At 44.2% G+C, this 72089-nt stretch overlaps 1 protein-coding gene across 3 annotated transcripts; it reads right to left on the reverse strand.

The window, feature by feature from the left end:
• Window positions 1-4906: 4906 nt before the first annotated feature.
• On the reverse strand, window positions 4907-48784 carry LRRC8E (leucine rich repeat containing 8 VRAC subunit E). 3 transcript variants are annotated; one of them, XM_044283004.1, is made up of 3 exons: window positions 48657-48784; window positions 13259-13413; window positions 4907-8178 (listed from the first exon to the last, which is right to left on the reverse strand). In XM_044283004.1, the coding sequence occupies exons 2-3, from the start codon at window positions 13394-13396 to the stop codon at window positions 5914-5916; spliced, it is 2403 nt and encodes an 800-aa protein (XP_044138939.1). In that variant the 5' UTR covers window positions 13397-13413; window positions 48657-48784; the 3' UTR covers window positions 4907-5913. The 3 variants fall into 3 exon arrangements, with proteins under 3 accessions (XP_044138939.1, XP_044138940.1, XP_044138941.1); XM_044283005.1 differs by lacking the exon at window positions 48657-48784 and adding an exon at window positions 28470-28595; XM_044283006.1 differs by lacking the exon at window positions 48657-48784 and having other exon boundaries at window positions 13259-13487.
• Window positions 48785-72089: the final 23305 nt, after the last annotated feature.

The following is a 72089-nucleotide window of genomic DNA, read 5'->3' on the forward strand; positions in this document are numbered from 1 at the left end:
ATCTGCCATTAACTCTTGTGGAACACCTAAAGGGTTAACAAAGTTTGTAAACCCAGTTTTGAATACCTTGAGGGGTGTACTTTCTTAGATGGAGTCACTTTTTTGAAATTTCTATTCTAGGGGTGCAACAGGGGGCTTCAAATGGGACATGGTATAAACAAAACCAGTCCTGCAAAATCTGCCTTCCAAAACCCATATGGTGTTCCCCTCCTTCTATGTGCTACCGTTCGGCCAAACAGTAGTTTACGACCACATATGGGGTGTTTCTGCAAACTACAGAATCAGGGCAACCCATTTTGAGTGTTGTTTGGCAGTTAACCCTTGTTTTACTCCTGGAAAAAATTGATTATATTGGAAAATTTTCCAAAAAATAGAAATTTCAAAATTGTTTCTCCATCTGCCATCAACTCTTGTGGAAGACCTAAAGGGTTAATAAAGTTTGAAAAAACAGTTTTGAATACCTTGAGGGGTGTAGTTTCTAGAATGGGGTCATTTTTGGGAGGTTTCTATTATCTAAGCCTCACAATATGACTGCAAACCTGAACTGGTCCATAAAAAGTGGGATTTTGAAGATTTCTCAAAAATTTCAAAATTTGCTTCTAAACTTCTAAGCCTTGTAACATCCCCAAAAAATAAAATATCATTCCCAAAATGCTACAAACATGAAGTAGACATATGGGGAATGTAAAGTCATCACAATTTTTGGGGGTATTACTATGTATTACAGAAGTAGAGAAACTGAAACTTTGAAATTTGCTAATTTTTCAAAATTTTTGGTAAAAAATGTATTTTTTTATGCAAAAAAAATAACTTTTTTGACCCAATTTTAGCAGTGTCATGAAGTACAATATGTGACGAAAAAACAATCTCAGAACGGCCTGGGTAAGTCGAAGCGTTTTAAAGTTATGAGCACTTAAGGTGACACTGGTCAGGTTTGCAAAAAATGGCCTGGTCCTGAAGGTGAAAATGAGCCTGGTCCTTAAGGGGTTAAAGCAGCTGGATCACTTCTGGACCTCATTACGGTGAATGGGAATCTGACATTGCCGGATCTGGCGAAATCCAGCAGGCTGCCCTCTGCCTGAACAGCCTGCTGGATCTGCTGCCGTAGATGTGAACGCGACCTTAGACTTCTTCATCTAGAATTTCCGTCCTGTGTCTGTGTTCGCTCATCCATTTTCTTGTTGCCAACATGGAGTAGTCTTTTTAGCTCTTATGTAGGTGGGAAATCTAGGGCGCCTGAGTAAAGCACAAATGTTTGTCCATTTCATTATTAACCCCCTCAGTACCGAGCCACTTTTCACCTTAAATCCCAGGCCGATTTTTGCAAATCTGACGTGTCATTTTGTGGTAATAACTTAGGAACGCTTTTATTTATCTAAGTCATTCTGAGATTGTTTTCTCCTGACACATTGTACTTCATGACAGTGGTAAACTTGAGTCTATATATTTCACCTTTATTTATAAAATAATCCAAAATTAACAAAAAATTTGGAAAAATTCTAAATTTTCTAAATTTTAATTTTTCTACTTTAAAAACAGATTCCTCAAAAAATAGTTATCAATCAACATTCCCATATGTCTGCTTAATGTTGGCATCATTTTGCAAATGTAATTTTTTTTTTTTTAGGACATTAGAAGGCTTAGAAGCTGGTTTTAAAATTTTCAACAAAATTTCCAAAACCATTTTTTAAAGCACCAATTCAGTTATAAAGTGATTTTGAGAGATAAGGGAAGGAGCGCCATATGGCTTTTGAAGCGCAGATTTTTTAAGCGATTGTCTTATGTGAGGGCTCATTCTTTGCTGGATGAGGTGATGTTTCCATTGGTACCATTTTGGGGTACATAAAACTTTTTGATCGCTTGGTATTACACTTTTTGTGAAGAAAAAGGCTGTTTTGGCATAGTGTTTTTTTATAGCATTTACCTAAAGGGGGAATACAATGAGATATTTTTATAGAGAAGGTTGTTATAGATGCGGCAATTCCCAATATGTTATTTATATCATTTATTTTTTTTTGAACAGAAAAAAAAACAAACTTGTTTTTGTGTTGCCATTTTCTGAGAGCCATAGCTTTTATTTATTTTTTGGCCGATTGTCTTAGGTAGGATCTCATTTTTTTGCGGGGTCAGATGACTGTTTGATTGGTACAATTTTGGGGTACATAAGACTTTGATCAGTTGGTATTACACTTTTTGAGAGAAGGTGAAAAAATGGCTGCTTTGGCTTTTACAGCATTCATCTTAGGGGCATATAATGTGATATTTTTATTCGGGTTAGCAGGTTGTTATGGACGCGGCAATACCCAATATGTTTACTTTTCTATTTTTTCATTATTATTTTTTTTATGTTAAGTTTTACAAAAAATAAAGTTTATTATTACTACTTCAATTTTAAATTTTTTTGTCACACTCTGGGACTTCAACTTTTGGGGATCTGATCCCCTTTACAATGAATTACAATACTTCTGTATTGTAATGCATTGGCTGTAAGTGTATTACACTGTGTAATACACTTCAGCCTGCTTCCTGTGAGATCCAGGGTGCTGGATCTCACACGGCCTTCCCGGCCATCGAGTCCCCGTCACAGCAGCACGGGGACCCGATGGACACCCTGCAGGATACTGCACGTGCCACAGTCAGCGCCAACTGCAGCAGTGCAAGGGTTAAGGCGTCGGCATCAGTGTTTTCACCGATGCCAGCACATACAGCAGGGGTTCGGCTATCAGTGACTGCTGGACCCCTGTAGCCCGATCAGAGTGCCATTGCTGTACGGCGCTGGGATTTGTAACCCTGGTGTACGGCGCTGGTATCAGACGGGTTAAAGGATAAAATGGAGACCATGTGGCAGGTCTAAGTGCAAAGCCACATCTGGTTGTCTTTGAATCCCTGTGTCATGCACTGTGCCCCTTAGGCCCCTTTCACACGGGCGAGTATTCCACGCGGATGCGATGCATGAGGTGAACGCATTGCACCCACACTGAATACCGACCCATTCATTTCTATGGGGCTGTTCACATGAGCGGTAATTTTCACGCATCACTTATGCGTTGCGTGAAAATTGCTGCATGCTCTATTTTGTGCGTTTTTCACGTAACGCAGGCCCCATAGAAATGAATGGGGTTACGTGAAAATCGCAAGTGCGGATGCGGTGCGATTTTCACGCATGGTTGCTAGGAGACAATCGGGATGGAGACCCGATCATTATTATTTTCCCTTATAACATGGTTATAAGGGAAAATAATAGCATTCTGAATACAGAATGCATAGTACAATAGGGCTGGAGGGGATAAAAAATAAATAAAATAATAATTTCACTCACCTTAGTCCACTTGATCGCGCTGCCCGGCATCACGTCTGTCTCCTTTGCTGAACAGGACCTGTGGTGACGTCACTCCGGTCATCACATGTTCCATCACATGATCTTTTACCATGGTGATGGATCATGTGATGACCGGAGTGACGTCACCACAAGTCCTGTTCCTGAAATGAATGCTCACCACAAGTCCTGCTCAGCAAAGGAGACAGAAGAGATGCCGGGCTACGCGATCAATTGGACTAAGGTGAGTTAAATTATTTTTTATTTTATTTTTAACCCCTCCAGTGCTATTTTACTATGCATTCTATATTCAGAATGCTATTATAATACAATCTACAGAACACCGATCCCAGACCCGAACTTCAGTGAAGAAGTTCGGGTTTGGGCACCAAACATGCGCGATTTTTCTCACGCGAGTGCAAAACGCATTACTTTTGTTTGCACTCGCGCGGAAAAATTGCGGGTGTTCCCGCAACGCACCCGCACATTTTCCCGCAACGCCCGTCTGAAAGAGGCCTTAGGCCTCCTGCCGCTAATATATTTGCTTCAAAGAAGATTATGTGAACTTGGTACAAGTGTAGACCCTCCAGTATTCGGGCCCTATGAGTTTTCAGTTTCTGTATCTAAATCAAGTGTTCCCATTCAACAGCAAGCAGAGATCTTTGAATTCTGAGAAGCTGAACACAAGGTATATTTCTTTCCGCGTCAGTTCTGTTTTTTTTGCGGACCGTATGCGGACCCATTGACTTCAACGGGTCCGCAAAAAAAACGGAAGTTACTCTGTGTGCATTCCGTTTCCGTATGTCCGTATTTCCGTTCCGCCAAAAAATGATGTCCTATTATTGTCCGCATTACGGACAAGGATAGTACTGTTCTATGAAGGGTCAGCTGTTCCGTTCCGCAAAATACGGAATGCACATAGATGTCATCCATATTTTTTGCGGACCGCAAAATGCATACGGTCATGTGCATGAGCCCTGAATCTACCACCCTAAAGGGATAGTCCGAATCCTATCCCTGCTGCTTCAGTCTCATGTGGGCCAGAAGTGTGTCATCCTGTCAATCATCACATGCACTACTGCTGCTGTACACTGACGTGTCCACAAGCAGCACAAGGCCACCAAGGCCAAGAATGGCTACAATGGAGCATGTGATGACAGACTGGACCTCAGTATCTGGTAGATATTCTAGTGATGATCATCCTAATATTGCAATGTCTCTGCATATTATACCCCAAAAGATCCAATACGGACAGGAGAGATGGTGTAAAATGGAAACTTTATTGATTTTTGTATAATTGGTATATTTAATTTGTCATGGTGATCCGGATGCTAGCATACTTCTGGGTCATGGTGTCAATAAAACAGCTTAATTAGGCTCAGAGGAGTGATTAGATGGGCAGAAAACAGGCACTTATGTCAGAAAGCAGCAGGATCCCTCCATAGTCAATAGGGATCCAGTGGTTCCCGGCAGTCTCAGAGCTCCGGCTGCCTGTTCCTAAGCCCAAGTCATTTCACATACAGGTTATGTACAATTTCAATCCAGCAGTGTGACATGGATGGCCTTTTAGGAAGAAAAGAAGTAACACAATCATTTACTGAAATGTTTATTTTAAATAAAATAAAATTTACATCTTGTCCATTCTGGGCCATATACTGGTCATTCCATAAAATATTAAACCAATCATTGTAATGCCCCATGTCCTCCAGCCAAAATCTATTCCTTCCACCCCCTGTCATGTCGGCAAAGCATGTGTGAAGGGGAGCTCTGGAGGTGGAGATATGGATTGGGCACATCTCACCCACATATGCCATCATAAATTTATGTCCAGATGTGAATACCCCTTTAGGCTAATGTGTATGGCCAACTTTGAAGGAACACTTCAGGAAATCAAATATACTTTGTGATGCTTAATGCAGAGCCTGAAGGGAGAGTACACCAGTGTCCTTTTGGCCACCCCTCACCTCAGGCCCTGCACTAAGCATATCACAGTATCCGTTTAGCAGTGTTCCTTTAAAAATTGATGACCTTACATTAAAATATGCAATAAGTGTTTAAACACAGGGGCCTGAGCCTGGGACCTCAGCACAGCCATGTCTGGTGCTGCAGCTTAATCCCAGTGATCAAACATCCCTAGGATAGGCCATCAAAACTAAGTCCCAGAGAACCTCTTTAAAAAAGGGTGGTCTTAAATAATACTAAATATACAGACGTCTACAGATTAAATAAAATACCCTATATGTCACAGACAGGCAACTTTCCTCTGTATGGGTACATTCAGAATATACAGCACGAGTAAACTTTGAGTAGTCGAGACTACTACTTGGTCTTGAAGGCAATATAAAGAATGTCAACTTTTTATAAGCCTGTTTTTGAGGTATGGATACACAATGCCTGCTAAGTAAACGAAGGAAGACGAAAGACAGGAGGTACTTGATGAGCTCCTATAGAAAATTATTTGATGTTCTGATATCATAAGGTTACTCGTCCATCAACTCTTGGTCTAGCTATAACTTTTTTTTTGGGAGGGTGGTATCAAAATAGACACTGAACTAGAAATCATAATCTAAAAGTTATTGTTCTAGCATCCAACCCTTCTATAATTCCTCACTTAGCCTCTCCTTCACGTCAAGAGGTAGGGTCTCCAGTAGAGATTGCTCAACCGAAAAACCAGTCTTTTTAAGACTCGTACAAGACCCAAGTTCTGGAGGCAACACATCAATTCTGTTCCCTTTTAATTCTAGTTTTACTAAGGAGACAAGGGACCCAATTTTTGGCGACAGACTTGTCAGTTTATTCTGTCCCAACTTCAAAGTCTTAAGCCTTTGGCAGAAAAATAGCTCATTTGGGAGATCCTCTAAAAAGTTCCCAGTCAAAGCCAAAAATTGTAACATCTGCAAAACTCCGATTTCCGGTGGGACCTCTCTTATTTCATTATAAGACAGGTCAAGGTGACGGAGTTTGGTACATAAGAAAAGTTGAGGTGGCAATACAAGGATCTTGTTGCGATTTAAGCACAGCTCCTCAAGGCCCTTCAGTTTGCGGATGTGTTCAGGGATGTAGGCAATTTGGTTGTGCCACAATCGTAGGACGCTCAGTTTCCGGCAGTGTTGCAAACTTATGATTTCCTCTATGGTGTGCAAGCTGTTGTCTTTCAAGTCCAACATCTGTAGATTGTTGAGACTGAAGACGGCATGGGGGATCCGCTCTAGATCACATCGAATCAGCTCTAAATCTTTCAGGAGTGAAAGCCTTTTTAAAGCATTAAGTGTAAGGAGCTTGGTTCCATCATTTTGTACACTGAGCTTCAGCAAATGGCTAGCCACATCTGCAACAGTTTGAGGCACTTTGGAAAGATTGCTCTTCAGGGTCAGCACTTTGAGGCTTTTTAACTCCCTCAAGCTTTCAAGCGTAGCATTTTTTGAGACATCCTGGGACAGGTAGCCAAATAAGTGCAGTTCTTCAAGGCCTCGAAGACTAAAAACCCAAAGTGGAATCTCTTTTATATCATCAAACTTGATCTGAAGAATCTTAAGATGGTCCCGCAGGTAAGTCAGAGAAGCATGTTGTACTTTAGCTGGGCAGTTAAACAAAGCCAATTCTTCTAACCTGACTAACTTGGACACCAGTGGAGGGATAATCACTTCATTGAGCAGTTCTAGCTTAAGGGATTCAGTTTCTGTCACTTCAAACACTGTATCTGGCAATCCTGGCAGCTTGAACAGATGAAGTTCCAGTCTGCCTTCTGGTGTGTTCTGAAGTTTCTGTCTTAATTTATCTGCTGGCCATTCATGGTTGAGATTAAGCTGCCTCAGTCGATTTTCACTAACCTCTGACAGAAAGACAGCAAATCTTTTAGAGTAGAGAGAATCGTATTGATCTATTAAATGAAGTACAAATGCAAAATCATTTTTTACATCAGGGATGTCCCCAATCCCGGTTTCTTCTCGCACTGATCTGAATGAATATTCCTTTAATGGACGACGAAAGAGCCAATAGAGCGTGTAGAAACAGGTTAAACCATAGATTCCCAAGAAGCACAAGTAGCTGATGGCCAACTTGGAGAAGAGGTGAGCTTTAGTGTGGTTGCAACAAAAACTGTTGTATCCAGTCATGTCCTCTGTATGCACCCTACATGGGACAATAAAGTGTATTTTCCCCACTAAGGCAGCATTGTATACGGTTATTAGAACAAATTTGCAGACTTTCAGTATTGTCTGACGCATGTACATGGAATAGAGAATATCACCTTCCTCCACATGATGCCGGAATTTCTTTACCTTCTCAAATAAAGCCTTGGCTTGTTCTCCTTCTTTTTTGTCCAAGACACTAGCTGAAGGAGTCTCTGCTACAATTTTCTCCGGAACTGGAAGATCACCTGTGACCGGGCTCGTTTCATCAAAGTTGGTTTTTGACATCTCTCTCTCCGCAGTTTTCTCCTGTGTTGTCTCTCCTGAAACCTCAGAGAGAGCTCGAGTTGTCCAAGGAGAATCAAAACACTTGCCCAAGATGGAGATGAAGTGTTCAATTTTGGAGCTCGTACCAGGGAACTTGAACCAGAAATTTCCACAAATGATGAAGATGAGCGTGTGAATGACCACAAGGTATGGGAAGTACTTGGCATACCAGTGTAATGCAGTTTCGTAGCACATTTGGTTTATGAAGCTGTACTGCTGAAGGTCCAAGTTATTACGTAGTCCGGTCATCTCACGAGTAGAAGTCGGAGGAGCCGTGGTAATGGGCTGGTCTTCCTCACTAGCATTTGTGGCTTGCGGATTTTCAGTGTACTCTTTGCAGGTGATTTGAGAAACATAGTCAGCAGAGGTATGGTTTGGCAGACAGATGATCTTATCCTGAGTTATCTGTGGATGAAGAGAAAACGACATGAAGTAAAAAGGATTCTTCTAATCAAGCAGATTGAGGAAATGAGTGGAAACAATACTGAGGGATGGTGAAGAGTTATTGGGAAGAGTGCATAGGTTAATGCATAGAAGATGAATACCAAAGACTTAAAAAGGTTCATGCATAAAGGAAGATCAATGTGAAAAAAAAAAAAATCATAATGCAGCATAAAGTGGAAACATTGCCATTTTTACAAGCCCCGCTAATGGAGGCGCTTACTTAGGCCGCATCCACCTCTTAGGAAAACACAAAGGATTAGGCTACTTTCACACTGGCGTTTTGGCTTTCCGTTTGCAAGATCTGTTCAGGGCTCTCACAAGCGGTCCAAAACGGATTCGTTTTGCCCTAATGCATTCTGAATGGAAAAGGATCTGCTCAAAATGCATCAGTTTGCCTCTGTTCTGTCTTTATTCCGCTTTAGAGGCGGACACCAAAACGCTGCTTGCAGTGTTTTGGTGTCAGTCTGACGAAACTGAGCCAAACTGATCCATCCTGACACACAATGTAAGTCAGTGGGGACGGATCAATTTTCTATGACAAAATTTGGCACAATAGAAAACGGATCCGTCCTCCATTGACTTTCAATGGTGTTCAAGACGGATCAGCCTTGGCTAGGTTAAAGATAATACAAACGGATCCGTTCTGAACGGATGCAGACGGTTGTATTATCTGAACGGTTCCGTCTGTGCAGATCCATGACCGATCTGCACAAGTAGCCTTAACTGTGCTGTAAATATACATTACAACCATCCCAGATGCCACAGACATTAAAGGGGTTATCCGGGAATTTAGAAAATACTTAAATATTACTTTATTGTAAATACATTCCCAAATAACTCCTTTATAATAGATCATTTTGTTTAGGGAGCAATCATTAGGAGAAACAAAATGGCCGCTGTCCTATTAATACACAGAAATCCTGTCCTAATCATACAGGAGGACATGTTACTTCTGAGCACTGAGCTAAAGAGCCGCCTCATCCTCCTCTCCTACTGGTCAGGGCTTATGATCCTGAATACAGATTATAAGAACTTTAACTGAATCTATGTGGGAATGGAGTCCATTAGGAGACAAAGTACAGAGAGGACAGACTGTGGTAATGGAAACTGCATATAACTGCTGCTGCCCATTATACACATCACCTCTACCCTCCTCTCTACTTCATGCCTCCTCATGAACGCCATTTCTACAGAGATTTAGCTGATGGCCATATTAAAGGTTTTCGGTCATGAGAAATAACGTTATGTAGCTGACATTAGCGATGTGCTAATGTCAGCAGTACTTAACAGTATGCTTTATAACTCCCTGCCTAATGACCCTCAAGGTGCTATTAGGGTGTTGATTCAGCACCTAGAGTAGGCATCCTCAAACTGTCCTGCTGTAGGCAGGAGTTGCCAAGTCCCCTTTAGTATGGCGCAGTGAGGAAGCTGGCAGCAGGAGTTGCCAAGAACCAACTGCTGGATCTCCATGCCTATGATCTGGTATGGTCACTCAGTAGAATGGAGAAGAGCTGGTGGCACAGAGCTTCAAATCACTGCATAGACAGAGTTGAAGGGGTTTTCTGGTAAATTTTGAAAATGCCTAAGGATAGGTTATCAGTATCTGATTAGTGTGTAAGTGTGTAAGTGTGTGTGTGTGTGTCGGACTCCTGGAACCCCCACCATGAGCTTTTTGAAGAGGCTGCAGGGCTTGAACCCTTACACAGTATAAGAACCACTGCGACATACATTGTACACGCTATTGCAGCTTGAATGGGACTGAACTGGACAAAGACCCTATGACCAATGGATGTGAGCCACCGAGAGAGAGAGAGAGAAAAAGAGAGAGAGAGAGAAAGAGAGAGAGAGAGAGAAAGAGAGAGAAAGAGAGAAAGAGAGAGAAAGAGAGAAAGAGAGAGAAAGAGAGAAAGAGAGAGAAAGAGAGAAAGAGAGAGAGAGAGAGAGAGAAAAAGAGAGAGAGAGAGAAAAAGAGAGAGAGAGAGAGAGAAAAGAGAGAGAGAGAGAGAGAAAAAGAGAGAAAAAGAGAAAAGAGAGAAAAAGAGAGAGAGAGAGAAAGAGAGAGAAAGAGAGAGAAGAGAGAGAAGAGAGAGAAAGAGAGAGAGAAGAGAGAGAAAGAGAGAGAGAGAGAGAGAGAGAGAGAGAGAGAGAGAGAGAGAGAGAGAGAGAGAGAGAGAGAGAGAGAGAGAGAGAGAGAGAGAGAGAGAGAGAGAGAGAGAGAGAGAGAGAGAGAGAAAGGACATCCAACCCATCAGGTATTGATGACCCTATCCTGAGGAGGTCATTAATATTTAAAGCGCTTGTCCCATTACAAGAACTTATCACCCCACCGGGACCCTTGCCAATTACAACTAGGGCCTGTGTCCCCCGCACGCTGTCGCTTCATTCCGCTCTATGGGGCTACCAGAGACATCTGAACGTTTGTATCTGCCTATCTACAGCTGTCCCATAGACTTGAATGAAGAAGTGGACATGCAGTTGGACGCTTGACAATTAGACACCTACACCCTATCCTGTGCATAGGGGACAATTTCTTATAAATGGCACAACCCCTTTAAGTGCAGGAAAGCTGATTAATTGATAAAATTCTGACACCACTAGCATAAAAGCATACTGGTTTACTATAGAGTTCAACATATAAACCGTATACAGTTCGCTTATAAAGCTCCCTCTAGTTGTGGCTCATCAGTCAACTGGACTTTATTATGTCATTCTATGCTAATGCAGGGAGTTTGGAGCTCTGTACTTCTCTTATTAGGACAGGATCCCATTAGATTACAGAAATGTGTTATATCTTATCTAAAAGGGGCAATTTGTGAGCAACTCCTAGACAGCTGAGGGGGCTTACACAGGAAAGCTGAATATACTGTATGCTTTGATATTTGTCAGCCTTGTGTTCAGCACTTTGGGAGGCCAGTTCGAGGTGCATCTACTACCTCAGCATTATCGAGTCATCGTATAGGTGTGATCAATGGTAAGGAGCCTTCCCTGGGGACAGCTTCCACTTCAGAGAAGCTTGATGTACATCAAAGTAATAGGAATGGATATAGGCTAAAAGCCAGCTTACTGCTGAAATACAGAGTGTCAAATTAAACTCCCCATTAAAAGTGCCCTGTCTGACCCAGGAAGAAGTGCAGCGACATCTGAAAAAGATTAAAGTAGAAAAATCACTGGGTCCAGATGGCATACTCCCCTGTATCCTAAGAGAATTAAGTTAATGTCATAGACAGACCCTTGTTTCTGATATTTAAGAACTCCAAATGTGATACCAATATTAAAAAAGGGGTCAAAACAGAGTCTGGAAACTATTGGCCGAAAAAATCTAACATATGTCGTGGGTAAACTGTTTGAAGGTTTTCTAAAATATGCTATTTTGGAGTATCTGAATGAAAATAAGCGTTTAACACTATCAGCATGGATTCATGGTCCTGTCAAACTAATTTAAAAGGGTTTTCCAAGATTTTTATTTTATTTATTTTTTTACTAGTGACCTATCCTCTGGATAGGTCAACAGTATCTGATCAGTGGGGGGTCTGACACCAGAGAAGGGCAGAAACCAGACGATTGTATCTATTGATATATGCCTTTTGTTGATCGACTCTTGTGAGTACAATAAAACCTTTTAATAACATCAAGCCAAAGGGTGCTTCACTATTGTATCAATTTCCTTGAACCCTATAGAGGAAACCATCTGTGGAAGATTGGACCTTTTTTGGGTGGAAAGGAAAGGTGTTGGAGCCCGGCACCATCCACTATTGACCGGAGATTATAGTCCAGAGCAGCGCGGTTCCAAAACTCTCATTACCAGAGAAGAGAAGACACCAGAGTTCCTGTGAGCGCCGCAGCCTTCTTGCAGTTTTACCAAGCACAGCGCTGTACATTGTATAGTGGCTGTGCTTGGAATTGCAGCTCAGCCCCATTCAAGTGAAGGGGGGCTGAGCTGCTCCTAGGCCATGTGACTGATGTATGTGTCATCACTGGCCTAGGAAAAACAGAGCGAAGACCACAGCGATCACAGGAGTGCCGCTGCCTTCTCAAACAGCTGATCGGTGGAGGTCCCCAGGTGTCGGTTAGTATATGAAATGAGAATGCTTGGACTGGGGGGAAATGTCTGTATGTGGGTAAGTAACTGGCTGAGGGATAGAAAACAGAGGGTGGTTATTAATGGTACACACTCAGATTGGGTCACTGTCACTAGTGGGGTACCTCAGGGGTCAGTATTGGGCCCTATTCTCTTCAATATATTTATTAATGATCTTGTAGAAGGCTTGCATAGTAAAATATCAATTTTTGCAGATGACACTAAACTGTGTAAAGTAATTAACACAGAAGAGGACAGTACATATATATATATATATATATATATATACACACATACATACACACACATACACACTACAGAGGCAGTATACTGTATGTACATATATATATATATATATATACATATATATACACATACATACACACACACACACACTGTATACTGTATATATACTACAGGAGGAGAGTATACTGTGTACATACTACAGAGGACAGTATACTGCTACAGAGGGATCTGGATAGATTAGAGGCTTGGGCAGAGAAGTAGGAGATGAGGTTTAAAATAAAAGGTTATGCACATGGGAAAGAATAATGCAAGTCACCTGTACATACTAAATGGTAAAACACTGGGTAACACTGACATGGAAAAGGACTTAGGAATTTTAGTGAACAGCAAACTAAGCTGTAGAAACCAGTGTCAGAAAGCTGCTGCCAAGGCCAATAAGATTATGGGGTGCGTCAGAAGAGGCATAGATGCCCGTGATGAGAACATAGTCCTACCACCTTACAAATCACTAGTCAGACCACAAATGGAGTACTCTCTACACAGTGATCAATATAAAGCTTATCCTTTGCCAAAGAGGTTTTGGAGCAACTGGGATGTGAAGTATAATGTACAGTGTTCCTGCAGTACAGCTTCTCAAGGAGTGAGGGGGATCTTTAAGTCGATAAAATCTATAGAAGTGAATAGGTTAGTATGTTGTAGTGCTCACTGATAACCTACCTGCAGGGTGCATCCAAAGACCCCAATCATAAGCATGGCAACAGTGATATACTCGGTCAGGACATCCCACCAGGGCTTCAGCACTTTGAAGGCCGGCTGCTGCTCCGTGAACTGCTTGAACTCGGCCACAGGAATCATGTTGACTGTAACTTAGACTGCAGAGAAGAAGGACAATAATGTACAAATTATGGCACTGTCCACAGCAAGTCTCTGGAACCCGTCCACCCCAGTGATCTGCACTTCTGTATGGCCCTGTGGAGCCCCTTCAGTATTACATTGCATGCAGTTTACATGTTATCTGTGTGAGGACACCATGTCCTTATCTGTCACCAGCACACTCCTACACCCGTTATGTGCACAGGTTAAGAACCTCCAGTGCGGGAAGGGTTAACAGTAGGGTGTTCAGTATGGAGACTGCCGCAGTAATATGGTGACCCTGGTTCTCCAGGAAATGTCTTCTACAAAAGATGCATTGGATGTTAAATTATATAAATGCAGAGACGGAAGGGAAGCTTACCGACCATTACAGATTATAACCATATATAATCCATAAACATATACAGTCCATATGCAGACTACAGCCATACAAGTGTATGAACTAACTTTTCTACAAGTCCCTATGTCAGTTTGTCTGTGGTTCACATCCAAAAATGTGAAGTGGATTTAATAAAAAAATAATAATAAAAAGAATATGAAAACTGTATTCTAAGGATCTGAACTACTGTTGCCAGCTGTTCTATGGTTTAAAAAAAAATAAAAAAAAAATTCACGCCCCATGACGTACATGTACAGTACAGACCAAAAGTTTGGACACTAGCCGCGGGTGTTTGCTATAAGAAGCATGCGGCCACCTGCGGCTATGGTGCCCACAGCGGGCAGGAGCGGGTGCCATCGTTAAACACACGCCCGATGACGTACAGTACAGACCAAATGTTTGGACACACCTTCTTATTCAGAGTTTTCTTTATTTTCATGACTATGAAAATGGTAGATTCACACTGAAGGCATCAAAACTATGAATTAACACATGTGGAATTATATACATAACAAAAAAGTGTGAAACAACTGAAAATATGTCATATTCTAGGTTCTTCAAAGTAACCACTTTTTGCTTTGATTACTGCTTTGCACACTCTTGGCATTCTCTTGATGAGCTTCAAGAGGTAGTCACCTGAAATGGTCTTCCAACAGTCTTGAAGGAGTTCCCAGAGATGCTTAGCACTTGTTGGCCCTTTTGCCTTCACTCTGCGGTCCAGCTCACCCCAAACCATCTCAATTGGGTTCAGGTCTGGTGACTGTTGAGGCCAGGTCATCTGGCGCAACACCCCATCACTCTCCTTCATGGTCAAATAGCCCTTACACAGCCTGGAGGTGTGTTTGGGGTCATTGTCCTGTTGAAAAATAAATGATGGTCCAACTAAACGCAAACCGGATGGAATAGCATGCCGCTGCAAGATGCTGTGGTAGCCATGCTGGTTCAGTATGCCTTCAATTTTTAATAAATCCCCAGTGTCACCAGCAAAGCACCCCCACACGATCAGACCTCCTCCTCCATGCTTCACGGTGGGAACCAGGCATGTACAGTCCATCCGTTCACCTTTTCTGCGTCGCACAAAGACACGGTGGTTGGAACCAAAGATCTCAAATTTGGACTCATCAGACCAAAGCACAGATTTCCACTGGTCTAATGTCCATTCCTTGTGTTCTTTAGCCCAAACAGGTCTCTTCTGCTTGTTGCCTGTCCTTAGCAGTGGTTTCCTAGCAGATATTCTACCATGAAGACCTGATTCACACAGTCTCCTCTTAACAGTTGTTCTAGAGATGTGTCTGCTGCTAGAACTCTATGTGGCATTGACCTGGTCTCTAATCTGAGCTGCTGTTAACCTGCGATTTCTGAGGCTGGTGACTCGGATGAACTTATCCTCCGCAGCAGAGGTGACTCTTGGTCTTCCTTTCCTGGGGCGGTCCGTATGTGAGTCAGTTTCTTTGTAGCGCTTGATGGTTTTTGTGACTGCACTTGGGGACACTTTCAAAGTTTTCCCAATTTTTAGGACTGACCTTCATTTCTTAAAGTAATGATGGCCACTTGTTTTTCTTTACTTAGCTGCTTTTTTCTTGCCATAATACAAATTCTAACAGTCTACTCAGTAGGACTATGAGCAGTGTATCCACCTGACTTCTCCACAACGCAACTGATGGTCCCAACCCCATTTATAAGGCAAGAAATCCCACTTATTAAACCTGACAGGGCACACCTGTGAAGTGAAAACCATTTCAGGTGACTACCTCTTGAAGCTCATCAAGAGAATGCCAAGAGTGTGCAAAGCAGTAATCAAAGCAAAAGGTGGCTACTTTGAAGAACCTAGAATATGACATATTTTCAGTTGTTTCACACTTGTTTGTTATGTATATAATTCCACATGTGTTAATTCATAGTTCTGATGCCTTCAGTGTGAATCTACAATTTTCATAGTCATGAAAATAAAGAAAACTCTTTGAATGAGAAGGTGTGTCCAAACTTTTGGTCTGTACTGTGTATAATAAAAAAAAAATATTTGTATATATATATATATATATATATATATATATATATATATATATACATACATACATATACACACACACATACACACACACACTATAACCATATATCACATATGCAGACTACAGCCATATACATATACAGACAAACCATATTTAGTACATATATGAATTATAACATACATAATAGACTTTTCTCATATATATATATATATATAAAAAATATATAATACATATATGACTAACCATATACAACACATACGCAGACTATAGCCTTATACATATAGACCGTAAACCTTATACATATATTCTAAATTGTAAAGTGCTGCGTAATATGGTAGCGCTAAATAAATTAGGAATATATATATATATATATATATATATATATACACATATACACACACACACACACACACACACACATATACACACAAAACCATATATAGAACACTACATATGCAAGTATTGACTATTACCATATACAATGTATATGAAAACTATAACCACTTCCATATATACTCCATATACACAAACTATGCACACAATAATGTTGCGATGAAACAGTATGCACACTATAACTGCACAAAATTTGGATCTAAGCTTTCGATAAATTGTATTCAGTTCACTTGCAGTAAGGGGTTAACTAGAATTTTCCCCAGGCCACTGAATGCGTTTAAAAAAATTGATTATATCCCATCTCTCCTGCAGCGTTCTCACCGCTGCAAGTCCAGTCCTGCTCTGGCGGTTTGTATACAGGGCTGCAGCGGTACAAGTAAGGGGCACGTGGCTGTTACACTGCCGAGGACAGTGATCGGCTGTAGAAGTCACTGGCAGTATACCTGTGCGTTGCTGCTGCAGCCTTGTATGCAGAGACGGGAGGAGAGCTAGCAGCTCTAAGAAGCCCTAGAGTAAAGCAGCAGCATTGTACCTGTGTAATCCCCGTACTGTCAAGAGAACGGCTACACAAAAGAGTCAGGAAGTATGAGGAGTGAGGCCTAAAACAGCTGCATCTTCTGGACTAGGATATCAGAAAATGCCAATTTGTACCCGTTAACCCACCCAAACTGAATAAAGGAAGACTGGTAACACTGTGCGAAGTTAGAAAAGAATGGTCAGAGGGGCCCCTTTATGCAAAATCTAACATACAGTGATATAAAACCCTTTATTAAATACACCAAGCATCATGAACACAAATTCAATGAGAACGGCGGTCACGTAGGAGGCCATGAACTGGCCCTATGCAGTGCCAAAATACGATGTCCAGGTACTGTTCATCCAGAACCTGTTCCCCTGAACCACCGAAGAAGGAGCAACATGGCCATCAACATCCCGGTTCACTGAAGGGGAGACACCACGCCTCCAATGGGCCCCTAAAAATTCTTTCAGTAGGTGCCATTCATAACCTCTTCTCTGCCAGCTGTCCTGACAATGGACACTGGAGAAAATGGAAGCCCTCACCATCTTCTGCAAAAATTGCCCCAAACACAACTGACTGCCAATGGTCCAGGTCCATAGTGGGAATGAAGAAGACAGCCCTCCATTCATGTAGATACCAATGCCACTTCAAACCCTCTTTTTTTCATGCCTGCTCTGGTCCCATTCTTCTTTTCCACTCCTAGCCACAGCTATTAACCATTTACCTGTCCTTCTTTTTGGAAAAGTGGTTGGGTTTAAAATGAGAACTTTTGCCTGGAGACACGTTGATGGGCAATGATCCAAACACAACATGAGCATGGAAAGACTTCATCAGACTGTGCACCCTCCATGGGACATCTGATACAGCGGCCAGGACGCCAGTTTTGTATTTTACAGCTAAACATCTGTGCACTATATACAGTAGATACCTCCGGGTGGTCTCCTGCTGATCATATTACAAAAGGTCCATGTATGCCATGTTCTATATGAACACTAACAGACCAGTGTGAAGAATGACACTACAACGCGAGGGGGTTCTTAAGAGGCACCTGCATAATAAAGCAGGGTAGCCATGATCCTGTCCAGGACTGAGAATGCAACTACTGACACTGCAGGACAAGACATATACGGTATATTTTATATTCATGTGAATAGAAGACACCATGTACAACACAGTCCATCTGTTCCGTGTTCCTGGACATGGCACACGAGTTAAAAAGAGTGGCCGACAGCAACAAAACTGAATACAGGTTATCTACAGTATATGTGTGTAACATCCCACCACTATGGTAGTGGTACTCTGCAAATGGATTGTAAAGCTGTGCTTTCATGCATTTCATTTATTTGTACTGACCAAGGAGTTAACAGGCTGTATCTACATCCACCACTATATGGGGCTAACACAGAGACCTGGGGCTAATGTCTGCGATCGACGATACCACTGAGCGCAGACATTTAAACCCGCAGATTCCGTAGTGAAAAATATATATATATATATTTTATTTTTATTTTTTTTAAAGTCAGTGGGATGTTTGTACAGTATACAAAAATTTCCTTTATTATTCTTCTTCCTTTCACCCACAGACCTAAATTCACATCATGGACTGACTTACTGTGAGGCTCTGTGACATGCATCAGAAAGAACGTGTGAGCGTAGCAGTTGTGCCCCACTGGCCAGTCACTGGAGCACCACTGTGACTGACAGCTGTATGACCGGGATCAGATTCCAGCTGATTAACCACTTAGATGCCATGGTCAGTAATAACTGTGGCATCTAGGGATCTTGACAATGGGATCTCTGTCAGGCCATCTTCGCCCAGAGACGGGTTTGGAGGAGCTTTGAGTGAAATGAGCGGTCTGGCAAAAGCTATCTAACATGCATGCCCAGCTTTACAGACGAGGGACCAATGACCACACAACTGAAGTCAGGACACACATCGGATGGCGCCTAGGCAGATAAAGCACAGGTGCCTCTTTTAATGAGTTATACAAGAACAGTGAAATGCCTGTAATCCAGCATTTTCAGCATTTTGATAACCCAAAAAATTTACTAATCTGCAAATTCCAGATTGAAGACATTTTACTGTATATTCCGTAGCATATTGTATTATCTGGTCACAAGGGGCCATTGTGCAGTCAGACCACAATATTTTCCACTAGCTGAAGGACCCGCTCGGGTATATTAAATCTATTTAATTTAAGGTTTGTGTGCGTCAACACTATCCACTCAAACAGTGACCTCCACAGCACCCCCCCCCTTAACAGTGACCTCCACAGTCCCCTACCCCTTAACACTGCCCCCCACAGTGCCCCATCCCTTAAACCTCGACCTCCATAGAAGCCCACCCCCTTAACTTTGACCTTTACAGCAGCCTTCACCTTTAACAGTGAGTTTCACAGCACACCACCCCCTTGACTGTGACCTCCACAGGGGCCCGCCGCCTTAACAGTGACCTTTACAGCAATCTGCCCCTTAACACTGACTTCCATAGCGGACCATCCCCTTAACTGTGACCTCCACAGCAGCCTGCCCCTAGAGTGGCCAGAGGTCCAGTTTTAGACCGGACAGTCCGGCTTTCGGACTCCCTGTCCTCCGTCTGGCGCAGGGCCTGGACGGACACAAGGATGTCCTTTTTATCAGCTCGTTCTCAGACAGCAGCACTGTGCTGTCTGAGCGTGAGCTGCAGGAAGAAAGTCACCCTCTCTCCTACCCCTGCAGCTGACAGAACTTGATTTTTAACTTCATTTTTTCAATCCCCGTCGGCTGAGGAATGGGTGGAGCGTGGCTTAGCAGGACTTCAGGGCAGGGTTTTAAGTTAGTCTTTTTGAGGGTGGACACATTATGACATGGGGCGTGTCTGGGCTCCTTCCTGCAAGAGTGACGCCCCTCTGGACACCTTACTGGCTCATTTGCATACCAAAAAAATTTCAGAGGATAAAAACATCTATTGCTGGAACAAAGGCACATCTGGAAATAAGGTACTAAGTGCTATTAGGCCAAGGCTTTACTTCAATAGCGATTATCCTGGTGACAGATTTTCTTTAAAGCTCTCCTATAGCAGTGAAGAAAAATGGCTGGGTTGTTATGGAAACCTGGAGTAAAACTGTATGTGGAGACTAACTGCCTGCGAGCTTCTATTGGCTGCTAAGGATCATGTGACCAAGCTTCTATTGGCCAATGCATTTTTTTGGGAATATCTCAGGAACGGTACGTCCTAGAGAGCCGAGACCTGGTCTAAAACCTTGCCGGACACCTGATGTACCTGTGAGCCAAATTTAGTGATTGTAAATGCGACGGTGCGGATTCCTGTAGCGGACATACACACACTCAACTTTATATATTAGATTACCAACATCTCTGATGAATATATGCAGAATGAAACTAGTAGACAAGAAGGGACATCTTCAAGAAAATCTTAACCCTCATAGCTTAAGTCTTTGGGGGGATGGCTTCTGGGAATACACACCGATTTGAAAAGCAGTGTGTAATCGGTGGTGGTCCGGGGATGACCCCCCAGTGTGAACCCCTCACACACTCCTTTTATTGTGGTTGCCCAAGACTGGAAAACATGGCTACCTTCTTCCTAAAATAGTGCCACGCCTGTCTGCAGGTTGTATGCGGTACTGCAGCTCAATCCCATTCACTTCAATGGAGTTGAGTTACAATAACCCTCGTATCTAGACCAGATTTCCCATGACAGATTTTTGGCTCCACCATATATTATGCATACTGGCCATAGTCTCTGAGAAGACCTCTTTTCAACACAGGTTTCAGTGTTTTGTCTCCGTTCTACAATCTACACCAGGTTTAACCTGCAATAGGCTGGCTCACTCATTTTGGGGTATAAAATGTTGACTGCTCTTTGTACATGATCAATAAATTGTACTCATTTGTCCCCCACAACAATGTCACCAGGCAAGCTGTTTCTAAACCAAAAGTTAAAGGTCCAGAAACTTTGTGCCTTTTATTCCCAAAATGGTCAGAGGGAGAATATTCTTCCCTCTCTATCAAGGACAATTGAGGATTAACATTCTTCTAATACATTTCTTTACTAAGACCTGTAATGCCAGCCAACTACTGCTTCTGAGGCGATTGGTATACGAGAGAACTGTGCTTCTATGGCATACAAGAACATGGGAGTTTCTACTTTTACAGCATAGGTAATGCTGGCACATCTTATCCTTCTGGGTTCCTGTGTCTTCAGACCCTGGCCATTCTACAGAACATTTTTGTTTTACAGATATACAGTACATATTCAAATGGAAAAATAGAAGCTTTCCATTATAGTTCTTTAAGGGGTCCTTTAAGGGGTTGTCCCACTGGAAAATATTTTCAGTTTTCAAACCAGCACCTGAGTCTGAATACTTTTGTAATTGCATTGAATCAAAAATTTTGTATAGCTACTAAGTTAATCTATAAAATGTATCTGTATAGCACCACTTAATTTCTCATTTCTTTGACCTGCTCACCGAGATGGCCGCTCATGCTCAGTTTAATCTTTTAACTGCCCCCTGAGCTGTGATAGGCAGAGCTGAGACACGCCCCCTGAGCTGTGATAGGCAGAGCTGAGACACGCCCCCTGAGCTGTGATAGGCAGAGCTAAGACACGCCCCCTGAGCTGTGATAGGCAGAGCTAAGACACGCCCCCTGAGCTGTGATCGGCAGAGATGAGACACGCCCCCTGAGCTGTGATAGGCAGAGCTGAGACACGCCCCCTGAGCTGTGATAGGCAGAGCTGAGACTTCATTTTTGACATTATTCTTGGGATAACCACTTTAAGTTGCTTTACTGAAGAGTATGCCTGGTGGCAAAACCCTGGAGATCTTGTATCAGCTTAATGGTATGGAGGAGTACATAGAACCAATAAGCAACTTTTTGTGTGTTTAATAGGACCCATTTGATTTTGTGCATAGTGCAATCATTCATCTTTGGTCTCCTCAAACTGGGTTAAGCTCACTGAGGTGGAACCACAGTAGTGAGAACTTCACACGGAAGGATTATCGGTCACATTACTGTTTTGGTCTCGGCTGAGCGGCTCCTGGTTGACTCCCTGTTTTCGTGTTAACATGCTTTGCTAATTGTTGTTTAATTACCATTATTAGAAGTTTTTTTTGTTTTTGTTTTTCTTTCCTTTTTTTTGTCTGCCTAGGCTTAGAGGACGTAAGAAGTAGAAAGCTATAAAGGAATTAGCTTCATGTAACGTGCACGTAGACACATGAAACTTCAATGGCTATACACATTAAAAATAATGTCGGCTGAACCTGCCGAATTTGGAGGAACCTGCCAACGATCAGGACAGAAGTGTGTTAATTGATTTCAGCATGCCCAAGACTTTTGTTCTCAGGCGAGATAAGCCACCGCCAGTTACCTGGCTGCGTCATCCTCTATCTACATTCAGAACATATGCATCTATTTTCTTGGATGCAAGTGCATTGGAATCTTTGATGATAGCAATCAGATGATTGATTGTTATAGTTTAACTATAAAAAAGTGTAATTCAAAATCACCCCCCTTTTCCCAAAACAAAAATAAAAACTAAAAAAAAAATTAACCACCTCAGCTCCCCTAGCTTAAACACCCTGAGGCTGGGTTCACACCTGAGCGTTCTGAAAGGAGCGCTCTGTATGCGCGATTGTACGGGCGTTTGCAATCGCGCATACAGAGACAAGCGAACGCCCATTGTCGCGCGTTCCCGAAAGTCTATGTACGGGAACGCGTGACAAAACGCCCCAAAGAAGCTCATGTACTTCTTGGGGCGTCGGGCGTTTTACAGCGCGATCGTACGCGCTGTAAAACGCCCAGGTGAGAACCATTCCCATAGGGAATCATTGGTTTCTCCTTGTTGAGCGTTTTACAGCACGTAGGAACGCGCTGTAAAACGCTCAGGTGTGAACCCAGCCTTAATGACCAGACCACTTTTTACACTTCTGCACTACACTACTTTCACCGTTTATTGCTCGGTCATACAACTTACCAACCAAATTAATTTTACCTCCTTTTCTTCTCACTAAGGCCTCATGCACACGACCGTTTTTTTTTTAAGGTCCGCAAAAACGGGGTCCATAGGTCCGTGATCCGTGACAGTTTTTTCGTCCGTGGGTCTTCCTTGTTTTTTGGAGGATCCACGGACATGAAAAAAAAAATAAATATCAAGTTTGCCATTGAAATGATAGGAAAAAACGGACACGGATCACGGACGCGGATGACAATCTTGTGTGCATCCGTGATTTTTCACGGACCTATTGACTTGAATGGGTCCGTGAACCGTTGGCCGTGAAAAAAATAGGACAGGTCATATTTTTTTCACGGCCAGGAAACACGGATCACGGATGCGGTTACCAAACGGTGCATTTTCCGATTTTTCCACGGACCCATTGAAAGTCAATGGGTCCGCGAAACAAAACGGAAAACGGCACAACGGCCACGGATGCACACAACGGTCGTGTGCATGAGGCCTAATAGAGCTTTCATTTGGTGGTATTTCATTACTGCTGACATTTTTACTTTTTTTGCTATTAATCGAAATTTACCCAAATGTTTGCATTTTTAAAACTACATTTCTATATACATTTTTCTCTAAATGTATTGTTCTACATGTCTTTGATTAAAAAAAAATGTTTGGGTAAAAAAAAAATGGTTTGGGTAGAAGTGTATATAGCGTTTACAAAAATTTTGAAGCGGCTCTGACTTTCTGCGCACCTGTCATGTTTCCTGAGGTTCTACAATGCCCAGACAGTAGAAAAACCCCACAAATGACCCCATTTCGGAAAGTAGACACCCTAAGGTATTCACTGATGGGCATAGTGAGTTCATAGAACTTTTTATTTTTTGTCACAAGTTAGCGGAAAATGATGATTTGTTTTCCTTACAAAGTCTCATATTCCACTAACTTGTGACAAAAAATAAAAAACATCCATGAACTCACTATGCCCATCACAAAATACCTTGGGGTGTCTTCTTTCCAAAATGGGGTGACTTGTGGGGTAGTTTTACTGCCCTGGCATTTTAGGGGCCCTATTGCGTGAGAAGTAGTCTGGAATCCAAATGTGTAAAAAATGCCCTGTAAAATCCTAAAAGTACTCATTGGAATTTGGGCCCCTTTGCCCACCTAGGCTGCAAAAAAGTGTCACACATGTGGTATCGCCGTACTCAGGAGAAGTAGGGCAATGTGTTTAGGGGTGTATTTTTACATATACCCATGCTGGGTAAGAGGAAATAGCTCTCTAAAAGTCAACTTTTCCCATTTTTTTTATACGAAGTTGTCATTATAGAGAGATATTTCTCTCACCCAGCATGGGTATATGTAAAAAGACACCCCAAATCACATTGCCCAACTTCTCCTGAGTATGGAGATACCACATGTGCGTCACTTTTTCGCAGCTTAGGTGCGCAAAGGGGCCCAAATTCCAAGGAGTACTTTTAGGATTTTACAGGGCATTTTTTTTTTACACATTTGGATTCCAGACTACTTCTCACGCAATAGGGCCCCTAAAATGCCAGGGCAGTAAAACTACCCCACAAGTCACCCCATTTTGGAAAGAAGACACCCCAAGGTATTTTGTGATGGGCATAGTGAGTTCATGGATGTTTTTTATTTTTTCTCACAAGTTAGTGGAATATGAGACTTTGTAAGGAAAACAAATCATCATTTTCCGCTAACTTGTGACAAAAAATAAAAAGTTCTATGAACTCACTATGCCCATCAGTGAATACCTTAGGGTGTCTACTTTCCGAAATGGGGTCATTTGTGGGGTTTTTCTACTGTCTGGGCATTGTAGAACCTCAAGGTATTCAACGAGGGGCATGGCGAGTTCATAGAAGTTTTTTTTTGGCACAAGTTAGCGGAAATTGATTTTTTTTTTGTTTTTTCTCACAAAGTCTCCCTTTCCGCTAACTTGTGACAAAAAATAAAATTTTACATGAACTCGCCATGCCCCTCACAAAATACCTTGGGGTGTCTTCTTTCCAAAATGGGGTCACATGTGAGGTATTTAAACTGCCCTGGCATTTTAGGGGCCCTAAAGCGTGAGAAGAAGTCTGGAATATAAATGTCTAAAAAATTTTACGCATTTGGATTCCGTGAGGGGGTATGGTGAGTTCATGTGAGATTTTATTTTTTTTGTCACAAGTTTGTGGAATATGAGACTTTGTAAGAAAAAAACTAAACAAAAATAAAAATCTATTTCCACTAACTTGTGCCAAAAAAAAAAAAAAAAAAGTCTGAATGGAACCTTACAGGGGGGTGATCAGGGAGTCTATATGGGGTGATCACCCCCCTGTAAGGCTCCATTCAAACGTCCGTATGTGTTTTGCGGATCCGATCCATGGATCCGCAAAACACATACGGACCTCTGAATGGAGCCAGCCTTACAGGGGGATGATCAATGACAGGGGGGTGATCAGGGAGTCTATATGGGCTATATGTCATTGATCACCCCCCTGTAAGGCTCCATTCAGACGTCCGTATGCATTTTGCGGATCCGCAAAACACATACGCACGTCTGAATGGAACCTTACAGGGGGTGATCAGGGAGTCTAATATGGGGTGATCAGGGGTTAATAAGTGACGGGGGGGGGGGGTGTAGTGTAGTGGTGTTTGGTGCTACTTATTACGGAGCTGCCTGTGTCCTCTGGTGGTCGATCCAAGCAGCGTCGACTATACCTTTTAGGGGTTAAAAAAAAAAAAAGTTATAGGGGTCAAAATATAGCGACTAAAAAAAAAAAATTATAAGATTTTTTTTTCCCCACTTTTTATTATTTATCACTATCAAAACCCAAGAAAAACTATACATATAAAAAAGGTATCACCGGATTTGTACTGACCTGTAGAATAAAAATAACTGGTCAGTTTTATCGCACATCGAGTGTCGTAAATAAAAACTCGTAAAACTGTGGTAGAATTGCTTTTCTTTTTTTTTGCAATTTCACCCCATTTGGATTTTTTTCCCCCACTTCCCACTACATCATATGCAATATTAAATGGTGGCGTTGGAAAGTACAACGTGTTTCGCAAAAAACAAGCCCTCATATGGCTATTTAAACAGACAAATATAAAAAAGTTATGGCTCTGGGAAGGCAAAACGAGAACGCAAAAGAAAAACTCCGGGCCTGAAAGGGTTAAGACTCCTCATTCAATTACCTAATGATGCTTATGGAAAGAAAATATGTGGCCAGGATCTGACATCTCAGGAGGCTTCCTATTAACTGGTCCATTGCCAGAGGTCAATCACATAACAAAGGAGACAAAGGCCTCATGCACATGACCATTCCGTTTTTTGAAGTTCGCAAACCGCGGATCCGTAAGACACGGATGGCGTCCGTGTGCTTTCCGCAATTTGCAGAACGTAACGGACAATCTTTAATATAACTGCCTAGGACATGTTATTATTTTTTTTGCGGAACAGGAACAGAGCACTGGATGCGGACAGCACACAGAGTGCTGTCCGCATCTTTTGTGGCCCCATTGAATAGAATGGGCCCGCTACCGAGCCGCCAAAACTGCTAGGACTCTTTTGCATAAATCGAGAATCGAGACAATTATCGAGAACAAATGTTTATACCAACGCCCTTTCCTGATGATTGGCCCATGTCGCTAATTACAAAACAAGCAAGCAAACATTCTGCACATCGTTGTTTGTTGGCAGCACTTACACAGTAAGGTGTGCTGCCGACAAACAATGGAACTGTGTGGGGATGAATGATCGTAGTAACGATCGTTCATCACCATAGCATAGGTATGATTGTTGCATTTCAAATGTAGCAAACAAGTAGGCGATGATCAGAAATAATCCTCCCCATTGCCAATCACTACCTGCTTTATCGGCCCATGTAAAAGGCACTTACTCATCTGCGGATGTTGTGAACTCCCAAGTTACCCAATACCAGTTTCTAATGCATAGGATTCAATAGTAATACGATTACCAGTATGGATCTTCAGCCTATTAATACATACTGTATAGAGCTAAAGTTGATCGCCGGTATCTACCAACTGTGTGCCCCAGTTGCAGGAGATCCCCTTTATCCGACTGAAGAACACGGAGGGTTAGCTTGCCCGTAGATACAATACAGCATAGAAATATCAGTCATAAAAAAAGCCAAAATCAAAAGGGATTTCTTGGTTTAGAAGATCTATTTTAGAATGGTATTTGAGGGACATAAACTTAATTAGGAAGGATCTCCATTCAGGAACCTCATCTCAGGTGGGTCCAGCATATCTAAACATTACGCAAATGGTCCATGGTTTCATTGAGGATTGTGTAATGTTTCATTTCTCCTGAGGTGGCGCTACAGGGTAACACATACTCCCTCTTAGGTTTCCCATACAGATGATCATTCGGGGTCTCAAAAGAAGGACGCTCTGATCATCTTCTCATCATTTGAGCCTTCTAACAAGAAGGGTGCGTTCAAAGTGGGCAACTAATATATCTACCTTCAGAGCTCCTACAGGGTTTGTCACCCTTCTGGAAAACATGATATAATATAAGGAACATCTGCCATTCATGGCAGCATTGTAATAGATCTTGAGTGTTGCTGGAGACATGTACCGGACTGCAGACTTGGTTCTCTCTGGAAAATCCACTTCATCCTGACTAAGCACCATTAAAACCATTCCACACAGCGATGATACATTTCAGGAGGGGGCTACGTTTCCACTTCCTACACAGCTGTGCCATGTGTCTTGTATTCTGCTACACACGACATGCACAGTAGTAATGACACCGCTGCCCTGCAAAGCACAGACCACAGAGTTTACTAAGGTACCAGAGGATGAGAAGGAAGAGCCTAAGCTTATGGACAATGAATGGCTTGTGTAATAAGTCCACCCTGATGTAGACACATGGTGGGACATTGGCATCAGACAAATGGTCCTCAACACAGCAAGTACATTTACACACAAAACGTCAAGTAGGATACTAAAGGCCCCTTTACACAGACCAATGATAAAGGCAATTATTGGGAGTGTTCTGGTGCAGCCACCCAAATCATTTCTGGGTAGCAGATTGCGCTGGCTAAACTGGCGATCTGCAGCTCAGAAACCACAAAAGTGTGTGGGGACGAGGGGTCACTGATCCCCATAAGGCGGAGGCCTGTAAATGAAGATTTCTCCTCCTGTTACAAGTAGGCAATTATCAGGACAACTTATAAAACATATGGGGTCATTTATTAAGACCGGCGTTTTAGACCTTTGCGCCGCAATCTGCGCCAGAAATACGAATAGTACAGACATATTTCTGGTTAGTAATTGACCCCCCTAGTTTTGCTCTACAAAGTGAACTCATTGCATTTTTTATTACACCTCCCAACATGACCCAACCATTAGACTTGACCATAATATTACACTCTATACACCGAACACTACACCTACCAACATGACCTGACCACTGGACATGACATAATACAATTCTATTATACTCTATACATAGAACACTTCAACCCCTAACATGACCTGACCACAGAACATGACATAATACAATTCTATTATACTCTATTAATAGAACACTTCAACCCCTAACATGACCTGACCACAGAACATGACATAATACAATTCTATTATATTCTATACATAGAAGACTACAACCACCAACGTGACCCTGACCGACCACTGGGCAGGGCAAAATACAATTCTATTATATTCCATACATAGAACACTACACCTCCCAACATAACCTGACCACTGGACATGACATGATACAATTCTATTATACTCTATACATAGAGCACTACACCTCCCAACATCCCGAACATTATACTTACCACATTATACACTCTGCTGAAGAATACGGGAACTCTGGTCAGCGGTGTAATCCCCGGTCGCTATAGAACTGGAGATTTCTCAGGAGACATTGTGCTCCTGCTCCAGGAAGCGGTGGGACGCTATACTAGTCTCTTCTATAGTTTCCTATAGCATTCTCCTCCTGCTCTGCATGTAGGTTGGGCTGAGACTTGCTGGAAGGCTTGCCTGTAACCTGAGAGCTTTAATAGGTCTGGCATTTAAAGAGACAATGCCTGCTTTCAGAGTATTAAGGAAGGGAACACACCGGTTCTCAGTGACATTAACTACAACCCAACAGCCACATCTGGCCTAATTTCACGAGTCGTTTTATAGTAAAAGATTTAACCCCTCTCAAAACTCTGCCCCCCCCCCCCCAATGTATTCTGTATGTTTAGTGTTATCCAGACTGCCATAAACTAAGGTGTGAGTACCCGTTGCAAGTGACTAATGAGAACATGTGACAAATGTCCTCCACCAATAGGTAGATTAAAGGGGTTGTCTAATATTTTACATTGATGGCCTCTATATAGGATATTAATATCTGATCGGCAGGGGTCCAAACACCACACATCCCCGTCGATCACCTCCAGAACTACAATCGTGGCCAAAAGTTCTAAGAAAAACTGTGAAAAATAAAATTGGTGCCAAAGTTTGCAGCTTCAGTTTTTATGGTGGCAATTTGCATTAATTCTAGATTGTTATGAAGAGTAATCAGATGACTTGCAATTAATTGCAAAGCCATTCATCGCCTTAAAAAAAAAAAAAAAATCCCAATTTCACTTCATTTCAGCCCTGCCCCAAAATGACCTGCTAACATCATTTCAGTGATCTTCTCTTTAGCTCAGGAGAAAGTGTTACTGAGGACAAAGTAGCTGATATCACTCTGTCATGTTGCTACCACGAGACCAGTGTCGTGCCAACAGTTATAGGGGTTTTCCAGGATTTTAATATTGATGACTTATCCTCAGGATAGGTCATTAATATCAGATTGGTGCCGATCAGCCGGTTGAAGAGAAGGCCATGCTCCATGTGAACGCAGCCTTCCCTTCATTGTTTACCTGCTCACCGTTGACATCGCAGCGGTGAGCATGTGTAATTATAAGCCATCCCATTCACTTCAATGGGGTGGGCTCCTTCCTATACACTTGTCGGACCCCTGCTGATTTGATATTGATGACCTATCCCGAGTATAGGTCATCAATATTAAAATCCTTGGAAAACCCCTTTAAGTGTCTTGAGACAATCTCATGTTTGAGGAGCTTGTCATCCAAGAGAGTCGGCTCACTCAGAATTTTGCCTAAGAACACTGCCATGAATAAAGAATGGCATCAAAACATCCCCCAAGAGCAACTTCGATGATCCAGGAGCAAGTTGGTGAGGAGCAATGCTCCTTCCAGCATAACGAAGCACCATGTCACAAGGCAAAAGTAAGAACTAAGCGGCCTAGTGAACATAACATTGAAATTTTGGGCCCATGGCCAGCAAACAACCCAGATTTAAATTCCATTGAAAACCTGTGGTCAATTCTCAAAAAAGGGAATAAACAAAAACTGAAATGGTGAAACTCCAAGCACTGATTAGGCAAGCTTAGTTTGCCATCAGTCAGGATTTGGCCCAGAAGCTGATCCAGCATGCCAGGAGGAATTGCAGAAGTCTTGAAAAAGAAGGGCCAACACTAGAAATATTGAGACTTTTCATAAACTTGATGTATTTGTCAATTAAAGTAAAAAAAAAAAAAAAAAACAACAACAAAGGGGTTGTCCGGGTTCAGAGCTAAACCCGGACATACCTCCATTTTCACCCCGGCAGCCCCCCTGACTTGAGCATTAGAACAGTTCATGCTCCGATGCTCTCCCAGGAAGCCTGGTGACCTCACTGGCACTGATGGGCAGGCTTTAGTGCTGCCCTAGCCAGTAAAACAACTAGGGTAGCGCTAAAGCCTGCCCATCAGAGCCAGTGACGTCACCGAACACACTGCCGGGCGGAAGCTTCCGCCCGGCAGTGTGTTGTTGTAAACAAGAGACCTTGCCCTGCCCGATCTAGCGCAGGGCAAGGAAGCGCATCGGAGCATGAGAAGCTCCGATGCCAACATGAGGGGGGCTGCCTTGGTGAAAATGGAGGCATGTTCGGGGTCAGCTCTGAACCAGACTACCCCTTTAACTGTTCTTCAGTATACTATAGAAACATCTGACAAAAAGATACAAAAAAACAATGAAGGAGCCAACTTTGTGAAAACCAAAATTTGTGTCAGTCAAAACTTTTGGCCACTACTGTAGACAACTATCTATTGGATAAAGCTGGTTACTGCAGCGCTGCTCCCATTCAAGTACTTTAGATCTGGATGGAGTCACTAATGCCATGCCGCTGGCCCTTTATGCCACACCCTCAGTTTTGTAATCTAAATAACATGGAAGAGATATTAAATATAATTATATCCCCCATTTTGACATCCAAATATTTTTAATACCATAAGTAGTGTGGTGCAACCAAGGCCTGAAGGTCAATACAACTGGTGTCACTTGTGCTTTTCCTAGGTGCCTTTGATTTCTTAAAGGGAAATTGGACTTTTGGTAATAAGTGGACTACAGAGGAGTGGAAAGACTATTTAGCAAAGAACAGGATAGGTGGCCATGACAAGTCTTTGGCTGGAAGGTAGAATGAGGCAGAAAGTTCCCTCACTGCTTGGTTAAAAACTACCAACGAGATAACTTAATACACATTAGGCTACATGCACACGACCGTTGTGTTTTTTTTTGCGGTCCACAAAACACGGATGGTGTCCGTGTGCATTCTGCAATTTGCGGAACGGCACGGGCAGCCATTAATATAACTGCCTATTCTTGTCCGCAAAAAAGGACAAGAATAGGACAGGTTGTATTCTTTTTAGCGGGGCCACGGAATGGAGCAACGGATGCGGACAGCACACGGAGTGAAGGACTATATCGGCCAATATGGACTAAAATCTGTATGGCTGCGTTGATGTAACTACTGTTCACCAAAAAATTGTTCGCTCTAAGGTGGCTCAACCATCTATCCGCTTCTGTCTAATCTGTGTATGGCCACCTCAGTCAGTAATTCTCCAAGCAAACCTACAGGAGATGATGACATGGACTGCATTTTACCTAGACTTCTGTATTAGTGTTTGTTTTAGGAGTTTGCCGATTGCCTTGTTGGCTGACTTATAGATGTGTTTACTTTAGGCTTGTTTTTTTTCCCTTTCTTTATTCTAAAGCTGGCCTTACAGCTGTCTGAACAATAGCAGGGCAGACAGCTATTCCTCCTAAACTCCATTCTCCACGTCACACGTGCTCGGCTCGGCTTGTCCGACTTTACGTATTTAAAAAGGGAGAGGTGACTGAAGGGCCCTTTAAACTGCCCAATGTTCAGGCACATCATCGCTAGCGAATGTTTGTAGGAATGCTGACTACTGGCAATCTGCTGGTGTAAAAGGTGCCACCAATTGCCGTGGAAAGAGCTAGGATTGTTGGTGCAGTCACCTAAATCATCATTTGCCGGCAGTAGATCGTGGTGTCTAAACAACCTCTGCTGCCGGCAAACAACTGATTCTGTATGGAGACGAGCAATGGAGGGGATTGCTGCATGTAAATGTGGTGGTCTCCTCCACTGACGAGCAGGGTATAATCAGGAAGGAATGCTTCCTTCCCAACAATCGTCTGCTCCATCGTGCCATGTAAAGGGGCCATAAACTGCTGACAGACACCTCTGGAGGTATCTTATGTCCTTGAGAACAGGATTGGGCAACTTGAAATCCATCAGTCCGATCCTTCTCTTTCAGGGGGAAAGTCTGGACACATCCAAACACATAAAATTGTTGGTGGTCCCACTAAAATCATGGGGTTCAAGCATTAATATGTAGGGTTGTCCAGGATTTTGATATTGATCGCCTATCCTCAGGAGAAGCCATCAGAACCTTGGGGGTCCAACAACCCGCGCGTCCACCGATCAGATGTTACTTTGGAGCGTCTCCGTCAGAACTCCACAGCTCCGTCCATAGCATAGTGGATGGAGCTGGTTACTGCAGCCATACACTTTAATGGGAGCAGATCTGTAGTTATCAGTAGCAGCTGATCAGTGGAGGTGCTCCACTCCTGATGTTGGCTTCAGACACTGCATCAGGAAACCTGAAGGTGTGGCCGTACCCTAATGACCCAAACAGACAGCATCACAAGGATCCAATTAGTTCAGGTCATACGATCAATGGCTAGGGATGGATTTATACAGGTGCAGAGAAGATGTGCCCATATTATACTCCTGCGAAACTTGCCTAAAGGTCCTCTTATACATGCCAATGGCGGGCAATAAACAGGCGTTTATCCGCGATATACCAGTCAGTCGGCGCTCGTTTAAAGTGCCTTTCACACCAGGCAGAGTGCGAGGAATGGATGCAGTTATTGCCTGACCCACTAACTTTGCATATTGTCGACTGAACATCCCTGGTTACACCAGGCAACATACTGCCGATAAACCACCATTTTAGGTGCCACAAGAAAGATGAGACCACCTGACACACAAGTGTTTTGCTCATTTCTCCGGTGATCGGAAGGCCAATTACCGGGAACAGAAAAATCGTTGGAATTGGCCTATCCTTGGGCCATATAAAAGGGGATCTACGGGAAACAGGGAGGTCGTCCACTCTTAACAGGTCCATGCACATGGCATTGCTGCATACATGGAGCTTTTGGGGGGAGCCCACACGTAGTGCCCACATGGTGATCAAAAACGTCAACAACCACCCCTATCTGACTGATGCACGTCATAACAGGTTGCTACATTTGGAGTTTCCCTTTAGCCTCCATGAAGATGATCTAGTAGTAGAGTGCACCATACAGGTGTATGAACAGGCGCGTCCAGTACAGCGCTGAACACAAATGGCTTTCCTATAATGTTATCATGCAGATAATACATATGCACAGTTGCTGTGGGGTCAGCACTTGCTAAATATTGACCTACCCACATTCCCTCCCGGAGTCCAGTTCTTACATTGAGCCACATGACACCATTACGGACAGAGCCAAAGGACCGCTGGATGCTAAAGGACTTAAAACGCAGTGTGAACAGTCACTGATAAAGGTATGTGAATATCTCCCCCACCCCCCAGGTAGAGCATTAGTCATTGTACTGAGGCATTGTTCTCCATTGTCAGCTCCATCAGACTCCCTGCAGTGACCACCGAGATGGATAGAGGTCCACAATGGCCCAGGGGTTTCCCATTAATAGTCGGCCTTCAGGGATGCATATGGAAATGACATGGATGCTTGGAGTTGCATTTACAGCTGCATGCATTGTCCTCTGTTATCAGCCACTTCCCATTCAAAAAGACCCCATGTGAGGTCCCTTCATAGGTGTAGAAACTTCACGGCTAGGCATACTGAGAATGCAACAGCTCTACGGATAGTAACATATTAGGGAACGGTTAGGCCTCTTGCACATGAGCGTGACAGATTGGCTCCGGATGCGTTCAGGGTGCGTGCAGTGAAGCTCGCACCATTTTGCAAACAAGTTCAGTCAGTTTTGTCTGCGTTCAGTTTTTTCCGTGCGAGTGCAATGCGTTTTGATGCGTTTTTAGCTCGCCTGCTAAAAAAAAACTGAAGGTTTACAAACAACATCGCCTAGCAACTATCAGTGAAAAACGCTTTGTATCCGCACTTGTTTCCGGATGCAATGCGTTTTTCACTGAAGCTCCATTCACTTCTATGGGGCCAGGGCTGCGTGTAAAACGGAGAATATAGAAAACTGATGTACACAGACTCATTGAAATGAATAGGTCAGGATTCAGTGCGGGTGCTATGCGTTCACGTCACGCATTGAAAAACTCGCTCGTGTGAAAGGGGCCTTATGTATGCAGTTCCCTAATAGACTCACAGCCTGGGAGAAAAAAAAAAAACCTCCCAGGCTGTGAGCTCTGCGCTGTGATTGGCCAGCGCTACAGCCTGGGAGAAGGAGACGCCCAAGAGAACAAGGGAAGTCTCCGCCCAGTATAACCAAGGCCCCGAAGCCTAGTATCAAAAAAAGGCAAATCCTGGTATTGAGGTCGATACCAGGCAAAAGTATCGATTGGGTATCGAAAATTTTATACCCAAAACAACCCTAGTTCAATCTATCATCCAAAAATGGAAGGAGTATGGCACAACTGCTAACCTACCAAGACACGGCCATCCACCTAAACCGATAGCCCAGGAAAGGAGAGCACTAATTAAAAAAGCAGCCAAGAGGTCCATGGTCACTCTGGAGAGATCCACAGCTCAGGTGGGAGAATCTGTCCACAGAGAAACTATTAGGCCCCTTTCACACGGGCGAGTTTTCCACGCAGATGCGATGCCCGAGTTGAACGCATTGCACCCGCACTAAATCCGGACCCATTCATTTCTATGGGGCTGTGCACATGAGCAGTGATTTTCACGCATCACTTGTGCACTGCGTGAAAATCGCAGCATGCTCTATATTGTGCGTTTTCCACGCAACACAGGCCCCATAGAAGTGAATAGGGCTGCGTGAAAATCGCAAGCAAGTGCGGATGCGGTGCGATTTTCACGCACGGTTGCTAGGAGACGATCGGGATGGAGACCCGATTATTATTACTTTCCCTTATAACATGGTTATAAAGGGAAAATAATAGCATTCTGAATACAGAATGCATAGTGCAATAGCGCTGAAGGGGTTAAAAAATAAAATAAAATAAAAAATAATTTAACTCACCTTAATCCACTTGCTCGCGCAGCCGGCATCTCTTCTGTGCTGTGTGCAGGAATAGGAGCTGTGGTGACATCACTCCGGTCATCACATGATCCATCACCATGGTAAAAGATCATGTGATGGACCATGTGATGACCGGAGTGATGTCACCACAGGTCCTTTTCCTGCACACAGCACAGAAGACAGACAGAAGAGATGCCGGGCTGCGCGAGCAAGTGGATTAAGGAGAGTTAAATTATTAACCCCTTCAGCGCTATTGTACTATGCATTCTGTATTCAGAATGCTATTATTTTCCCTTATAACCATGTTATAAGGGGAAAAAATACAATCTACAGAACACCGATCCCAAGCCCAAACTTCTGTGAAGAAGTTTGGGTACCAAACATGCCGATTTTTCTCACGCGCGTGCAAAACGCATTACAAAGTTTTGCACTTGTGCAGAAAAATCGCGCATGTTCCCGCAACGCACCCGCACCTTTTCCTGCAATGCCCGTCTGAAAGAGGCCTTAGTCGTGTACGCCACAAATCTGGCCTTTCTGGAACCGTAGCAAGAAGAAAAACATTTTTTAAAACAAGCCATAAGAGGTCCCGTTTACAATCCACCGCAAGCCATGTAGGGGACACAGCAAACATGTTGAACTTTTTGGCCTAAATGCTAAATATGATGTGTGGCAGAAAACTAACACTGCACATCACCCTGAACAGACTATCCCCACTGTGAAACATGGTGGTGGCAGCATTATGTGGTGGGGAAGCTTTTTTCAGCAGGGACAGGGAAGCTGGTCAGAGTTGATGGAACTTAAAGGGATTCTGTCACCTGGATTTTAGCTACCGAGATTTTCACATCACTACATCAGTCTCCACAATTTAGTTTAAAATCTGTCTTGTCATTTAGGGTAAAAATCGCTTTTATTAAATATGCAAGTTACCTCTATAAGGAGCCCAAGGGGATTTTTCTCTGTCCGTTGGAGGCCATCCGCACCCATCATCTCGGAGCCCAGCAACGCCCCTCTGTTAATTATTCACCCCTCTCATTATTTTTCAGTGAGCTGTAATCTCGCGCATGCGCCCTGGTTACACTGGTCCGGGCCCACGCGGTGTCCCGGCAGCAGCTTCACGGAAGCAGGCGCGCAAGCGCCAGCTGTCTGCGCACTTCTTGCTGGGCTCCGGGATAATGGGCGCGGCTGGGCTCCAACAGAGAAACATCCCCTTGGGCTCCTTATAGAGGTAACTTGCATATTAATAAAAGCGATTTTTACCCTAAATGACAAGACAGATGGGGGTAAGAGTAGTATATTTTAAACTAAATTGTGGAGACTGATGTAGTGATGTGAAAGTCTCAGTAGCTAGAAATCTAGGTAACAGAATCCCTTTAAGGGTCCATTCACACGTCCGCAAAAGGGGTCCGCATCCGTTCCGCAATTTTGCGGAACGGGTGCAGACCCGTTCATTTTCAATGGGGCCGGAATGTGCTGTCTGCATCCGCGCTTCCGTTTCTGCAAAAAAAAGATCATGTCCTATTCTTGTCCGCAATTGCGGTTACGCAAAATGCAGAATGCACATTGCCGGTGTCCGTGTTTGGCGGATACGCAAAACACTTACGGACGTGTGAATGGACCCTTATGCACGGCAATCCTGGAGGAAAACCTGGTAGAGGCTGAAAAAGACTTGACTGTGGCAGAGGTTCCCCTTCCAGCAGGACAACAACCCTAAACATACAGCCAGGACTACAATGGAATAGTTTAGGTCAAAGCATATGCAGTGGCCAGGTACGAGTGGATAATATTCTGTATGTGTCGTGACGCCAATTGCAGCGTGCGCAGGGTGCTATCCCAGGGCCCTTCCAAGGTGCTATAACGCACGTCCCAGATTAGGAATGCCAGTGGTGTGTAATGGCCTATGTCCCTATAGCTTGGTGGTAGTTGTGTCACGGTGTCTCCTACCTGGGTACGGCCGGACTCCTGGCTCACTTGCAATAAATTTGAGTGTAGTGTAGGGCTGCAGCTAACGATTATTTGAATAATCGATTAGTTGTAGATAATTTCATCGATTAATCAGGAAAAAACACCAAAATGACAAATAAAAAGGGGTTTATATGATTTTACTTGAAAAAGTATGTTCAAAGGCCATATTAAAACAATTTTAGGACTTACATCATTATAAAAATGTTGCATTACAATGTAAAAAAAAGACATCATGTCCACATGGTCAGGGCTTAGGCTAGCTCTCTTCTTACACGCTATGTTACCTGTAGCAGAGAAGAGACGTCCTGACTGTGTGGACGTGGATCTGTGGATGGCAATCATGGCACTGTTTTGGGGGCATCTGTGGATGGCACTGTTATGGGGGGGGGGGGGGGGGGATCTGTGGATGACATGTGTGTCATCCACAGATTCCCCCCATAACAGTGTCACTGTGTAGTGATTGTGAATGACCCCCAATACAGGGGTGGGGCCTGGCATTTCGGTTTTGTAATAGCAGCGGGGCCAGGTGCAGTCACTGTCTTCTATTACACCGGGCCCCGCTCACCTAATCATATCCATCAAGTAGGGGATGTTAAACTACTACTGATAGTGCAAAATCACTCCAGACCCTAACTTACTAGTATTAAACTATCACAGGAGGCTGGGCAGTTGGACGGCCGGCGGCAGCAGCGTAACTCACTACGTCATGCGCCTGCGCCTTCATTCATAAAGTGGGAGGAGCAGGCGCGTGACGTAGTGAGTTACGCTGCCGCCGCCCGGCCTCCTGCCTGCTGCGAAGTGTACTAGTAAGTTTTACACGCTCCCGCCCGCATAGCAACAAATCGGCCAATTATTCGATACCGTATTTTTCGCCGTATAAGACGCACTTTTTCTTCCCCCAAAATGGGGGAGAAATGCCCCTGCGTCTTATACGGCGAATGCAGTCAGTTTTACATCGCTGGCAGCGATGTAAAGAGAGCGAGGACTCGGGGAGGGACTGGGAGGAGGAGCTGGGGCCGGCAATAGCGGCGGGGCGGTGCAGTCACTGTACTAAAGGCCCGCCCCGCCACTCCGGTGTACTAATAAAATATGTCATATTCAATGAATGGTTATTAAATATGCCCCTTTATGCCTAATAGTACCTTAAATCCTAAGCTCATCCGTACAATGCAGGCCGGGCGGGCGGCAGCGTAACTCCCTGATGTCACGTGCCTGCGCCGCCTACTTTATGAATGAAGCAGGCGGCGCAGGCAAGTGACGTCAGTGAGTGACGCGCCGCGCCGGCTGCCCGGCCTGCCGGCATTGTACTGAAGCGCTTAGGATTTAAGGTACTTTTAGGAATAAAGAGGCATATTTAATAACTATTAATTGAATAAGACATATTATATTAGTATACTGGAGCGGCGGGGGATCTGTGGATGGCACAGTTATGGGCTGGGAGGGTCTGTGGATGACACATGTATAACAGTGCCATCCACAGATCCCCCCCTGTAACAGTGCCAGCCACAGATCCCCCTGTAACAGTGAAAGCCATAGATCCCCCCATAACAGTGTCCGTCATCCACAGTTCCCCCCTAACAGTGTCCGTCATCCACAGTTCCCCCCATAACAGTGTCCGTCATCCACAGTTCCCCCCATAACAGTGTCCGTCATCCACAGATCCCCCCATAAGTGTCCGTCATCCACAGATCCCCCCATAAGTGTCCGTCATCCACAGATCCCCCCATAACAGTGTCAGTCATCCACAGATCCCCCCATAACAGTGTCAGTCATCCACAGATCCCCCCATAACAGTGTCAGTCATCCACAGATCCCCCCATAACAGTGTCAGTCATCCACAGATCCCCCCATAACAGTGTCAGTCATCCACAGATCCCCCCATAACAGTGTCAGTCATCCACAGATCCCCCCATAACAGTGTCAGTCATCCACAGATCCCCCCATAACAGTGTCCGTCATCCACAGATCCCCAGTAATAGTGCCATCCACAGACCACCTAGTTCCAAACCCACCAAACCCACAGCACACCTTTTGGTTAAAAATATTTTTTTTCTTATTTTCCTCCCCAAAAACCTAGGTGCGTCTTATACGCCGGTGCGTCTTATACGGCGAAAAATACGGTAACTGGAATAGTCGACAACGAATCCAGTTATCGAATATTATCGATAATGTTGATTAATCGTTGCAGCCCTAGTGTAGTGATAGTAGGAGTAATAGAGGAACTTGGCAGAATAATTGATGTCCAGACCTTTAGATGAAGTTCAAACGTTGCTTTACTTGAAATAACTTGCATCCATGCAGAATACAGCTTTGGTCTCTTGGTCCCTGCAGGTTTTGGCAATGATTAGCAGGAATGAGTACTTCTGCTTTAAATGTGGAGCTTGCAGGATAAAATGTCTGCTTGGCAGTTCTGTAACTGTGGCAGGGTTAGCTTCTGCACTTATCTGGTACCTTCTGCTGTGTGGGGACAGACTAGCGGAGGAGGAATTGGCTTCTCCTAGGTCTCTGGACTTATCTCATAGATGGATCCTCAGGGGATGCTTTCTTCCTGGAACTGGATGTTGTCTGTAGTTTCTGCTTTCTTCATCCAGCAGAGCTGAAGGTGCTCAGACTGGGTATATGGCTAAGTCTCAGCCGAGACTAGGTCCTTGCTGTCTTCCCTATGCTAGGGGTAAACTATATCTGGCTCTGTTTTGTCCCTCCCTTGCTGTAGGAAGAGGGACTAGCCCAATCTCCACAGAGGGGGAGCTAAGCTGGAATAATCCATTCCAGCTCAGATACACTAAACTGTAACTTGTACTTGCCAATGTGTTGCTGCCACCTGCTGGTAGCCAGGCAAATTACATGAACAATTGCATTTAACATAGCTTTATGCACATTAGTGGAGGACATAACATAAATTACATCTGATGACAGTAAAAAGGCTCTTAGAAGATAGTAGCGGGGTAGAGGCGTGTAGTAACAACTCTGGGGTGTCACACATATTTATGTGTTAGAATGGCCCAGTCACAGTCCAGACCTAAATCCCATTGAGAATCTGTGGCAAAAGTTGAAAATTTCTGTTCACAGACGCTCTCCATCCAATCTAAAGAAGAATGGGCAAAAAAATGTGCAAAGCTGGTAGAGACATACCTCAAAAGATTTCCAGATATAATTGCAGCCAAAGCTGGTCCTACAAAGTATTGACTTTTTTGAAAACCATGTATCATTTTCTTTTCACTTCACACATACTTGCTACTTTATGTCAGTCTATCACATAAAATCCTAAATTTTAGGGGGAAAAAAATGTGGAAAAGTTCCAGGGGTATGAATACTTTTTAAAAGCACTGTACTTAAATCTCTGTTAGGTTTGACTTTCTGACCATTTTCAAGATCTCTGTTTGCAGTCAGCGAATGCCAATATTCTTGTTTAGATCTGGAGTCTCCGAAGACTAATCACGCCTGAGGATTTGTTACAACTGCATCCAGTGTGGTTCGCAGAGGATTGTCTAGAATAGACAACTGTAGCGAAGCTCCAGCTGTGAGAAATGACAGGTCGGGACAGGTAAAAGAAGAATGTTCTCATTCACCGACAGCAAACAGATCTTAAAAATAGCGAGGAATTCAAACACAAAGTACACCGTTCGCGACACAAGCCTACATGATCCCGATTATAGCGATGTGTGCTCCGGACTGTAGGCATGGCCTGTCCCGGCAAGTACGGCGCAGTAAAGAGTGTGGCTCCTCCTTGTTCGCTTCCGTCATGTATTACACACACATTAACCCTCTCCTCACCAGGCGTGCTGCTCTGTTGGCACCCGCACCCTGGAAAAAGTATATGGTGTACCAGTATGGCTTAGACTTTTGCTGCCATTCATCAGCGCAGGACGCGCTATGAATGGCACAGGCAGCGCACTGAATGTAGGCAGGCTATTATAGGTAGGTGATAACGTACATGGAAGATGCACTATACTGGACTGTAGTATTCAGGTTACATTGCCGTGCTGGCACTTTGCGATAAATATGTGGGTTTTGGATTACAGATTGGAAACTCGGTCTGTAAAAAGTTCGCCATCACTGATTAGGAGGTCCTTATCCATTCTGCTGGCTGCTTCACAAGGATAAGATGTTGTCTTTAATCCCTTAGTGACCACCCATTCGTGTTTTTACGGTGGTCACTAAGGGGCCTTAGGCCTCATGCGCACGACAGTGAAAAATGGCCGTGTGACCAGTGAAAGTCTATGGGGCTAGTCACATGGCCGCCAACATTTTTTGTTGCGGGACACTATGGGGGCATTATATAAACAATGGGGGACCTTATAAATTTGGGGGACCTAAAAAAAAAAAAAAAAAAAAAAAAAAAAAAACACAAACACACTATGGGGGACATTATTTAAGATTGGGGGCATTATTAAAGCTGGGGGCAGCATAAAACAAAAAAATACTACACTATGGGGGACACTATTTTAGCTGGAGGCCTACCATCCTGTGGGTGTTCTCAGAAGGGTGGGTGTAGAAATAACTGCCAATCGAATTCATCAATTTTTCATGTTTGTTTTTAAAGGACATTAAAAACGGAGACGCGGCCAGAAAATGGATGCACACACTGATGCAAAATGGCCATGAAAAACTGACAGTGTGTCGTTTCTTTTCACTGTCGTGTGCGTGAGGCCTTAGGTTCGGCAGCAGCCTTTTCACATGAGAGCCGCGGCCCTGCTCTAACAGCCCGGACCAGCAGGAGTGCAGATCCGTGCTGTTTTAACACTTTACATGCCACGGGTAATGGTGCCCGCCGCATATAAAGTGCTGACAGAGGAAGCGGACTCCCTCTGTCTCCCATCGGCACCCCGCAGATGCGATCGCGGGGTGCCGATGTGTGTGAAGGCTGTGTGGGGTCTGATGTAGGCCCCAGAGCAGCCTTCAGTAATTTCCAGCAGGCTGCGCCTCTCTGTCACAGCCTGCTGGTCAATGTCAGAATAGCATTGCCAATAAAATGTATTCTTAGTTGCCACCGAAAAAAAACTTAACAACAAGCGATCAAAAAGCGCCATTTACTTCAAAATGATACCAATGAAAAATGCAAGTCGTTCCGCAAATATCAAGCCCTCACACAACTCCATAGAAAGAAAAATAAAAAAAAGGTTATGGGTTTTGGGAAGCGGCAATGCAAAAACATTTTTTGCTTTAAAAAAAAAAAGTTTTATTGCAAAAAAGTAGTAAAATGTTAAAAGTAAATAAGAAAATATGTATTTGGTATTACGGTCATCGTACCGACCCAGAGAATAAAGATATTTGGTTATTTATACCGAAAAATGAACACCGTCAAATTTTCAACGTAAAAACGCAGTGGCAGCATTGCTGTTTTTTTCCCTATTTCCCTCCTAGAAAGAGTTAATCAGAAAGTTACGTGCACCCCAAAATGGCGCCATTAAAAACTACACCTTGTCCCGCAAAAAACAAGCCCTCATAAAGCTATATAGACGGAAAAATAAAGAAGTTATAGCTCTTGGAACGCGACGATGAAAAACGCTTTGTCAGTAAGGCCCAAAACAGGCTGGTCACTAGTATCGAATGAAAAATAGGGAAAAATTCTAAAAATAAAAAGTTTTCTATGAATAATAAGTTTAAAAAAAAACAACCCTTTTCTGATGGAAGTGTCCTGTCAACTTCTATGAAAGAAATGACAATTTTGGGTCATAAGTTTGGTTCTGCGGCACCTTTTGGTGGCTCTGAACACATCTTGTGAGACTCCAATGGAAGGAGACCCCGGGACAGACGCCGCTCTGCACGATTTGCCGTCTGCTCCTAGTTCTACAGGAGTCTGCGTCTACAGGAAACTGGCGGATTGTTTAGACTCTTAGGTAAGATATTTACATACACAGGTGACACGTAATAGCACGGGAGCACATGTAACACGTGTAATCGGAAACATCCAACAGATCATGACCAGAAGCCAAAGGAACAATCCAACTTTTTTGTGTTGCTTTCTATGGAGGCTCTGATTGCCAGACTGCTGCCATAACAAGCTGCTCCCTACTGATGCAAAACTACAACTCCCAGTATGCTCTGACAGCTGGGAGTTGCATGAGGACCAGAGGTTGGACACCACTGCTGTACATCAACGCAGGGAGGGGGGGCGCTTAGTATTCCCTACATTAGATTACTATTCCTAAGAGGCAAGATCTGTGCAGACATTGAACAAGCAGGGAATGCTAGGAAATGTCAGCCTGCAGAACTATGAATGCAGCTCTGCAGTAATAGTATTAATAGCTCAGGATCACCAAAAACCAATGTGGAATACAATGTAGACAGGCTGCTTTTGGTCGGCGTTTCTTGCACCGGAAGGTTTTGGTGCATTTTTTTTGTGGTGAAAACACCAGCTCCAGATGTTACCTGGAGATCTAGTGTTTTTTCTTTTTTTCTTTTGTCTTTCTGGCTTCTTTTCAAAAACCCAGCATGCTGGAGCCATTTTTTACATCATATTCACTATGGAGGAAAAATGACATGAAGACTCTAGTGCAGGGATGGCCAACCTGCGGCTCTCCAGCTGCTGTAAAACTACAGATGCCCCAAAAAACAGTCAGACAATTGTGTGAGGGGAATCTTACAGATGAAATCCATGTGTAATTGTTACTCCTCTACTCTACTACATGTCCATTACTACTGCTAGGGGTGAGGTCCGACAGGGTCCCAGATCAGGTTATCAAAACAGCGGCCGATCCGGAGAAACGTGGAAAAACAGGATGACAACCCGAATCCCCACTTTCAGTTAACTGAAAAGGGTTTTCCAAGATTTATAATTATTTTAATTTTTTTTACTGATCAGCTGTTTTGAGCGCACAGCGTCGTACTTTGTATAGTGGTTGTACCTGGTATTGCAGCTCAGCCCCATTCACTTGAACGGGGCCGAGCTGCTCCTAGGCCACGTGACCGATGAATGTGTCGTCATTGGCCTAGGAAAAGCAGAAAGCCACGGTTCAAACCGCTGATCGGCGGGGGTCCTGGGTGTCGGACCCCCACCAATCGGATACTGATGACCTATACAGGGGATAGATTATCAGTAAAAAAAGAAAAAAAATTGTGGAGAGTCCCTTTAAAAGGGGTTGTTAGGGTTCAGAGCTGAACCCAGACATACCTCCATTTCCCCCCTGACTTGAGCATCGGAGCAGTTCATAATCCAATGCTCTCCTTTGCCCTGCGCTAAATTGCGCAGGGCAAAGGCATTTTTTGGAGATCCGGTGACGAACCAGGCTCTCCATGGGGCTGCCAGGAAGCCCGGTGACGTCACCGGCACTGATGGGCGGGCTTTAGCGCTGCCCTAGCCTGTAAAACAGTTAGGGCAGCGCTGAAGCTTACCAGAATAGGACATGGTCCATCATGTGTGGAGAGGACCTACAGATGTTATCCATGAGACCTGACGCTGATACACGTGACACCCAGCAGGGCAGGAAACCTTACACCCTTTGCTGCTATTCTCTAGGCCAGAGGCTGCTTTAGGCCAAGAAGACTGCAGAGCAGCGCTCAGGACGCCCGTGTCCCTCCGCAGGCAGCACAATGACATCACTGACTTGCGCCATCTGCGCCAGATAACTGACTGCACAGGCTCAGAACTCGGCCATGCCACTCGTTGGTTGATCTGGATGGATTAACGTGTAAATATATATTTTTTTCTCTAACGAGTGTGTGGGGGGAGGGGGGGTCACGGCATAATAAACTATGAGGCAGCACTATTACAGCTGAGGGGTCACTATGGTACATCATAAACTATGAAGTGGTCACGCTGTTATATACTAGGCAGCACAACATGGTCAATTTTATTGTATGGAGGCACAAAGGTGACTATTACTGCTCTGGGGCATGTTTAAAAATACTCCTTTGCTACTCTCCAAAACAGTAATAATCACCTTGCTGCCCCCCACATATTAAAAATATCCACATTTATTGCATTATTATTTTCTAGGAGCCACAATGAGGGCATTTATTCAGTTGTAGAGGGCATAAAGGCTGCATTACTATGATGTGAGGGCACAAAAGTCACTTCTCACTGTGTATGGGCACTATGGTGGGCATTAGTACTGTGTGGGGCCTAAAGGGGGCACTATTACATCAATATGAGTTTGGCGGGGGTCCGACTCCTAGCACCCCTGCCAATCACCAGTTGGAGCCCTCCTAGATGCTCACCAAGCACAGCGCCGTACATCGTATAGTGGCCATGCTTGGTATTACAGCTCAGCCTCATTCACTTCATTGGAGTTGAGCCGCACCTAGGTCACGTGACCCATGTGCGGCGACATCACTGACTTAGGAAGAGGCCTAAGCGCTCACTGAGATCTAATAATCCAGGAAAAACCCTTAATTTTATTAGGATAGAGGACTGTGGAACTATTTTTCAGGGGTAAATAGGTAGGCATTATAACTAAACGATGCAGGAAAAACTAGGAATCAAAGTTGTCTGTGTATAGACAGAACCGTACAGCAGTAATATTTACTCAGTATAGGGCGGTATTACTGACTTTTGTATAGTGTTTTATTCAGTACTAGTACGGTTGTTTTAACAGTCACTATGTAGCAGTCATGGTGTGCCTTGTATAGCGGTACTATTAGTGACATTGTTCTTTGTATAGCGAATTTTGTTCCATAACAGTATGGCGGTAATATATTTTTTGTTACATAATTTGATAACAACGTGATCCGTGTTTCCACGAAAAAAATATGACCTGTCCTATTTTTTTCAGGGACAACGGTTTGCGGACCCATTCAAGTCAATGGGTCCGTGAAAAAACATGGAGGCACACAAGATTGTCATCCGCGTCCGTTTTTTTCCTATCATTTGAATGGCAAACTTGACAGATTTTTTTTTTTACTTTCCTTCATGTCTGGTGATCCTTCAAAAATAAAGGACACACGGAAACAAAAACGGACACGAATCACGGAACCCCTTTTTGCGGGCCGCAAAAAAATACTGTTGTGTGCATGAGGCCAAAAGGTCCAGAGTTCATTTCAAGTGTGCTATTTGCATTTGGAATCTGTTGCCGTCAAATCTCAAGATGAGATCCAAAGAGCTGTCACTATCAGTGAAGCAAGCCATCATTAGGCTGAAAAAACAAAAACAAACCCATCAGAGAGATAGCAAAAACATTATGCATGGCCAAAACAACATTCTTAAAAAGAAGGAACGCACCGGTGAGCTCAGCAACACTAAAAGACCCGGAAGACCACAGAAAACAACTCTGGTGGATGACAGAAGAATTCTTTCCTTGGTGAAGAAAACACCCTTCACAACAGTTGGCCAGATCAAGAACACTCTCCAGGAGGTAGGTGTATGTGTGTCAAAGTCAACAGAAGACTTCACCAGAGTGAATACAGAGGGTTCACCACAAGATGTAAACTATTGGTGAGCCTCAAAAACAGGAAGGCCAGATTAGAGTTTGCCAAACATCATCTAAAAAAGCCTTCACAGTTCTGGAACAACATCCTATGGACAGATGAGACCAAGATCAACTTGTACCAGAGTGATGGGAAGAGAAGAGTATGGAGAAGGAAAGGAACTGCTCATGATCCTAAGCATACCACCTCATCAGTGAAGCATGGTGGTGGTAGTGTCATGGCGTGGGCATGTATGGCTGCCAATGGAACTGGTTCTCTTGTATTTATTGATGATGTGACTGCTGACAAAAGCAGCAGGATGAATTCTGAAGTGTTTCGGGCAATATTATCTGCTCATATTCAGCCAAATGCTTCAGAACTCATTGGACGGCGCTTCACAGTGCAGATGGACAATGACCCAAAGCATACTGCAAAAGCAACCAAAGAGTTTTTTAAGGGAAAGAAGTGGAATGTTATGCAATGGCCAAGTCAATCGCCTGACCTGAATCCGATTGAGCATGCTTTTCACTTGCTGAAGACAAAACTAAAGGGAAAATGCCCCAAGAACAAGCAGGAACTGAAGACAGTTGCAGTAGAGGCCTGGCAGAGCATCACCAGGGATGAAACCCAGCGTCTGGTGATGTCTATGCGTTCCAGACTTCAGGCTGTAATTGACTGCAAAGGATTTGCAACCAAGTATTAAAAAGTTTGATTTATGATTATTATTCTGTCCTATTACTTTTGGTCCCTTAACAAGTGGGAGGCACATATGCAAACTGTTGTAATTCCTGCACCGTTCACCTGATTTGGATGTAAATACCCTCAAATTAAAGCTGACAGTCTGCAGGTAAAGCACATCTTGTTTGTTTCATTTCAAATCCATTGTGGTGGTGTATAGAGCTGAAAATGTTAGAATTGTGTCTGTGTCCATGTCCCAATATTTATGGACCTGACTGTATATGCGATGATATTGTAGTACAACATTTTAGCATTTTGGGTCTCCTGATCACTCCAGGGGCCACGATTTGTCTAAAACCATCCCCGCATGGACACAAGAGGCACAATGACGACATCATGGGGGTGTGGTACTAGTCATGTTTCCCAGGTAGGGAACCTGTTAAAAATTTGACTACCACCCCTGACTACAGCTTTATAATACTATTACACGCAGAGTACTACTACACTGCTCCACTGCTTTGTTACTACGGCATTGATCACAGTACTAGATTAATACTCCCTTGTATGAGCTACCTGTATGCATACAATACCACAACTACTACTCCATCAGCCAAGGACATCATCTGCATGGAGTTTGTATGTTCTCCCTGTGTTTGAGTGTGTTCCTTTGGGTTCCTCTCACGCTCCAAAGACCAAGGGACATGGAATTTAGATTGTGAGCTCTACTGGAGACAGCAAACTATAATCACTGTAAAGCGCTGCGGAATATGCTGGCGCTATACAAATAAGTAATACATATATCTACTTGGATTACTAGTCATTAGTACATACAGTACTACTAGCACCATCATCCACTACTCCTGGTGACTCTGCTCCATATTACTATACTAAGACCCATACAGTACTACTAGCACCATCATCCACTTCTCCTGGATTGCACTGTGACTCTGCTCCATATTACTATACTAAAACCCATAGAGTACTACTACTACTCTGCAGTACTACTAGCACCATCATCCACATCTCCTGGATTGCACTGTGACTCTGCTCCATTATTACTATACTAAGACCCATAGAATACTACTACTACTCTGCAGTACTACTAGCACCATCATCCACATCTCCTGGATTGCACTGTGACTCTGCTCCATATTACTATACTAAGACCCATAGAGTACTACTAGCACCATCATCCACATTTCCTGGATTGCACTGAGACTCTGCTCCATATTACTATACTAAGACCCATAGAGTACTACTAGCACCATCATCCACCTCTCCTGGATTGCGCTGTTACTCTGCTCCATTACTACTATACTAAGACCCATAGAGTACTACTACTACCACTCTGCAATACTACGAGCACCATCATCCACCTCTCCTGGATTGCACCGTCACTCTGCTCCAGTATTACTATACTAAGACAACTACTCTTCCAACCCCCCCGTCCACGTGTTAGTACTTACCAGGCTCAGGACGCACTCATAGAGCAGCCCCTCATCCTCTGCCGGCCGGGACCATGCTGCAGCTGGAGTAGGGGAGGGGGCCGTGCTCAGGTCCCGGGATTCCCCTGTGAGGAGGAGGAGGAGTGAGGCAGGGCGGGGCCGGCTGCACACCTCTGAGGTGATTACAGGGCTGTGGGGCGGCCACATGTGTGCTCGGCGCTGTACCCTGTGTATGGGCAGCGGGAGGAGGGTCACCCCCACAGTGGTTCTGGGTGTGAACACTGGCATCAGAGTGGGCAGTGAGGCCAATTGTATCTCATTGTGCACTGTCCATGGTCTGTTTCTTGCCCCTCATCATTTAGGCTAGCAGTTGTCGCGCGACATTTTGTTGCACCAATGTCGCGCGACAATTTTTATAATGGCAGTCTATGGTGTCGCACTGCAACATGCGACATGCTGCGACTGCGACGCGACAGTCGCAGAAAATCCATTCAAGATGGATTTTTCTGCGACTGTCGCAGTCGCAACATGTCGCATGTTGCAGTGCGACACCATAGACTGCCATTATAAAAATTGTCGCGCGACATTAGTGCAACAAAATGTCGCGCGACAACTGTTGCGCCCTATCTGTCGCGCGACTTTTTGTAGCGCGACAAATGTCGTCGTGTAGACCTAGCCTTAGGCTCAGTTCTCATGACTGAAAAAAAACCTGATGGGGAATCTGCGTCATGTTTTTTTCCCATGCGTTTTCAGTCAGGATTTTCATTCCTACCTATTTTCAGTTCCATTCTGGTCGCGGATTTAGCACGAAACGGACGACAGGACGCTTTAATTTCCGCCATTGCAGAATTGGCAAGCGGAAAGAAAAACTCAGTACAGTTTAACGTGCCCAAAATACTGTGTGTGAACCTAGCCGTAGGGTACAGCCACCTGTAAGGCTAGGATTTTGGCGCAGATTCTGGATTCCGCACCAAAAAAAGAATCCTTGTCAACAACGCAGAACTTCTCCATTGATTTCAATGGTAAATCTGCGTTTTAGAAACTGTACCACAGGAAAAAAAAGAAAAAGGGACTTGTCCATTCCAGAATTCTATATGAAAATCCTCACCAAAACCACGTAAAAAAAAAACCACAAAAAAAGGATGCGGATTCCGTACCAGATTTTTTCAGTGCTGAAGATACTCTGTGAGGACCTAGTCTTAGAGCATGTTCACACACAGTTTTTTTTTTTTCATGTGGCAAAAAAAACTAGCAAAAAATCCAGAATCTGCTTCAAAATTCCACGTGGTTTTGGGCGCAGTTTTTTACCCTACCCGTTTGGATGGGGATTCAAAGCGTGCACAATCTACGTCACGTGTTTTTTTAATGACATTTTTTTCTACACTTGTGTGAATTATGTTTATTTTTCTATATATATAATCGTAGAAACACCTTTGCTACACGCTCCAACTGAAAAAACAGCAATATATATGTATATATACACGGCCTGCCCAAAAAGAACGTCTCCACCTGGATTTAACTAAGCAAATAGTTCTGAGTCTCCTATTGGATAATTACTGCATGGGCGATTATCTTTCAGCTGGCAACAAGTTATTTAACCCCAACTGGAGCAATGAGTTGCTTCTCATTTCTTAAACAACCATGTCGAAAGACACATCTCGTGGTCGTGGAAAAGATGTTAGTCTGTCTGAGAAGGGTCAAATCATTGGCAGCATCAAGCAGAGAAAACATCTAAGGAGATTGCAGAAACTACTAAAATTGGATTAAGAACTGTCCAACACATTATTAAAGGGATTCTGTCACAAAGTTTTGGCCTATAGAGCTGCGGACATGCACGGCTAGATCGCCGCTAGCATGTCCGCAATATATCTGTCCTATAGGGCTGTGTGCTTTTAATGTTTTTCAAAGAGGATTTTATAGATATGTAAATTAGTGTTGTATGTGTCCAAGGGGCTATACAAACCTTCCTGGTGCCCAGCCGTGCCCAGCCACGCCCGCCTGTGAAAGAGCCCAGCACCGCCTAGGTCCTCCGAATAGATTCCCGTAATCTCGCGATGTGCGAGCTCGCGCATGCACAGTTCTTTCCCCGAGGCTGATGCCAGCACAGGGAAAGAACACTATACCAGCACTGCGCATGCGCGAGCTCACGGCAATCTATTCGGAGGACATAGGCGGTGCTGGGCTCCTTCACAGGCGGGCGTGGCTGGGCTCCACGAAGGGTGATAGCTATAAAAATCTTTTTTTAAAGACATTAAAAGCACACAGCACTATAGGACAGATATATTGCTGACATGCTAGCGGCGATCTAGCCGTGCATGTCCGTAGCTCTATAGGCCAAAACTTTGTGACAGAATCCCTTTAAATACTGGAAGGATAGTGGGGACCCATCGTATTCGAGGAAGAAATGTGGCGGGGAAAAAATCCTGAATGATCGTGATCGGCGATCCGTAAAACGTTTGGTGAAATCAAATCGAAGAAAACCAACAGTACAGTTGTGGCCAAAAGTTTTGAGAATTACATAAATATTGGAAATAGCAATTTGCATATACTCCAGAATGTTATGAAGAGTGATCAGATGAATTGTATATGCCATGAAAGAGGCTCACTCACAATTTTGCCCAAAAACACAGCCATGAATAAAGAATGGTACCAAAACACCCTCCAACAGCAACTTCTTCCAACAATCCAACAACAGTTTGGTGAAGAACAATGATGGAGCACCGTGCCATAAGGCAAAAGTGATAACTAAGTGGCTCGGGGACCAAAACATTGACATTTTGGGTCCATGGCCTGGAAACTCCCCAGATCTTAATACCATTGAGAACTTGTGGTCAATCCTCAAGAGGCGGGTGGACAAACAAAAACCCACTAATTCTGACAAACTCCAAGAAGTGATTATGAAAGAATGGGTTGCTATCAGTCAGAAATTGGCCCAGAAGTTGATTGAGAACATGCCCAGTGGAATTGCAGAGGTCCTGAAAAAGAAGGACCAACACTGCAAATACTGACTCTTTACATAAATGTCATGTAATTGTTGATAAAAGTCTTTGAAACGTATGAAGTGCGTGTAATTATATTTCACTACATCACAGAAACAACTGAAACAAAGATCTAAAAGCAGTTTAGCAGCAAACTTTGTGAAAACTAATATTTGTGTCATTCTCAAAACTTTTGGCCACGACTGTAGAACTCAGCGCTATGTTTAATAGTCAAAGTAAGAGCATTTCCACACGCACAATGTGAAGGGAACTCAAGGGATTGGGACTGAACAGCTGTGTAGCCGTAAGAAAACCACTAATCAGTGAGACAAACCAGAAAAAAAGGCTTCAATTTGCTAAGGAGCATAAAGATTAGACTCTGGAGCAATGGAAGAAGGTCATGTGGTCTGATGAGTCCAGACTTACCCTGTTCCAGAGTGATGGGCGCAACAGGGTAAGAAGAGAGGCAGATGAAGTGATGCACCCATCATGCCTAGTGCCTACTGTACAAGCCTGTGGGGGCAGTGCTATGATCTGGGGTTGCTGCAGTTGGTCAGGTCTAGGTTCAGCAACAGTATGTGCTCCAAGAATGAGGTCAGCGACTACCTGAACATACTGAATGACCAGGTTATTCCATCAATGGATTTTTTCTTCCCTGATGGCACTAGCATATTCCAAGATGACAATGCCAGGATTCATCCGGCTCAAATTGTAAAAGAGTGGTTCAGGGAGCATGAGACATCATTTTCAAACATGGATTGGCCACCACAGAGTCCAGACCTTAACCTCATTGAGAATCTTTGGGATGTGCTGGAGAAGGCTTTGCACAGCAATCAGACTCTACCATCATCAATGCAAGATCTTGGTGAAATATTAATGCAAAACTGGATGGAAATAAATTTTGTGACATTGCAGAAGCTTATCGAAACAATGCCACAGCGAATGCGTGCCGTGATCAAAGCTAAAGGCTTTTTTGTGGTGGCGACTTTTTTTTTTTGGACAGGCAGTGTGTATATATTTATGCTTGATAAAGCTTGATAAAGACCGCAATGAGCGGTTGAAACGTTGCAGAGGGGAATAAAGGATCCACGGTTTTCACCTGACGTTGGAGTGCTGCCTCATTTTTTTGCTATTTATATCTACGTATAGCCGTTTGAGCCTGCGGCTTTGAGGATATTTTTGCACCCATTCTATTTTTTGTCTTGTGCTGCTGGTTTTCTCTTTTTTGTTATATATATATATGCATGCTTGGTGAATAAAGTTTTTTCATTTTTCTTACTACGTGGATGTGCTGCGGAATTCTTTTATTTTATATCGTTGGAGGTGGATCGCCTACTCAGTCGCTGGCACTCCGAGTATACTACACAGACAGTGGTGCTGCCCACATTCCTTTTTTATATATATATATATATTTACACTCACCTAAAGAATTATTAGGAACACCTGTTCTATTTCTCATTAATGCGATTATCTAGTCAACCAATCACATGGCAGTTGCTTCAATGCATGTAGGGTTGTGGTCCTGGTCAAGACAATCTCCTGAACTCCAAACTGAATGTCAGAATGGGAAAGAAAGGTGATTTAAGCAATTTTGAGCGTGGCATGGTTGTTGGTGCCAGACGGGCCGGTCTGAGTATTTCACAATCTGCTCAGTTACTGGGATTTTCACGCACAACCATTTCTAGGGTTTACAAAGAATGGTGTGAAAAGGGAAAAACATCCAGTATGCGGCAGTCCTGTGGGCGAAAATGCCTTGTTGATGCTAGAGGTCAGAGGAGAATGGGCCGACTGATTCAAGCTGATAGAAGAGCAACGTTGACTGAAATAACCACTCGTTACAACCGAGGTATGCAGCAAAGCATTTGTGAAGCCACAACACGCACAACCTTGAGGCGGATGGGCTACAACAGCAGAAGACCCCACCGGGTACCACTCATCTCTACTACAAATAGGAAAAAGAGGCTACAATTTGCACAAGCTCACCAAAATTGGACTGTTGAAGACTGGAAAAATGTTGCCTGATCTGATGAGTCTCGATTTCTGTTGAGACATTCAAATGGTAGAGTCCGTAATTGGCGTAAACAGAATGAGAACATGTATCCATCATGCCTTGTTACCACTGTGCAGGCTGTGGTGGTGGTTTAATGGTGTGGGGGATGTTTTCTGGGCACACTTTAGGCCCCTTAGTGCCAATTGGCCATCGTTTAATTGCCACGGGCTACCTGAGCATTGTTTCTGACCATGTCCATCCCTTCATGACCACCATGTACCCCTCCTCTGATGGCTACTTCCAGCAGGATAATGCACCATGTCACAAAGCTCGAATCATTTCAAATTGGTTTCTTGAACATGACAATGAGTTCACTGTACTAAAATGGCCCCCACAGTCACCAGATCTCAACCCAATAGAGCATCTTTGGGATGTGGTGGACGGGAGCTTCGTGCCCTGGATGTGCATCCCTCAAATCTCCATCAACTGCAAGATGCTATCCTATCAATATGGGCCAACATTTCTAAAGAATTCTATCAGCACCTTGTTGAATCAATGCCATGTAGAATTAAGGCAGTTCTGAAGGCAAAAGGGGGTCCAACACCGTATTAGTATGGTGTTCCTAATAATTCTTTAGGTGAGTGTATATATATATATATATATATATATATATAAAAAGCATGTTTCAAAATTCTTAAAGGGGTTGTCCCATCTTGAACAGCATTGTCACGCACGTGAAAAACGCATCAAAACGCATTGCACTCGCGTGATAAAAACTGAACAACTGTACTCAATCGCAGACATAACTGAGTGAACTTGCTTTCAAATGGTGCGAATTTCCCTGAACGCACCCTGACCTAATCCGTCACGCTCGTATGGGGGAACTGCTCAAACCCCAAACACTGTAGCGTGTTTCTCATTGGGGGAGCAGTCCCACCGCATGTGGACTGCAGCAAACGACCATCCCCAGCAAAATATGCGTACAATGGAGGATGCCGGCGCGGTCCACATGCACCACAAAGGCATCCTACATAAAACGGAGCATTGTGCGGATGAAAATATAATTATATAAATCACAGAAAAAAATGAATTAAAAAAAATGCACCAAATGGATATGCCACTGACTATACTAGCTGGTCATACAAGCAGATATTAAAAGCTGAGACTTTTGCCAATATATTCCTGTCAGGAACATATCGGAGCCCATCATGCATAATTATATTTTCATCCGCACAATGCTCCGTTTCGTGTAGGATGCCTTTGTGGTGCATGTGGACCGCGCCGGCATCCTCCATTGTACCAATTTTTTGCTGGGGATGGTCGTTTTTCACGTGCGTGACAATGCTGTCCAAGATGGGACAACCCCTTTAAGAATTTTGAAACATGCTTTATATATATATATATATATATATATATATATTGTCTCACAATCTAAGTTCCCTATCAGTATGTCTTTTGGAGTGTGGTTGGAAACTAGAGAACCCGGAGGAAACCCATGCAAACGCGGGGAGAACATACAAACTCCATGCAGATGTTGTTCTTGAATGGACGTTCCAATTGCACCAAAATGACCGCCTGAGGGCCTTCTTGTTGTTTTTCGTGCGCCATCACTGTGAAAACGCCCCCTGTGTGGCGAGAAAAAGGAGTGACACCCCTTCGAAAAAGCAGGAAAGTAATTGCTACTGCACCACCATATACTTATCATTATGCCTCCAGGTGCCTGTACAACCCCCTGTGCGGCGGGAAGTGGTGGTGCCACCCCCTAATGGAAGTGAACCTAGGGGGCAGGCCTGAAGGTGTGGCTTATGCTAATCCCTCGGAGGAAGATGAGGTGACTTGCCGTGGTGGGGTTGCAGAAGGCCATCCTCTATTATCAGCCGGAGGAGGAACAACATCCGGTCCCGGAGGAGGAGACCGAGGAGGAGCGGGCCCACAGCTATGAGCAGAATGGAGAAGCAGGGGTATCGAGCCCCCACCTTATGCCGACCCCACTGAACCCATCGAGTCTCGCTGTTTGGTCCACCAGCGCCTGATGAAGGAGCTGCGCACCGTTAGCCACAAGAAGGTACACATAAAAAAAAAGTACTATGAAGAATTAACCCAAAAAATGGTGGACGAGCCACTTGACTCGCTACCAGTATTGCAGAGATGGCGAGGGAAGGTCCTCTCCTTTTCTAAAGAGCAAGGGTTTAGTTTCTTCCGGGATGAACAGTCCGGCCGGGATTATTTTGTGAATAGGAGGTCGGTCAAGAGGTCCTATCTGCCGGAGACTCAGCATAACCTCCATGTGGGGGAGGTTGTGGAGTTTACCCCAGCTGAAGGTCCGCACAGCACCTACGCCACCGGTGTCATGCGTCCCCTGCCAGAACCCAAGAATTGGGAAGAATAGCCGAGTGGTAATGGCACTCTGGGTCATTAAATTCCCCCTTACTTAAGGACCAAGCCGCCCTTGGCTTGTGCTTAGGGTATATGCTCTAAGGGTACCAAGTAAAAGTTAAAGTGCTGCATAGGAGCACACATCCAGAGACATGGACACAGCTACCAACGGATTCCTGTAAGTGTGTGAGTAGGGTGTCTAACCACAGTTTTCCCTCTCACAACGAACCAAACAAATACTGCACAAAGCGCTCAAATACTCCACGATGTGGTCACAGTTGTATATGGAGCGTGGGGGTGTCATGTACTGTAATCCCTCCATGATGCTATGATACGCCCGCAAATAGAAGGGTGGCTTCATCCTGTATTCCCTTCCTAGCACCAAGGTCTAATCATGCTTTATGCTTCGTCACCTGGATGTCTGAACAGGGAGACCTAAGGACATACACAACCTTGGCAAAGCACAAGGCCCTAAAACACATACAAATTAGGAGGATGAGGCGGTACTCTCCCATCTCTCCAGGAGGACTAATCTCTCCAGACACATATTAACAGCGGTTTACCCTTGATGTTGTTAGATCTGCACCATTAGTATTAAACATCCTTAGAGGCAGTCCATATGAGCAAAGACGATGTTAGAGCTGCTTGTGACGTACCAGACGTGCTCAGAGGCAGTCCATGTTGACCTGTAAAAGTAAGGTGCTGACTATCTGGCTAACTAAATATATATACCTAAGTCCATTTAAAGTGCATGATGTCACATTGCGGCACCTGGAAAAGAAATACACACAGTGGGCACAATATACTTGAACGTTGCTGAAAACTAGAAAAGATTAGTGCAAATCACAGTGCAAATAGATAAGGCAATATTTAATGCAATCAAATAGTGCAAGAAAGTCACATTGGAGTCCATTTCTTCAATGCTTGAGGATTAATGGTACTTTCACACTTGTATCCAGGGACGCAGTTACTGTATGTTCATTAATAAAGTGTTAACATTGCTCCTGCTGTATAAATAAAGTTTATTGAAAAAAGCACATTCCTTGGGGCAGATTTATCAAAACTGGTGCTAAGGAAACCTAGCTGCCCATAGCAACCAATCAGATTGATCTTTTCATTTTCCAAAGAAGCTCTGAAAAATGAAAGGTGGGATCTTATTGGTTGCTATGGAGAACTGCCAGTTTTTTTATTATTATTATTATTATTGGTTTTGATGAATCTTTGCGGCCTAAAATCAAAGCTCAGGAACCAAATTACCACTGATAACATGTGTCAATAGATGGGCCCATGCCACGTGCTCCTAACACATCTATTTCTATGTAGTACTGGAGTACCCCTTTAAAATCCGGGCAGCCTGCAGCATTCCGAATGTGTGGAAAACAATGCTGTGTGAATTATGACTAATTATGTCCCCTTCGCTGTATTGCATAACAGTGAACAGAGACTTTAGTCACAGTGTCGCTTTGGACAGGATCCCACGGGAGCTAAGATTTCCTACCTCTGTATTTTCAGGCAGTGGGAAGGAAGCAGAGTGTTTGTCATGGGGTTCATACTGAAACGGCAACCATCCCAGGGACCAAATACTGGGTGACAACCTCTAATCCCTGGGTATGCATTTTGTCAAAAGGGGGGGGGAGAATAAGCAGTCATCAGATACTGTGAATACGCTTTATCCCCAAAGTCATTAGGCAGTACAGGTTGAATTTGATGGACGTCTTGAAATCAGAGAGAGATCCATAAAGAAAAGTCTGATGTCAGTCTTCACTGTAGATCTATAATATTATTCGTGAAGGGTTAGCTCGGGTCTTTGAAAAAAGTTCACTTTCTCAGAGGACTTTACTACTTAGAAGTGTAAAAAAAAAAAATATGGGCGAAGAGAAGACTATTCTCATTGTCAGGGGTGCACCACCATTGAGGAGAGCACCAGGTAAGGGAGGGCAGCAGAAAGGTGATGAGGCATCAGGTCACGTTCTTGCTCTATTATAAGCTTAGCATGGTTATTAACCCTGTCTTGGATGTGGTACCCATGCCGTTTACGTGTCTGCATTAATGTATACCTAGTGGCTGGGCAGATCCAGACATGGAAAATTCTTCACATGGGCGTGATGTGAGTGGGTGTGCGAGCAGGGAGGAGGGAGAGGAGAATGGAGAGATAATGGCACAGATGGATGTCTGTTCTTGAGGTCAGGATGCTGCATTCTGTAGTGACCACAAGATGTTCCTTCTCTGCACTCCTTCCTCCTTCTGCCTGGTTTGTGATATAACCTGGGTGATGCAGACATGGCTGATCTAGAGGAGCCTCTAGTCAGAACTTTTTCCAGTAGACCCGGTTCACACCGCAGTCTCATCTTCCTACAGCCTCCACGTGGCCAGTTTTCTACCAGGAGCTGGCATTGCCCGTAGCATCAGTCTCAGCGCCCACACAATCTCCTTCTTAGGAGCGCCTTCTTAGGAACGTTTTTTGTGGCTTCACTTCAATGGGGCCACAAAAGATGCGGACAGCACTCCGCATCCATTCTCCATTCCGTGGCCCCACAAAAATTATAGATCATGTCCTATTCTTGTATGTTTTACGACAAGAATAGGCATTTCTATAATGGGCCACCGCTCCGCAAATTGCAGAAGGCAATCCAGGCAGGCATCCGTGTTTTGCAGATTTGCAATTTACGTTCGTGTGCATGAGCCTTTAGGCTAGTTTTACAGTTTTAGCTCTCTGGATTTGGCCCTGCATCCAGGTGTTTTTGCCCATCCAGGTCCCGGCATATTTAGAGAGTAGCAGCTGGGCACTGCGTTAACATCCGGAAATGCTGGATCCACAGAGTCCCAGTGACTGTTCTCTGACAGATAAACCTGGCGGAAATTTTAACGCAAGGCTACGTTCACACAACAGTGAAAAACGGCTGTTTCTGAACCAATTGAAGTCTGTGGGGCTAATGGAACGGCCAATGAATAGCGGCCATAAAAAAATAAGACATCCTATTTTTGGCTGTTTTCACGGCCATACAGACCCCATTGAAATCAATGGGGCTGATTTTAAAGGTTATTAGAAATGGGTACAGGGTATAACTTATAAAGGAACTCAACTGAAAGCACTGGTACCATACCCCATATGTGCTACACACCTTAAACAGAAGTATCCCTAATGTCTGTTGGAGATGCTCAGCCAATGATGCTTCCATATACCATAATTTCTGGATGTGCCCTTTAGTTGTGCCCTTCTTGAGGATGGTAGCTTCTGTGCTGCAGGACGTTCTGGGCCGTTCGGTGAGGTTTGACCCCCTTACATACCTCTTTAATGTCCCACCTAGGGATGTGAGAGGTCACATCTCCAGGCTGCTCTTGCATCTTCTCACTCTTTTGGAAAAGAACCAGTCCTCCATCTAAGGCGGATCATTATTCCCGCATCCAGGAGATTCGCTCATTAGAATATTATACAGCTGTATCGCAGGGGACTGTAGACACATTTCTGCAGATCTGGTCCTACTGGGAAACCCACCATGATGAGCTGCACTTGTCATGAAGGAGAGATCTCTGGGCTAACTACTTTCTTTTCCCTCCCCCTTACCCTTCTTTGTTTCCCCCCCCCCCTTTTCTTTTTACTTTCACTCTTTTTCTAAATGGAATATGGATCGGTTTCGTCCATTTTCTCTGGCAGCTTATATTCTGTTATTCTGTATTTTAGATGTAATGCCAAAGACGTCTGTAAAAGTTTTTTTTTTCTTTTGTTGCACATGTTGATATATGGAAAGTGAAAAATGTTTAATAAACATAAAGTTGAAAAAAAAAAAGGGTACAGGAGTGCAATATGGCCTTTTAGGGGTTAACCCCCTCCCCCCCCCCCCCCATCAACTTGCATGAGCAGAGCAAGTCGTTCCCCTCTTGATGCTGAAGGACCTGCATTCCCAGCATGATGACATCACCATGCGCTGAGTATTATTACAGCTGACGGCCGTTATGGGGGACATTATTACTGCTGAGGGCCACTATAGGGGACATTATTACTGCTGAGGGCCACTATGTGGGACATTATTACTGCTGAGGGACACTATGGGGGACATTATTACTGCTGAGGGTCACTATGGGGACATTATGTACACTAAAGGGGTTGGGATTTAAATATAAAATGTCAGTCTGTTCTGGCAGAGGAAAGGACTACTTGAGTTACCATATCTGGCCTAGCCAGATACTGCCACACAACTTCGGATCACCATTGGCTATGATGGGATCTGGTGGCTCTCTGGCATAAATGACAGAGCCATAGATAGGCCTACTTTCACCCTGTGAAGAGGTTCATTTTGCTGACGAGCCCTGTTTCTAATTAGCCTGGCCTTGATAGAGCCCTACCTGACACCTAGCACCCTCGCACCCCACCCCCACCAACTACACCCCTGCTTTTGAGGATTTGAGAGAGAACATTCAAGGAATACTTATTAAAAGGGTTGTGTCATTTGGGGCATTGATGGCATATTGTGTAGAATTGCCCTTGGGCATGGAGGGAGGGTAACGTGGGGGAGGGAGGGTTGTGGTTTTATCTGTGCAAAAAAAAAACTTTGTCTAATAAAATTCGATTTAATAAAAGATCAAATCTTGCTAAATCAGTTTCCCAACCCCACGCCGAACGTCTTTGAGCTGAGGGTAGGAGTAGGGATTATCGGGGATGGGAAACAAATAGAGGGATACTCCATAGTCAGTGTTAGGCCTCATGCACACGACCGTATGTATTTTGTGGTCCACAAAAAATACAGATGACGTCCGTGTGCATTCCGTATTTTGCGGAACGGAACAGCTGGCCCTTCATAGAACAGTACTATCCTTGTCCGTAATGCGAACAATAATAGGACATGTTCTATTCTTTTGCGGAACGGAAATACCGACATACGGAAACGGAATGCACACGGAGTAACTTCCGTTTTTCTTTTTGAGGACAGGACCCATTGAAGTGAAGGGTTCCGCATATGGTCCGCAAAAAAAACGGAACAGACACGGAAAGAAAATACGTTTGTGTGCTTAAGTCCTTAGATTTCCATCTCTGGAGCCTGTAGTCACCAAATGTTTGATGCTTTAGGCCACTCCACAGGATAGTGGACAAAGGCTAAACTGGTGAGAGTCTGATCTTGGGGGAGGCCACCTCCATGATCTTAAGAGTGCAGAACCATGGTCCTTTGACCTCCCTCTAGTCACACAACCACTGGGTGAGGAGACAATTCATTCAAAGTCTGTAGGACCGATGGAAGCAGTTAAACATATACAGAAGGTGATACATGTTTTAAGAGAAGAAAGTGGCTAAAAAAGAGTTTCCTTCTCTGTGGAGGACCCCATGTCCATGCATTGCCTAAACAGCATATTGATTTCAGCTGTGATGGCGATGCAAGAAGACAACCCTTTCAAAGAGGACCTGTCACTTGGGTAAACTTATAACTCTACAAACCTTCATCACTTGGCCCCCTTCCCCTGGCTTTTATTTTCTTAGTACCCCCTTCCCCTCCATCCCTGACTTATCAGGCCCCTTGGTTCATTGCTCTGACGCTGTCTGCACTGATTGGGGGGCTGCTGCAAAAAAAAGCCATTGATGACTCAGGAGCGGTGAGTGGGGCCAGTTGGTGGAGGTATGTAGATTTAGAAGTTGACAGAGGTGACAGGTCCTCTTTAAATACAGATACATATAGACTGAAAATATTTCATTCCATTAGTAGTCATAGGCGTCTGCCATGTACTAGTTAGTTATCAACCTGCTAATGAGGACAAAGGGCTTAGGAGGAGAAGGAAATACCTAGGAGAAAAGTCAGAGCTGGAAAAAAAAACTAGAGTGAAGAAATCAGCGCTTGGGATCAATATGGAGGAAACAGAAACACATAATAGAAAGGAAGAATGCCAGGGAAGGTATACAAACACCCTTAGGGTACGGACACACATACAGAATTGGATGCTGAAAATCTGCAGCATTTACAGTAGCAAGCAAAGTGGATGAGAGTTTTAAAAATCAGCAGGACATCAATTTATGCTGTGGATAAAATTTAGGATTGTAAAATTTACACAGTTCTGTAGCATTTGTTGCAAAATTTGCTGCAGAAATGTGAATTTTACACTGCAGAATACCCATAGTGGATCTGCTACATGTGGCCATACCTTTAAGGTGGATTTACACTGCCCGATGTTCGGGCAGATTGTGCTGTTTAAACAGGACAATCTTCTGCCCAGAAACAATCATTCTGTATGGGGACTAGCGATCGCAATAGCGACCCCTCATTCTCATACTGTGAAGGAAATCGCAGTGTAAATGCAGTGGTCTCCTGATCTATCTATCATCTATCTATCCATACATATATCTAATCTCAGATCTATCTGTCTAGACTAAGTTTCCCTCCTCATTCTGCACTCAATACCCCATAATGAGGTAAAATAGAATATAATAAGATAAACTAAAATCTTGCGATGACATAAGTATTCAGCCCCTTTACTCAGGACTTAGCGGAAGCCCCTTTGCCAGTGATTACAGCCTCCAGTCTTCTTTGGTATGATGCCACAAGGTCTGCACACTTCTGGGATTTTCTCCCATTACTCTCTGCAGATCCTTTCAAGCTCTGTCAGGTTGGATGGGGACCGTCGGTGGACAGCCATTTTCCGGTCTCTCCAGAGATCTTTGATTGGATTCAATTTAGGGCTCTGGCTGGGCCACTGAAGAACATTCACAAAGTTGACCCTAAGCCACTCCTGTCTTGTCTTGGCTGTGTGCTTAGGGTCTTGTTGAAAGGTGAACCTTTACCCCAGTCTGAGGTCCAGAGCACTCTGGAAGAGGTTTTCACTAAAGGTCCTTTTACACGGGAATATATTATAACAGATTTTCGGAAGAGAAGCATTCCTTCCTGACAATCTGCTGATCGCTAGTGGAGGAGACCGCTGCATTTACATGCAGCCATCTCCTCCAGAGTATGGGAGGGCTGATCGCTAATGCCATAAGAACTCATTGTTTGCCGGCAGGAGATCGTGTTTACATGGCACAATCTGCTGCCATTAAACGATCATTTTTGCATGTACAGAAACGATCGGATTGCCCAATGAACGAGCATTTCTCTCATTCATCGGGTAATCGGCGGTACACTTACATTGCCATATCTTCGCTAATAAGCATTACTATGAAGCTCGTTAGTGTTAATCTGTCCGATTCATGACCCATGTAAGGGCCCCTTGGTGTAGTGCTGCAGTGATGGTTGACCTTCTGGAAGTTTCTTCACACAGGATCTTTAGAGCTCACCCAGAGTGACCACTGGGTTTTTGGTCACCTCTCTCACCAAGGCCCTTTTCCCCCAATTACTTAGTTTGGTGGGGCGATTGGCTCTAGGAAAAGTCCTTATCCTTCCAAACTTCCTCAATTTAAAAATGATAAAGACCACTATGCTCTTCAGAACTTTCAGTAGAGCAGCAATTTTTTTCCTACCCTTCTCCAGATCTGTGCCTCTACACAATCCTGTCTCTAAGCGCTACAGGCAGTTGTTTCCTGCTCATGGCTTGGTTTTTGCTCTGATATGCATTGTCAGCTGTGAGACCTCATATAGACAGGGATATGTCTTTCTCAATGATGTCCAATCAACTGAATTTACTGTAGGTGGGATGATCCATAGAAGTGGGAGGCCCCAGAGCTAAATTTAAAGTGTCATAGTTAGAAGACTAGCTCCTTGATATTGTGCCATGTGGAGACACGCGTCACAGTATGGAACCATAGGGACTTCATGTACCAACGCACAGGTACCGCGCCCTAAGAGTGTTCATAGTGGATGTATATCTATGAATGTGCCATCTGGAAATGACGGAACATTAAACCGTAAAGGTCTTGACTGTTCTTCTGTCCCTCTATAGACATCATGCACAGCTGTGGTCTTCTTCCATAGATTTTCTCACTCTCACCAGTCCGTCAGTGACAGGTTTACAGCTTTATCCCATCTGCTGCCGTTTCTCAGATTACATCTTCCTCCCATACCTATCTCTTTTTATTGATGTGCTTGCTGCTCAGTCCTCTCATTGATTTACAGTTGTGTATAAATTTAGTACAATTAGCGGGAGTTACTTATTTATGGGGGGGGGTTCTGACAGTGAGATTGCAGTTACCTACAGTCCACACAAGAAACTTATAAAGTGATGGCATATTACTAGTGAATACTGGATCCCACTCCAGCACTCCCTGGGCCATGCAGTAAAGGAAGGGACACACACTTTCGTCCCCTCAGGCCACACCCTGATTTGATCTTGGGTCTCCTTCCTGGTAGCAGGGCAGATGCCCTTGGTGTCAGTGGGTTTTCGGGATGCAAGGCATGAATCCCCTGAAGTGACAAAATGCCATGTCATGGCAGTACAGGTGGGGATGCAGTGCAATGATGAGGCCAATAGTAGGTGAAAAATAATCAGCAGTACTTTACTGGAATAACTCGGCAGATGGTACACACAAGCACCTGCAGAAGCAGACACAGTCTTTACAGGTTGCATAGGCAATTTCCCAAGGCTGTGTATATGGAAGAATAGGCAGTTTGGTGGTTCTCACTGAGCACCTTTTTAATCAATCTTCCCAATTTGGACGAGGGGTCTAATTTACCTTCTCTCTATATACAGTGCATATTTCTTCAATACCGAGCTACAGGGTGTATTCCTTTAACATATGACCAGTCTGCCTCTTAGGCATGATAGAGAGTCTGAAACTTCTGTCCCCAACCAAATGCAGTGAAGTCCACAGCCAACATAAATGCATTAACTTCACGGACAGTTTGTCCATGCACTCTCCCTTGAAATGGGCATTAAACCTTCTGTTAGGTTCAAGTCTTCTCCTTCTCACGGATTGTCTCTTGTTACGGACACATTTCTGTCTGATTTTGGTTCATAGGGCTGTTGTATCCTCGTCTGCCATTTCTCTTCCCAACTCACGCACACTCTCCGCAGCCATAGCTCCTAGCTAAAAGGGGTAAGACCAGACTATACCCAGAAAGTCTGTCTAAGGGGCTGGACAATGTAATCCTTTCTCTCCATAACCCAGCCTTTGGGACACAAAGTGCATAAAGTACCATTTAATCCACTTAGCAGTGAACCAATGAGTTACTGCATCACTACTTTACTGATGTGTCGAGAGACAAGTCTGGGCTTGATAAGAGGGGGGATGGTCCCCTGCAGCCCACCAGATTTACTCTTATTTATGCCTGAAAATGGCTTAATGCTCACCCCATTGCCAAATGTTTTGATCCAAGTGACGAGGAGATGCAGCGACGGCCGTACAGGGATCCGGAGGGAAGCAGGTGGTGGGGAGCAGGTAAGTATGCTCTAGAGGAGAAGCTCGGGCATTCTGGGGGTGATTATAGGTATTAGATAATCCCTTTAAGTCTACACCAGGCACTAGCTGTTCCTGGGGCACAGAGGGCCAGAGATGTGCCTAAGAGACATCTGCCTCAATAAAATAGACGCATTTCACTCCGGCATGCATGAGATCATGACTGGCTTGAGTAATGCCAGTCTTGATAAATCTCCCTCTTTGTGTCTGCTGTTTGCACTGTAGTCATATTTTCCATGTGGATTCTGTGGGATTTTGTTTCTCACCCCCCCTGACTTCTACAAGTATAATTAGATCATCAGAGCCGCCCATCACCATACATTTACTAGACATGTTCATCCATGTATATAACTAAAGTTTTTATAGAGGTCAGTCTGCTATATATACAGAGTATGAAATGTGAGGCATGCCTGACAGTATGTGGATGGAGGCTGACAATGCTGGACCGTCCTCTCAGCTCGTGGATGGGTGAACACTGAGCCATGCGGTTCACATATATGACAGGTCCAGAAGTAATTTTCACATTTAGCCTCTATACTCCACCAAAATGATGTATAGACTTTCACCTTTAATGCACCTACAAATCTGTCCCCAGCCAATGGCTGAGGGCCCTGGGGTGCTTAAAGGGGGTGTCTCACTTCAGAAAATAGCATTTTTATAAGTAGAGGAAGTTAATACAAGCCACTTTCTAATGTATTGCGATTGTCCATATTGCTTCCTTTGCTGGCTGGATTCATTTTTCCATCACATTATACACCCTGCAATCCATCAGTGATGGTCGTGCTTGCACACTATAGGAAAAAGTACCAGCCTATTTGGAGTCCGGGGACCATGGGGGGCGCACATAGGTTGGTGCTTTTTCCTATATTGTGCAAGCGCGACCACCACTGATGGATTTCAGGGTGGCCATAACCATGGAAATGAGCAGTGTATAATGTAACGGAAAAATAAATCAAGCCGGCAAAGGAAGCAATATGGACAATCACAATACATTAGTAAGTGCCTTGTATTAACTTCCTCATACATAATAAATGCTATTATTATTTTTGAGTCTATAAAAATGGAGGAACTGTGTAAAAAATGGCTGTTTAACAGTTAATGCAATGTTTTCGTAAACCTCTAGAAATAAAACTAAAGATCTACACTTGAGTCACATCTTGATGGCCTTGTTTTGGATCCATTGCAGTCATGTACGGAGGATATATGATGAAAATAGTCTCACTGTCCAAATTTTTGGGGACGTGACTGTAGATCATAATGGATCCGTTGTCATGTATAGCACAACACACACTAGACATGAGTCAGGGACATCCCCAGGGGTAAATTGTTGCCACCCAAGAGATTATTAACAGAAGCAGATTATTGTAAACAAAAGCAAGTGACCCAAAGTGAACCTCAAATTGGTAAATGTGTCTATCCACTAGCTACAGTTGTGTTCAAAATAATAGCAGTGTGTTTAAAAAAGTTAATAAAGCTCAAAATCCTTCTAATAGCTTTTATTTCCATACACACAAATGCATTGGGAACACTACACATTCTATTCCAAATCTAAACATGAAGAAAAAGATATCAAATTTGTGTTCCTCTAAAAAAAAAAAATTGACGATAAGTGAATATTAGACTGTTAAAAAAAAATTGTGTTTGTTATCTTCTTTACAAACTCAAACATTCACTATATAAACTGAAAAATGTTTGAAGATTTTGCTTTCCTTTGAATCACTTCACTAATATTTATTTGTATAACCGCTGTTTCTGGGAACTGCTGTACATCTGTGCTGCTCGGCAGGGCCGTCTTTACCAAGGGGCAAAAAGGGGCGGCTGCCCCGGGCCCAGTTGCTCCTGGGGGGCCCAAGGCAGCTGCCTCTTGAGCCCTGCTAGCCACTGCCCTGGGTGTCAGGCTGTCAGCTACACAAGGGGAGCTGCCATGCCATGCCTGCCGACACTCCAGCCAACGTTCTGAGTCTGTGAGAGCTGTGATCTAGGACCTTAATGACATCATCACCATGTGACCAGTAAACTAGCAATATTACTGGTCACATGGCTATGAGGTCATCACAGGTTCTTGAGTGTTGCAGGAGAAGTTTGCCTTAACTGTGGAGCTTTTTTTGTAAGATTACATCAGGAAAAGGTAACAGGGGCTGTTATGCTAATGCTAATATACTGTAAACTACTGTATAGTGGGGTGCTGTATACTGTGTGGGGGCCTGTATACTGTGGGGGCCTGTATATTGTGGGGGGGCCTGTATACTGTGGGGGCTGTATGCTGTCAGGGGCCTGTATACTGTGGGGGGGGGGCTGTATATTGTGGGGGGGCTGTATACTGTGGGGGGCCTGTATATTGTGTGTGGTGGGGGCTGTATACTGTGTGGGGGGGCTGTATACTGGGGGGGCTGTATACTGGGGGGCTGTATACTGGGGGAGCTGTATACTGTGTGGGGGCTGTATACTGTGTGTGTGGGGGGCTATATACTGTGTGGGTGGGGCTGTATACTGTGTGGGGGAGCTGTATACTGTGTGGGGGGCTGTATACTGTGTGGGGGGCTGTATACTGTGCGGGGGCCTGTATAGTGTGGGGGGCCTGGAGTGCTATACTGCTGTACTGTATACTGTGGGGGGCTGTATACTGTGGGTGCTGTATAGTGTGGAGTACTATACTGCTGTACTGTATAGTGTGGGGGGCTGTATTGTGTATAGTTTGGTGTGCTGTATATGGTGGGGGGCTGTATACTGTGGGGGGCCTGTATACTGTGTGTGGTGGGGGGCTATTTACTGTGTGGGAGGGCTTTATACTGTGTGGGGGGTCTGTATATTGTGTGGGGGGGCTGTATACTGTGTGAGGGGGGCTGTATACTGTGTGGGGGGGCTGTATACTGTGTGGGGGTCTGTATACTGTGGGGGGGGGGGCCTGGAGTGCTATACTGCTGTACTGTATACTGTGGGGGGCTGTATACTGTGGGTGCTATATAGTGTGGAGTACTATACTGCTGTACTGTATAGTGTGGGGGGCTGTATTGTGTATAGTTTGGTGTGCTGTATATGGTGGGGGGCTGTATACTGTGGGGGGCCTGTATACTGTGTGTGGTGGGGGGGCTATTTACTGTGTGGGAGGGCTGTATACTGTGTGGGGGGTCTGTATATTGTGTGGGGGGGCTGTATACTGTGTGAGGGGGGCTGTATACTGTGTGGGGGGGCTGTATACTGTGTGGGGGCCTGTATACTGTGGGGGGGGCCTGGAGTGCTATACTGCTGTACTGTATACTGTGGGGGGCTGTATACTGTGGGTGCTATATAGTGTGGAGTGCTATACTGCTGTACTGTATAGTGTGGGGGGCTGTATCGTGTATAGTTTGGGGTGCTGTATACGGTGAGGTGCTATACTGCTCTACTGTATACTGTGAGTTGTTGTATACTGTGGGGTGCTGTATACTGTGGGCTGCTATAGTGCTCTACTATATACTGTGGGGTACTGTATAGTGTGGGGTGCTATACTGCATACTGTGTCGTGCTGTATACACTATAGGGTGCTATACTGCATACTGTGGGGTGCTGGGGTGCACTGTAACACTAGGGTGAGCCGAGCCCTGGTCTCCTTCCTGCAGAGCGGTGCCCACTTCCAGCCTCAGCCCAGAGCACTGATCCTGAGCCACTGGAGTCTTCAGAACTGGAAGTATTTACAGTCATTCACTGGACTCTACCAGATGTGTGGATTTTCTGTGTGTGTGTTGTGGTGGAGGGCGTGATTGCCTGCTAAGGTGTGGGAAGGCGGGATCCAGGGGGCCCAAGTAAATTTTTGCCCAGGGTCCAATCAATAAAGACAGCCCTGCTGCTCGGAGTCAACCAACTTCTGGCCCCTGTGAACAGGTACTCCAGCCCAGGATGATTGGACTACATTCCACAGTTCCTCTCTATTTCTTGGTTTTGCCTCAGAAACTGCATTTTTGATGTCACCCCACAAGTTTTCTATTGGATTAAGATCCGGGGATTGGGCTGACCACTCCATAACCTCAATCTTGTTGGTCTGGAACCAAGATGTTGCACGTTTACTGGTGTGTTTGGGGTCTTTGTCTTGTTGGAACACCCATTATAAGGGCATTTCCTCTTCAAGTATTCTGATGTATTCAAACTGATCCATGATCCCTGGTATGCGATAAATAGGCCCAACACCGTAGTATGAGAAACCTCCCCATATCATGATGCTGGCACCACCATGCTTCACTGTCTTCACAGTGTACTTTGGCTTGAATTCAGTGTTTGGGGGTCATCTGACAAACTGTCTCCGGCCACTAGACCAAAAAAGAACAATCTTACTTTCATCAGTCCACAAAATGTCTCTTTAGGCCGTCAATGTGCTCTTTGGCAAATTGTAACCTCTTCAGCACATGTCCTTTTTTCACCAGTGGGACTTTGCGGGGGCTTCTTGCAGAAAGCTTGGCTTCACATAGGCGTCTTCTAATTGTAACAGTACTCACAGGTAACTTTAGACCTTCTTTGATCTTCCTGGAGCTGATTGTTGGCTGAGTCCTGCCATTTTGGCTATTCTTCTATCCATTCAAATGGTAGTTTTTCGCTTTCTTCCACGTCTTTCAGGTTTTGGTTGCCATATTAAAGCATTTGCGATAATTTTAGGTGAGCAGTCTATCGTTTTCTGCACTTCTTTATATGTTTTCCCCTCTCCAATCAACTTTTTAATCAAGGTACGCCGTTCTTCTGAACAATGTCCGGAACGACCCATTTTCCAATTTCAGAGAGAAATGCACTGTAACCTGTATGTACAACATTTTCTGCCTTCCTTAAATAAGGACAATAATTGCCACCTGTTTTTCAAAGAATGAATGACCTCACTCATTGAACTCCACACTGCTATTATTTTGAACATGCCCCTTTCAATTAGTGATTCAATTACACATAATCAGCAGCATGCATGTCAAGACTGTTGGGTCTGTTGGGTTTCTATCACTCTACTACACCTGCTAGTAAATTATTTGCCATGTAGAAATAAAATTTCTACCAAAAACAGTGATTTATCAGGTTAGTGATGTCTGACTGATAGTATTTTGAACACAACTGTAAACTGTATTCTTCTAACATCATCAAAATCCCAATGGCATTGCACAGATGTTCTCAGAAGCTTCAAAAGGTTCCATAGAGATGAGGTAAAAAGGATGCCAGCTGTGTAAGGGCTCTTTCACACTTGCGTTATTGTCTTCCGGCATAGAGTTCCGTCGTCGGGGCTCTATGCCGGAAGAATCCTGATCAGTTTTATCCTAATGCATTCTGAATGGAGAGAAATCCGTTCAGGATGCATCAGGATGTCTTCAGTTCCGGAACGGAACGTTTTTTGGCCGGAGAAAATACCGCAGCATGCTGCGCTTTTTGCTCCGGCCAAAAAAACGGAAGACTTGCCGCAAGGCCGGATCCGGAATGAATGCCCATTGAAAGGCATTGATCCGGATCCGGCCTTAAGCTAAACGTCGTTTCGGCGCATTGCCGGATCCGACGTTTAGCTTTTTTAGAGTGGTTACCATGGCTGCCGGGACGCTAAAGTCCTGGCAGCCATGGTAAAGTGTAGCGGGGAGCGGGGGAGCAGCATACTTACCATCCGTGCGGCTCCCGGGGCGCTTCAGAGTGACGTCAGGGCGCCACCAGGCGCATGGATGACGTGATCGCATGGCACGACATCCATGCGCGTGGGCCGCCCTGACGTCACTCTGGAGCACCCCGGGAGCCGCACGGATGGTAAGTATACCGCTCCCCCGCTCCCCGCTCCTACTATGGCAACCAGGACTTTAATAGCGTCCTGGGTGCTATAGTAACACTGAAAGCATTTTGAAGACGGATCCGTCTTCAAATGCTTTTAGTACACTTGCGTTTTTCCGGATCCGGCGTGTAATTCCGGCAAGTGGAGTACACGCCGGATCCGGACAACGCAAGTGTGAAAGAGGCCTAAATGAAGTGACTATAGAAAGGACATGCTGCCTAATGTGAACAGAGCCAAAACTGTTAACCTGTTCACCTCTGAGGTGCTTGAGCAGTGTATGGAGCGGGCTCTCAGGGAAAGACAACCATCTCACCAGCGCCACCTTTTGAGAGTGGCTTCCTATGAGTCAAAGCCTCACTTTTTACCAAGCCTTGGGATATGACAAGGGAACATAGCCAAGTCAAACATCCATCCGTAGACAGCTGTTTCAGGGTGCTTACCACTCATTAGTATGGAGTAGGACAAACTAGAGCCAGGAATCAAACAATCACAGGCAAAGACAAAGCAAAGTGCCAGACTTAAACCCAATGCCTAACTTTGGGTTGGACACAGGTATGGCATAGCAACTCTCTTGGACCATGTGTGCCTTGAAAAGTGGATGGGTGAGCTCCTGACAATGGCATATTATCATAGGGTGCAATTCATATGGCACACTTACAGGGATTGTCTCACCTCAGACATTGATGGCATATCGCTAGACCAGGGCCCCCAAAGTAAACGAGAGCACACCACACCTGTGCGGCCGCTCAACATTCACTTCTATGGAAGTTCCCATAATAGCCAAGCGAGCATGCTTGGCTATTTTTGGAAGACCTATGGAGAGCACACCTTGCAAGAGCAGCCACTGCTCCATTCACCTCTATGGAACTGCCCAAAATAGCCAAGCCAGCATCTGGCTATTTTCAGAACCCCCATAGAAATTAATGAAGGTGGCCATGCATGTGTGGCTGTTTTCTATTCAATTTGGGGGACCTGTACTAGGGATAGGTTTGAGTTCCAGAGGTGGGAGCCACACCTATCAGACATTGGTGGTATATCCTAGTGA

This window comes from Bufo gargarizans, chromosome 2 (assembly GCF_014858855.1).
Source record: "Bufo gargarizans isolate SCDJY-AF-19 chromosome 2, ASM1485885v1, whole genome shotgun sequence".
Lineage (NCBI taxonomy): Eukaryota > Metazoa > Chordata > Amphibia > Anura > Bufonidae > Bufo > Bufo gargarizans.

What these genes read in the sequence shown, in the direction of transcription:
- LRRC8E (XM_044283004.1), bottom strand. Translation starts at nt 13,396, where the DNA reads ATGATTCCTGTGGCCGAGTTCAAGCAGTTCACGGAGCAGCAGCCGGCC. An exon ending in TCTTTGGATGCACCCTGCAG is followed by an intron (nt 8,179 to 13,258) that starts GTAGGTTATCAG and finishes CTTCATCCACAG; the next exon opens with ATAACTCAGGATAAGATCAT.